Source organism: Camelus bactrianus, chromosome X, assembly GCF_048773025.1.
Source record: "Camelus bactrianus isolate YW-2024 breed Bactrian camel chromosome X, ASM4877302v1, whole genome shotgun sequence".
NCBI lineage: Eukaryota > Metazoa > Chordata > Mammalia > Artiodactyla > Camelidae > Camelus > Camelus bactrianus.
In genome coordinates this window covers 17,694,893-17,766,981 of record NC_133575.1, presented here as the reverse complement: position 1 = coordinate 17,766,981, position 72,089 = coordinate 17,694,893, and the positions used below count along the sequence as shown (strand labels likewise).

Genomic DNA, 72,089 nt, shown 5'->3' with positions numbered 1-72,089 from the left:
TTATGAGCACAACAGAAGCAATCACTTCTACTGAACCTGAAAATACAACAATTTCTACTGAGCCTCCTATTACATACGTAACAACATCTTCAGTTGAAATTACAAATGCAGTCGATACCACCTCACTCACTGAAGCTGAAAGCACTACAATTTCTATTGAACCTACTATAATACTTAGAGATATAATGACCACTTCAGCTGAAACTCAAACTTCCACTTCTACTAAACCCTCCACCTCAGTACCAGCGATCCTTGAACTGAACTTGAACCTCCCACCAATTCCATTGAGCCTACAACCAAAAAAGCCAATTAAACTGAATTTCCAAATACCACTAAATGTACAGATACAAAAGCAAGAACCAAAACTTCATTCATAAACACTCATAATTTTTTCAGCAGCTACTATTAAAATAACAGTAGCACTTCAGCAGAATTTATAATGCTTCAAATGACTCTCTAACTCTGTGGCTTTAAGCACTTAAAATGAAGCTACATCCACAAGGGGAACCAATACTTCAGCTGAATTTACAACCACTACTATCCTACTACCAGGGCAGTCACTACCACTCCCACTTTGTCTCAACTCTGTCTAGTCAGTACTTGAAGTAAACCTATAATTTTTACAACTTTGAATTTGCAACCACATCAGCCACTGCTGCTTATTCAGTGAAACTCATCTTTTATAGAGCTGTCTTGAGACCAGAAAGGGGAAACAGCCTGAGGAGAAGGTTGATGCATGGAGGAAAGAACCTGGGACTTTAGTTTTACTGTTGAACTGCTGAATCAAACCTGCCCTGAAACATGCACACCCTAATGCTGGACTTTCAGATGACACAGCCTTTTATTGTTTAAGCTATTTTCAGTTGGTTTTTGGTTATTTGAAACCTAATTCATCCTAATAATACAGTGTGTTGAAATGGGATTTGAGGGGTATGGTTAAATTAAGGCAAATTTCCACCATGCGTCCAAATTAGCAGAGGAGACATCTTGGGAGTGGTAGAATTCAGGGGTGGGGTGGGGTGGGTGGTGGAAGGCATTGCAGATGTGAGTGAGGCTCTTGGATGCTATTATTGATGTGTGTATCTTCTTTTTCTGTTTAGGCATAAGTTCCCCTGTAGGCTGAACTTCTCCCATAGCACCTGTAATTGAGCAGATACTCAATGACCGACGTATACAATTACAGGAAACCAATGCTGTGCTACTGAGAAAACATGTGCATCTCCTCCATTCTCTTCTCAGTTTATTTAGTAGTGTCACAAAGAGGTCATATTTCCACAGTCCATCAGATTCTGAGTCATTTAGGTTTTTTAGTGAAGGGTAGATCTTTGGGATTATGAGTGATGACCCTTTGCAGGACACCGAAAACAGATAGTGCTACAGAGCAGAGGAAGGGCAGGCAGCACAAATTAAGCCTTCATTCTTGCTGTAGTTGCCTCCAAAATGTTTTGTCACTCCCTTGCCCTCTTTAATTCTTTTCTAAGCTATATTGACCCCTGCATCTTTCAGTGTCATTTGTACGATATGACTATATACTCATTCCTGAATGAGTGTGTATCAAGGAACTTCCACTTTCCGTAAAATCAGTCAAGAACAAATAATACGCCGTTCACTCCTATAACATGCTCACAATACATACTTGCTGCCAGTAAGATGACTGAGATGTGTTTCTTTTGGGTGAGGGGGTCCCGTGTTACCCTTCACACCCTCTTCTCACTATGGGTTCCCTCACAATTCATGCCCACCATAACATAGGGCCAGCGGTTGATTTGAGTAGAATTGCCTTTTAAAATAATCTACTTACTATCTGTTGCTGAAACAAATGGTATAGTGGGTCTCCAAGTTAATGCTGCAATGAATGTAATCCAATTTATGGAATCACCAGGTTAGAAGCAAGCAATAATTTTAAGACTTTTACTATATAAAGTATCCAAAAAAATCCCCATTTGGTTTGAACTCATAAATTTATTTCTAGATAAGATAGACAATATACAAAATGTAGCAGAGAAAGCTTTACACAAGATTTAAATAAAATTGTTAATGATTCATTTGCTCTAGCATTTATTTTAACTTCATATGTTATATTCGTAGCTATATACACATGTATCAAAAATGATGGCAGACATGAAAGTTAACATTACTGCAATTAAATGAGCTAAATCTAGAGTTTTCCAGCAGTGCCAAAATTTTACAACTGCCTTTTTCCATGAGATGTGAGAATTTCTTTGATTTCAGAGAATTGTTTCTCACCTTTCATCATCTGAAGCAACTTGTTATCTTAGTAGTAAATTAGAAGCTAGTGTGGGCAAGAGAAATATTTAAATCCCACCTAATTTCCCACTGCGTTTTGCCACATGGCTCATGGATTTGGAATATCCTCTGTGTTTTCTTTGGTGCGTGATTTGACGAAATTAGGTGATTTTTGCGTAGGAGGTTGGAATGTTTGATGGGTGAGTGAATGTAAGGAGTATAAGAGGAATTGTGAATTAATAGTAGCATGAAATTATGTTTCGTGTAACAGCTAATAATCAAGTTCATTTCTTATAGAGGACCACTTTGCCAGAGATACTATTTTTTCACATGGACCAACTAAGATACAAAATTCATAATCAGCTCAACAGTTTTTTTTTTTTTTTTAGCCTTCCTGTCAGTTGGGGGAAATAACCTTGCTCTGTAAAACCTCTCTCTTATAGTTGATATATGTTGTGATTCCATTTAACCAAGGGGGTCTTTGAAATAGCAGGCTCCCTAGTTCATTAAGGAATTTTTCTGGCAATCATTAGTCAAAAAACAGGTGGGTAGAACAGTTTAAACCCAAGAAAATTGTTGAATTAATTGAAAATTAATTTGAAATTAAGAAAAAAACCTTCTGGAATGACAATATAAATAATTAGGATTTCAACAGAAAAAAAATCTATTTAGGTGTTTTTTTTAATTGAAGTATAGTTGACTTACAATGTGATATTAGTTTCAGGTGTATAAAATAGCAATTTAGTATTTTTTTAGATGATATTCCATACGAAGTAACTATAAAATATTGACCTTATTCCCTGTACTGTACATTACATCCTTGTAACTTACTTATTTTATACCTAGTAGTTTGTACCTCTTAATCCCCTTTACCTTAAAAAAGGTATTTTATTTAATAAATAAATTTATTTATTTTTATTGAAGTACTGTCAGTTATACCGTGTCAATTTCTGGTATACAGCACAATGTCCCAGTCATGCATATACATACATGTATTTGTTAAAATATATATATTTTAAAATAATAATATGTATTTTTTAAAAGATATTCTTCCATCATTGTTCTAAGGTAGAAATGACAGCTCTAAACAGCCAAACACTTGATGATAAACAATATTGTAAAAAATACTGTGTTAAGGAAACAATGAAGTTTATTTAGATACAGATTAGGCTCTCCACTCTTCCTCTTCCCACTCCCACCCACTGTCTCATCTCCCTCTTGCCAATTCAGCTACTCTAATCCTGCAGTGATTCCTAAGTGACAGCCTGCCATCTTGAATCCTATCGCTGTCCCTGGAGTTCAGTTCAGTTTTGAGATGAAGCTGAGGGTTTAGAAATGTTGCCTTGGTGGCATGGGAGGGGATAAATTTGGGAGTTTGAGATTTGCAGATGTTAGCCACTACATAAAAAATAGATTTAAAAAGTTTTTTTTTTGTATAGCACAGGGAGCTATGTTCAATATCTTGTAATAACCTTTAATGGAAAAAATATTAAAATGAATATATGTATATATATGCATGACTGGGACATTGTGCTGTATATCAGAGATTGACACATTGTAACTGGCTGTACTTGAATTAAAAAGAAAAAGAAATGTTGCCTTGAGACTTAAAGACGTTGGGAATGTTAAAGCTGACCCATTCTTGCTACCTGGAAGCAAGAGTGAGTACTAGGGAAAGATATATCAGGCAGTATTCCTTATTGTTCAAAGGCCAGTGTTTCTTGTCTGATTATTTCTTCCACTAATAAGAAGTACTATCTGGCTGCTGTGGACAAAGGACAAGAGAGATGTAGCAGAAAATGAAGTATTTCGTAGATCACAATTGCTCTAAAGGAAGATCTACCAAGGAATAATAAAGAAATACTTCTCTTGGAATACATCTTGAAGAAATGTTGGAACTTTATTGAAAAGTTCTTGTTGTTGACGTTGATATTTTATGCTGCTAGGCTTCAGATGAGAGCAGAAAATTATACAGAGGAGTTTAAAATCATAGCTTTGATCAGAGCCAAGGGGAAGCTACCATGAAGAGAAGCCCCAGAAAGATAAAGAATTGTGAACTGGATGGTTCCTTCCTTTCCAAGCCTTCCTTGAAAGGCCTTCTGAATGCTAGAACTTCCAAAGCAGCCATATACAAATAATTGGAACTTTGTGCTCTTTTATCATATAATAAACATAATTTAAAAGCTCTTTGTCGTAAAACATGGGAAGAGAAGAATTCAACTCTAATTTGTCACCTTAGCAGGAAAGAGGTGTGGGGAGAATTTCCTGAGTTGCAAAGAAGTCTGAAGAGTACGTGAGAGGTGTCTTAGTAACCTGAACTAATGTAAGACCAGAGAAAGACAGAGGAAGTAGAATCATTTACTTGGAAAGTAGATCTTTCTTTCTTTCTGAATACAGAAGAAACAATTCAGCATGAATCGAGAGCAGTACTTCTGTGGCTCTCAGGGAGTTTATAAAAATGTAGAACTTAATAGTTAAAGACACATAGATCAGTTGGAAGGCAATAATTATTTTCAAAGTTGAAGGTTATGGTGAATGCCAATTAGTGGCGTGCAACTGTTTGAACCATTGCTTGGAAAGTGGTTGCTTCTTATAGCTATGGTTAACAGTGACTCTGTTAGAACATGACAGGGAGAGACAGGGAACCCTGACCTTGGGGTGACGTGAAGCTAGATGTTGTGTGAACGGAACATGCCTCTCTGTTGAATTGCACATGCGACATTTTGTTTATGCATTAACTAAAATATCCAGAAGAAGGCTGTGGGGTAGTAAGCATTCATTAACTTAAGTACTCATGACAGTCCCAGGCTCTTCTGCTTTTGGATATGAGTTTAGTTTGATTGTACTTATAGATGCATGGTACAAATGTTAGGGAGTAAGCTCTTGGAGTAGAGGTGGGATGGAATAGACACATTGTAGATGCTAGTGTGCAGGTGGAGTAAAGGAATGCCGAAGTCTTCAGAGACGCTTCTGCCAGCATCTTAATCCTGGACACACAGGGCTTCACAGCCTCTAAGGAAGATAACAATGAAGGGGAATTAGAGGGTGCCAAGAGATCAGTCTCCACTGAGTAACCCCAAGACCCAAATCAGTAGTGTCGTCTACCCACTCGGGTGCTGAAGTAGTTACGGCATAACCTCTGACTTTAGGATCTGGATATGTTGTAGTGGTTAGCTCTTAGCCTTTCAAACCCCAAACAGTGGCTGGATGTTGGGTGGAGAGCTACAGGAGCAGTATGCTGGAGATGGCTCATGCCAGCTTGTGAGACAATTATTAAATTTTTAGGAGTTTGTGAGCTAGGTATTAAACTATGAGTAATTTGAAATTGGCTATGCCCCCACTTCCCAAGAAAGCCCGTTGTTCAGGTTTCTCAGCATACCACTGAGAAGCTTCTTGTATATACAAAGATAATCCTAGAATTGGAGCTCTTCTTGGTCCTAACACTGAAGACCTGGTTTTTCTGGAGTCTCCTGGTTTCTTAATTCTGTTCATCCTTTGGAGTGACCTAGCTTTCATAGCTCCTGGTAGATTGGGACATGATCTTTATCTGTGTCAACCACCCTTATAGCCTGAGTTCTTCCATATCCTTAACCAGTTTTTAGTTTTCCCTTGGTGGTGTTACTCTGCTGGGGACCTTAACTAGTCCTTAGTTGCCTGCCATGATGTCTCAGAGAATTAAACAAGATTCTCTTCATTGTCTGTATATATGTTGAAGAATATTCCTCACTGTAGTGGACACTGCTGGCGCTCCGTCCATACCCTTTGGCGCTCACCATTTTAGTATATGCCAACAGAATCTGCAGAACGCCTGCACTTCTCTCCCCGAGGGCTCTTCAGGTCACGGGTGGAAGTGGCTGGAGGTGCTGGCAAGTTAATGCCCCATGACGGACGCTTATCCAATGTCTGATGGCGGTTGTAAGTTAAGTATACTTCAGCTCCCTCATTCCTCAGTTAGAACAACTCTGCCACATTTTCCACAGCCATCTTCCAGAAGTCTCCAGTGGGATTGAGCCCCAGTTGCCCATAGAGATAATTGATTCATTAGCATATCCCCTATTACCTTCCTTTCCTTTCTTACATCACTTTCCCCCTCCCCTGCTGGTGCTCCTGGGATCACCTCCTACATAAACTACCTACACATGCATCCTTGTCTCTGGGTCTGATTCTGGAAAAGAACCAGCCTTAGACACTCATCACCCTCATTTTTATGCCAACAACGGAATGGAAGGCACTTATGAACCACCTTCTGAAAATACCTGAATAAAAAGATATTTGGTTGGCAGATAATGTATTAATAAATGTTCAACTAGGCATCTCCTTTTTTGAATGCTCTGTGATGGCCAAACATTTTGCAGTGGTGCTTGCTGTTTTCCCTTTGCCATCATCAAAGTAACGCCAAAAGAGCACATGTAGATGGCTTTAGTCCTGTGCTTTATTTTTAATTCTGTGTAAATAAATACAAAATGACAAAAAGATACATGTTTACTGAACATTGCATTTGATTGTGTGGCATTACATAGTGTGTCACAATATTTCAGCTTGTAATTGTATCTTTCAGCTGTTGGTGCATAATTCTGTAACTTCTAGAATACAATTCCCCCGGATCCTTTAGTGGAACCCCTGAGTGCTTACAGTTGTAAAAGTTTGTTTGGGGAGTATTTGAGCCACAGTGGCTGAGGTCTAAGGATATTTTTGGAAACATCTAAAACAGTAAAAGAGTAAAGGATGGAGAGGATTTTCTTTTTGCATTCATGAGAAGCATGCAGGGATACAAATCTCAGAATACCACACTATAGTTTAAGCTTTGGATTCGGTATGTGTATCTAGAAAAATTATTCAACAGTACTGATTATTTCTAGAATTTGCTTTTTATCCTTGGAAGGTCAATTGCCAGGTCCTGTTAAGAACATTCAGTACTACTTTCAGGGTTTTTTCTTTTTCTTTTTCTTTTCTTTTTTTTTTTTTTGTCATTTTTCTGTAATACAAGGTCAACTGAAGTGAAAAATTAAGTGGGCCCCTTTGCCAACAACCTTATGTTTCTTGATTCATGTAAGTGTGGACAAATATGGCAGCCTGTCTGATCTTTTATTTGATGACCTTCAGTTCATGGGACTCAACATTCTTACAGATTCAACACCTGTGTTCCTGTTCAGGCTGTTGTGATAAGTATTTACTACACATTCTTTTAGGGCTCCCTCTCAGTGGATGCTTTTGAATTTGGTGACTTAAGCTATGACTGAAGGGAATTTTTGTTTTGATGTTGTGAATCAGTGATGCTCTCTGGAGAAATGGAGATTTTCCTGTAGGTGATGAAATGTCATCTCAGTGTCATGCCCTAGGGACGATAACATTTGCCCCCAAGAGGGAGAGGCCTGGCTTCTTGAGCCATGCCTTGGTGATGAAAAATTTTAGTTTTTCCACCTCTTACTCTTTTTTTTTTTTTTTAATTCTAAGAAATGACTTTTCCATTTTATAGAGTAAAATCATTGCCCACCCCCCAGGTTTTGAATACAGACTGTCAGCACCCATGTCCCTGTATAAGACTATCTTCCCATTCAAGTAGGAAGCACAGATGAGAATATGCTGCAGTGAGTGTGTTTTTGTCAAACAAAAGTCTCATGTTTAAGATCTAACATGATTTTGTCCTATTGCCCTATTGATCTTTGCCAGCTAAAACTTACAGCTCTTTATCCCATTTTGGATTCCAGCAAAAGCTAAATACTTCATGAATTGCAAAACTCACCAACTTTGCTGAGGGGTGTGGTAAGAGAGTCTAATTTAAGATCCAGAATTATCATCTACAATCTATTTTTAAGTGAATTTCTTTTAAAAGAGATTCCATTTTTATCTTTTCTTATGGAAAAGAAAAGGACAGAAATAGAAAGTAAAATATTTCCCCCTATCAAAAATTATCCATGTATAGAAGGCATCCAGGTTGCCTGATGACGTCGATGGAGGAATATGGAGAGGAGCAGTGTTCCTTCTTCCAACCTTACTGGAGGTTTTAGCAGTGCCCTTTTATAGGCAGCAACTTGAGTGTTGGCCTATCTTCAAAGGAGATTTGGACTAAGATGGAATGATTTACTAAATATCTCCATAAATCTGGAATGTGCACATACTATTTTCCCATTGGGATGGAAACTTAACTAAGTATGTTGAAATATTAAAATGTACTCATTCATTTTCTCTTTTCCCTTGGCCCTTATTTTCTGGGCTATTTAGGGAAATGTCAATGCTCGAGAGTAAAGCAAAGTGGGCAAAAATCCAAGGATTAAATTTAGTTTTTATGTATGTCTTCCTACCATAAAATATTTCCAAGTTAGTTAACTAAATTAATTGAACATGCAGATATGAAATGGAATTGGGAGTGAAGGCCTGGTGTGATATGCTTACTTTTCTGACCCGGGTTTTTTATCTGCACTATAGTTTGGCTTCTGAAAAAGGAAGTCATTCTGACCTTTCTTCCATTTGCTAGAGAGTTATCACTGATGAGAGGGTGTCCCACGGCAAAATTATCCTGTGGATGTTTATACACCCCCCCCCCAAACTCGAGACAGCTTTTTCCCCGTGTGTGTGTGTCTGTGTGTGTGTGTGTGTGTGAGAGAGAGAGAGAGATAACTGATTTCAGTTTCCATGGAAATGGGCTAAATAAGGACTTTAACAAACAGGAGTATGAGTGCAACTTCTTTGCTATTCCCAGCTCAGAATTATTGAGACAAAATCTGAAATCATTCCAGTCCTTTACATTACGAGATCAATATTGTAATTTGGTACCTGTGACATAGAATTTTGGATTCAAACTTTCTTTGTGACAGTGAAATCGTGCATCCATTAGGTTAGCCCTGTGAAATAAACTAAAATGGCCCGCCCTGAACGATTGATTTGACATTGCAGGCATATATTACTGCGGTATTGTTCCCCTCAGGTTTTTCTCCTCTTTCTCCACACAGGTGTTGACGTATAACTAAAACACCCCAAATTTCCTCTCTCCTCAAATCAAAATGCCTGTGGAAGGTCATAGTTCTACAGGAAGGGGAGGCCAAACTTAGACTTTTCTTAGCCCTCTGTTGACTTCCTTTAAGCCCAGGCATGTAGGTACATAGGGTTCTTCTTGCTACCATTTTATCCCCACGTTTGTGATCACAAATTAAACTGAGGCCAGGAAATCATTTTTTGTTTTCTTTCTCCAGAGACAGAGATGTAACATTGTGACCATTACCAAAGAAGGTACCATATGCAAGGTTTTATAAAAAGACATCTGCTGCCAAACAAACAGAAACCCCAAACCTCTGTCTGCAAGACATGAAGTAATATAAACTTTTTTGATTGCCCATCTGGAAAAAGCAAAACAACAAAAAAGAACACATACTAATTACCATTATTGAGATACCTGAATGTAAAAAAAGAAAGGAAAGGGAAAATAGTAAAACTGAAGATACTCCCCTGGCCTGCTGTCCTGTCACTCTGTGGTGTTTGTCTGTCAGAGAGCTAGAAACCTATATGAAAAAGTGAAAGCTGTGAGTTTGAAATCTTCTTTACACTTGGAATTTTGACATCACGATTAAAAACGGGATGCTTTATTGGAAGATAGGGGTTTAATATGAAAGGATAGTCAACTAAGGACTCAATGTATTTGGCATGAGGCGTTTCCAAGGTTTAGTGTGCTAAGTGGCTTGGGGCTTGCTACTGCCTGTAAATTCCTTGTGCAAGCCTGAAATGTTGCCCTCTGGTGAAGGCTGGTCAGATGGAGAGGAACTGTGGGATTGCCAATCACCAGTGGGATGGTTTTCCCTGCTGATTTTGTTTTTGTGTAGGTGTGGGATGACGTAAATACATATTTTAGGTGTCAGAGAAACTCAAGTGGTATAAAATGTAGGACATCATTTCTTTCCTGAAAGAGTTGGTCATTTTTTATTCCTGGATTTCCTTAAACATCTTTAAAATAAAAAAGTAGAGTTTATTAATGCACCTTGATAGACCAGTGTTTTAACGCCATTTGGGAAATCTTTCTGGGCAGGTTTTCAATGAATTTCACGTGAGCAGGTGTTGCCTGCCATGGATCAAAGTGGTATGACTCACACTCTGTCAAGCTTGGGGTACAACTGTGGAATTTTTCCTGGGAGGGTTTGATGCTTATCTGTCTTAAAGCTGACCAAGCGAAACTAATTACGTGCTCTAGGACTTGAATATTCCTTTTTAGTTTAAAAATAACGTATTACTCCCAGAATCACCTACTTTCTTCTTGTGAAGAAACCCAACTAAAATATGGGGGAACCAAACCTAACACTGAGGTCTCTGTTGGAGAAATAGATAAGCTTTCTGAATGCTGCATTGAGTGAGTCATCTGACTGACAAGATGTAATCGTATGATCAATTGCCATGAATACAACTTAAAAATTCACTGTGATTGAACCCAGAACTTTACAGAGTAATATGCAATTTTGGGAACTTCTTTCATTAGCGATGACAATAAGAGAGGAACCACATTTTGCTATCTAAACTATTTTATGTCTAGGGTGATGATCTTTTCCAACATTAGTAAATGTTTGAGATAGACTCTCTTCCCTTTTGTCACTCACTGGAATTGGACTTCCAGAGGAACATTTAACTGTTTCATTGCTAATAGTTATTAGCAGGGGTTATCTTTGATGTTAAAAAATTAAATGCACTGGCTCTCTAGACACACTTTTTATAGCTTTGAAACATTTGCACATTTAGAAGAATGAGAGAAATTTGGCCAAGGAATTACTAAACCCAAGTTGACACTTTCCCTGTTTTTCCTTGTTTGGGCCTAGCATTCAATAATTCTGCTCACTGCTTCTAAGCTGGTGTGTGAATACACAACCGTGGGTGGTTGAATTATGGGATCATAGATGATACAAATAGAACCTGAATGTGTTCTGCCCAAGTTACTAAGGGCCAATTACGAGTTGAGAATTCAAAAGAAAATGTGGAATCCTTTTACTTTTTTAAAAAAGCCTAGATTCAGGCTCCATATCTTTATCTTATAGAGATTCCTGAACGACTCCATTATTTTCCGTTCATATTTTCAGTCATTCCACGCAAATTTGATTCATTTCACCTTCCCGGTAATTACTATTTTTCCTGCCACTCTCTGTCTAAATCTTAGGAACTGTACTAGGGCTCCTCTCCCCAACTTCTCTTAAAGTCCACTCTGTGCCGTGTGTGTGTGTGTGTGTGCGCGCACGTGTGTGCTTGTGTATGTGTATTAACTATAAGTTTCTGGTCTTGGACAGTTCTTTCTGTCACTTGTATGACTCTTCTCCCAAAGTGATGTTTCTTATCACTAGGCTTCTCTGGATGGCACCTTCTTTCCTTGGAGTGGATGAAAGGCACTGGCTTTCCCATTGAACCAACACTAGTGATAAATGGAAAATGCCCACTCCTTCTTAATACTGGGAGTTGGCAAGACAGAATGACACCCCCCCCCCACGTATGTCCTTCTTCCTTCCTCCCCACTCCTTTTCTCCTTGTCTGGATTGCAAAGCAAAAATTCTAGATCAGTTTCCACACTTCCAGACTTTAAGAGAGATCTCTGTGTTTTTGGTTCTCTGCTGTTCTCACCTATGACTTAGAAAAATTACATCAAATGCAGTTTCCCATTATAAAACTGTTAGCAATTTGTAAATTCCAAGAAACGTTCACTTCCTAAGGTTTCTTTCTTTTTTTTAAAGTGTGCTGTTTGGTTCATGCACAGGAAACATATAAAAAGGAAAGATAAAAGTTTTTATGGTTCCCTACAGATAGCTGAAGGCTTTGGCCTGCCAAACCCCACAGAACCAAAGGGCTGGGCCTGCTAAGGCATTTTAACGTGCCTCAAATGTGTCAGATATGTTACAAAAGGTAGTGTGCATGTATGTAAGTGTTGTAGGTGTGTTGAACGTGCATGCATTATGTATGTATGCGTGTGTGTGTGTGTGTGTGTGTGTGAAGTAGAGCTAATGGCTCATTACTAATTTTGGCCAGTCATGCATGGTCTTGGGAGGCATCATGGAATCTGCCTTGGTGCTTGTGGATAGAAGGCAAAGATAATTTGGGCAGGATGTAATTTAAAGAATATAGATCTGAAAGTCTCAGCCAAACATGCTGAAGGTTCACCCTGGAAATCAAGTATGTTGTTTTGCCAAAGAGAATCATATAGGTTTTCCCAAGGATGAGCCTGGAATTGGTAGTGGAAATGGGCCAAGATACTGCCATTTTGTAAGAATTAAAACACTGTATAGGTCTCAATGAACAAAGTCTTCAAACTTTACATCAGATACTGTAGAGTGGGGCTAATATTCCTCCATCTCAACAGAAGGCTTCCCTTGTCATGGCTGGGCAGGGGCTTATGTAAATGGCACTGTTCAGTCACCAGTGCCTCCTTTGTGCTTCATGGAGGGCTGAGCAGTGATTCCCTCGGGTTTGCCCTTGGGACAGCCTAGGTGTATTCCATTGTGCCTAGAGTAATGGCAGAAGAAGCACAACCCACAGGTACAAGAACAGTCATTTTTTCTTCAGCCTCCTCCATCGACGTAGAGCGTAGCTAGTTTATGTCTCAGAGTCAAGAGAACTGGCTTCTCTTTGCAGACCTATGTCCAAGACACGTCTGTCCTTCAATGTAACCAAATGTCCACAATCATGATTTCTTATCTGCCCACTATGAATATTACCAAAATGAATGAGACACATTCGCTCCCTCCCTTGAATAGGGATATCCTGGGAACACCCCTTTCAAGGATGTGGTTTGCTGCGGCCACAAGCACATCCCTATATAACTTGGGAATAGGCTGCTCAGCCCCCGGCTCCTTTATTAGGGACCACCTCTGCACGTTGCCTTTGTTGGCTGCCCTCTTCATGTGTCTGTGTGTGGGAAGTGGTTACTGCAAGTCTGAGGCTATAGGTACTTTGTTGCCACAGTCAGAACATGGTAGCGGCCTGGTATTCTTTCTGCCAACAAGAGCATGATGCAGAGGGGTCCTTTCCCCAGTCTTCCCTGGGGAGTATGTTTAACTGGTGCTAGAATATAAATTGGACAGTGAAATCCTGTTTGCAGGATAAATAAACAAATGCATGAAAGGAATGGAAGTAGGCACTTGGCTCGGCATGAAGAGACCAATATTTAGAAGCAGTTTTGGCTCCTTAGAGAAAAGATTGTTGAGAAATTCTTGGTTGCCCATTGGCCACAATGAGGACACCAGGATCACACTCCCATTGAGGTCTTTATTAATTTAGGACAGTGGTTCTTCACCCTTTTTGGGCCACAGACCTCTTTTGGGATCTGACAACTATGCACTCTCTTTAGGAAAATGCACATATTGAACATATACACACATGTTTGCATATAATTTAATTTGAGGGAATTCAGAGCCCTGCCCTCCCACCAACTCATTCATGGTTAAGACCCCGAAATTAGATACATAGAATTTGGCAGTAACGTGGCAGAATGGAGAGAGGACTGAGGCTAGGAACTAGGAGACTTCAATTATAGTCCTGTGTCTGCTTCTAACTAGCTCTGTGCATGTAATTTCACTTCTCCAGGTTTCAGTTTTCTTAAGTGAAAAACAAGGGGGTAAGCTTAATTGCATGCAAAAATTTCCATCTGGTGGCAACATTCTGGCAGGAGAGGAGGCTGGCCCAAACCACAGGGACAGCATTCCTTCCACCAAGGTCCCTCTGTGGGTTGCCTCCTTGGTACACATTGCTTTCTTTGTACTTTGAAAAGGTAGGCTCCTCCACACCTTTGCAGTGCTAATTTTAATCTAACTTGAAAACCTACACAGAGGCCATAGCTCTCTGGTCACCTCACATCCTCTTCCTTGCGTGGCGCCCTCACAGACATCACAGAGGATTTCAAAGAGATCACCTGGGCAGAAGAGGGGCAGGTGAGAGGCTGGCCGGGGAGGACATCCTGACACTGCCTATTCAGGTGAATGGATTTTAGCTCATTCAGTTTCCTCTTTGCTTTCTCCTGGACTGGCATGAAACAGAAACAAACAGTTGTAACCACCACGGGGAGGAACTCCGCAATGTGTTGGCTGAAGCCATTCTCAGTTCTTTGCCAGAGAATCCGGTAGTACTAATTTAATATTTTCCTTCGTGTTGCAGCTTTACCATGCTTTTAAAAAATAGGAACTTTGTCTTCATATACCTGGTGCTTTTTATGTTGCACTAACTTAAAAGCAGATTACCCCAAAGGAATGTTCAGATGTCTTCAGGCAAGGCAGGCGTAGTAATTAAATAAGTGCACTCCCCTCCCTGCCCCATCCCCAAGTGCCTGTATCCCTTTCTTTTAAGGGACATTACAGTCCCGCTCCAGCATCTTAGGGCTTGTGTCCCTTTACACTCGTGCCACTAGGTGGTGATCCAGCCAATTTTCGAATGTCCTAAAATGACTGTGACAACTCATTGCATCTATATATAGCCCTAATCCTGGGCTCATGTCTGCAAAAACCTACTTCTTTGTAGTTTTCGATCCTGAGCCATGGTGTTACTGTGTGGGATGGGCAAATTACAGATAATGTCTTGAGTTCCTTCTCTACACCAGGCCTTGCACGAGTGCTTTCTGAACATCTTCTCATTTAATCCTTACAGTGAATCTGCAAGATCTGTCAAATGTAGGCTCTCTGAGGGCAGATATATATATATCGATATATATATATAATTTAAATCTGCTTTGTTTACTGCTGTCCCCAGTCTCCAGAACAGTATCTGAGTGATACGAGGCACTAAGTATTTGCTGAGTTTAAAGATTGTTACTGTTATTATCCCGATTTCACAGATGAGAAAACAGAGATTCACAGAGATCAAACACTACTATAAGCTGCAGGACTACTTTAATAGGATCCGAAGGAATAAAAAGCCATTATGAGGAGGATATCATTTGTGTCCAAGAGGCTCTGCCTCATGCCACACCCCCAAGGCGGCTGCCCAGCCCACCCGTTCTTGAGATAGACACAGCCAAGCTCCATTGCTGGGGCCAGAGGAAAGTGGTGTCATGGTCCCAGCATGCCACTCAGAACAGTTGGGTGGAGGTTCATTAAAACAAAAGGGTTATCAAGGGCCTTACTCAGAGCAGTATATTGCACAAGTAACTGTAGCCATGGAGGATGGCGTCTGATTATCTCGCTTCTACCTGAAAACTGAGGTGGTAAAAATAGGAAAGGTGGGAGCAAAACAAGCAAACACAAACACACAGCACACATGAAACTGAAGCAAAAACAAACTCCCCAAACCTAACCCCCCCAAATCCCCCAAACCCAACACAAAACTGATGAGCTGGAACTTTGGAGAAGGAGTTTCATCAGCGTTTGTCTTTTTTTTTCTGTGGAACAAATGTACTCCTTTTAGCCTGAGGAGCCCTCATGTTATTCATTGAGCCATTGCTGTCAGATTTAACAGTAATGTCCTATTTCAAGTATCATTTTCTTTCTTACAAACCCCCAGTTTCTTGTGAATTTACATCATCTGCTGAGTTTCACTCAGTGAGAGAATATCACCCTTACTCTGACTTTTCTTTTTTTCTTTATGAATGGCCAAGAAAGCCCTAGTATCACAGTTTATATTTTTTAGTTGACCAGGAGCAATATTTTTGATGAATGGAATGTTTTCTTTGGTAAACAAATAGCAAATACCAACTCAAAACCAACCAAGTAAAAGTTTCTTTGGTAAAGTGAACGTTAATGTCTTGGTTGGAATTAATTGAAAAATAAAACTTGCGAGTGTTTGCTGGAATCGTTCCTTCCCTCTTTATAGCAACTGAAAAAGTAAAACTTTATGAAGTAAAGACTTCAGTATTATGAGGATGTGATTCTGAGTTACTTCTAAAGTGTCTTCTCCATGGTGGGGCTAAACCAATGCTATTAGAGCAATTATTAATAATCAATATTAACAAATAAGTAAGAATGATCTAACAATAAATAATAATAAGTAGTAAATCTTGGCATGCAGAGTCCCCTAGTAAAAAAATTCATTCATTCCACAGTCAGAATTCCATAAGCTTTGATTTCAAGTGCTGGAAAGAGAAGCTGACAAGTTTGAAAATGCCCTTCGTTTAAAAATACAATATCCCAAGGTATACAGAGACACAGTCAAGTTGGAAAACTACTATCTGTCATAAAACAAAGTTCCACAGAAGTCACTCTGGTTGACCAAACTGAATGGTTAAATTCTCACCAGAATCCACTTAACTGGGGGGGGGGGGGGGAGTGTGTGTGTGTGTGTGTGTGTGTGTGTGTGTGTGTGTGTGTTATCAGTCTTGTGGAGTCCCTTTAACCCGGGGTGGTCCACATGCCCAACACTTAAATCAATGGCTGATTTAGAACACTCTCTTCAGAAAATGAGTTAGCAACCTATGATTTAAGAATAAAACCAATCCCCTCTTCAGCTGTGTTTTATAAATAATAGCCTAGTTGCAGGCCCCTTGGAGAGAGAATTGATCGCAGATCTATTATGCGAACTTGCCCTTTTTCGAGGATTGTACTTGTCCTTAGATTAAAGCTCATTATCTTCTAGCTGAGTGCATAACATGTTGGTATGATCACTTGGTGTGTTTGCAGGAGAGATTAAACAAGTGTGTAATGCACTAGCTATGATCCCCTGCACATATATTTAGAACTGTGTGAACAACAGTACATGAAATAGAAAGCACAGGTTTGCACTTGGTATAGTTATATCTGAATCATTTGGGCATTTTTGCTGTTTGGAAAGACAATGGTAAACCTAAATCCCAAACATTACCCAGACATTAAAACAAAAAAAAAGTCTGCCTTGTGGCCAATAAGTCCTGTGTTTCTTCCTTGGAAATGTACTTTTAAGGGAGTAATAGCCCTCTTATGAAAAATCTAAAATTGGCCTGCCCTGTCTTGGGCATGCTAAAGTGATGGAACCCCTCCAGTGGTGTGACCCTGGGTGAGTCGCTTCATTCTCCTAGGTCTCGGTTTCCTCCTCTGCGGGGGGTGGGGAAGTTGCACAGCACATCCGCTAAGGTCCAGAAAGGGAAGGTGCTCTGGGGAAATGCTTACCACTACAGATATCTAAATAAGCTACGTCTCTAAAAGGGAAAAATACTGTAGACGTTTGCCTCAAGTGTGACCAGGTTTTAGCTTCATTTTTATAGACTTAAAGAAATGCAGGGGTCTGGGGCAACATACACAGCCTCTTCAGAGCAAACCCTTTCTGTTTAGAACCTGTAGAAACTGTAAGTCAACATTATAAACATCTAGGCTCGTGAAGGTACAGAAGGGCCATGCAGTGAGGGAGTGGGGGCACTAACGAAGGTGTGGTGAGGGGACCAGGAAGATGAAAGTGCAGCCAGTTTAGCAGGAAAGCTTGACTGTCATCATTGATAGATTTATATTGGTGGTTACATCTTCCAGTCATGTCCATTTACTTTCTTTCAGCCCTTTATCTCCTTGCCTGAAGTTTCTCAGTTTCAGGACTTATACTCACCAAAGAACTTTCTTTTCTCCTCTGTATCTCTGAGCAGGGATATCTCCTAAGCGAATGCAGGGTGACACTACAAGTGGGAAGCTTTGGCAGATAACCATTTCAGTGTTCATTTCTCCTTCCTCAGCGATGCGTGGGCAGATGTTTCTGGGCATCCACGCAAAAAATGCATGTAGGGCCAAACCACAAACAGCTGTACCAGCTGGCCATTGCTTTTTGTTAAAATAGAAACACTGTCTCTGGGTTCAAGTAGACACCTGCTTTTCCTCCATCATGCCAGGTATTTGGGTTTGGTTCTGTGGTTTTTGGTGCGCAGAGCCTCCTGCCAAGAGCTGTAACTAATAAAGCAGATCCATTTGGTGACAAGCTACAAGATATTCCAAAATAGAATCGCCCCAATTCTGCAATGCTGGAACTGTCATTGGTTTAAAGGTATATCAACCAAACCATACAAATGTGAAAAGTATATCGATGAGGGGATATGATAAACTTGTTTTAGATAACAAAACTGCCTCACCTGGGTGAATTTCGAGGCGACTCAATTTCAGCCCCTGGGTGATGGCCACTCTACCATGTGTCTGCTTCTGAGGTTCTGGCTTGCTTTTGCTGGCCAGAACTTTTACAAGCATCTCCTTGGGGTGTTGGGGAGCTAGATGAGATGGCTAAGACCTTAAACCACAGACCTTGCTTGGAGCTACTGCTCTGCAGAAGTTCTGGAAGCCTTATTGTTTGAACAGTGCTCAAAGCTATTTCTGCCTTGGAAGCTGACCTTTCAATCAGAAGGTTTTTGTCACAATACCAGCAATATCTGCAGCGTGAATAAAATAGGATTCTGCTTGCTCATAAGCGTTCTCCTATTCGATCTTAGTTGGAGAGACTATGCGTCTCTTAGGGTGTGTGTGTGTGTCTGTAAATTTTCTCTGATGACAACCTTTTGTTTTAAAGATTGAAAATATGCAATGCCCATTTCCCCGCCTTGTCTTTACTTTTTCTTTTTTCTTTTTTTGTTAACACCTATTTCTTATCCCTAAAAACCAAAGAAGAACTTTAAATTTGTTTCATTAACGTCATCTCTCTGCTCCTGATAAGACCTAGGGTGAAAAACACAACAAGCAGACCCTATCACACTGTTGTAATTTGGTCAACCACTCGGGTACTATCAATATCCACCATTTCTACACACTCAATTTCCTCCCGGTTTTCGGGATTTTTCTTCTCTTTCCTTTTTTTCTTAGAGGGTGGCAAGAAAGTCAGTATCACAGGTAAAATGGCAAAGCAGTGAAAGAAGGTGACAAATGCTATTAAAAACAAGCACCTGAACAGTGTACAGGTCAGATTTGAAGGCACAGCTGCAAGAGGAATCAGGCCAACAAGATAGCAGAGGTAACTCTGTAAAATAGCTACCCCATGCACTTCCAGGGCATTTTTTACCCATTTAGTTCTCGTGAAATCCTTGCCCAGAACAAAGGTGGATAAGAGTGGAGCACAGTTGTCAATTGTGTAGTTAATTCCATAAATTAAGCATAGCACAGAAATGCAGTCCAGTTCTACTTTCCATAATGTCATGAAACCTATAACTCCAAACTCCACGGACACGACCGTTAGAGTGAGCCAGACATTAATCAAAGAATCTGCCACCAGGAATGCCGAGAAGAAGAGCAGGAACAAAGCACTGATGCAGGAGTTGTGCAGGGGAGCTCCCAGAGAGGAGGCATATCGATCCATGTACACGAAGGATGGGTTGAAGACGATAAACTTCACCTTGGAGGTGACAGAAAGTCTCCTCAGGGTCTCCAGGAGATCGTAGAGTTCTTCTCTGTTTGTTTCCATGGTCTTGGCCACCAAAAACATTCTGGAGGCCACTACGTCAACCTCATCATTGTACTTTTTAGAGAAGATGATGTCCTCCTGAAAATGTGAAAATTGGGGGGCTTTCAGGAAGGAATTCCTCAACATGTCTGTGAAATTTTTCTTAGGCAAGCCAGTGGACACGTTGAGTTTCCGAAGGTAATTTAAATAGCTCTCAAACCAGGATATTCGCACAAACCCCTTGGTGTATTCTAGCACGTCTTCTTGGACACTAGTGTTCCAGTATTCTATGGACTCGTATATGTAAAACCCGATCACCGGACTGTAGTTGCTAAAGTACTTTTGCTGGGCAGTAGTGTACTCAATGGTTTGCGTCGCAGTTGCTACGATGTTACTAAGGTCTGACCCTTCACTGACCTGCAGATAGCCCATTAAGGCAAAGGAAATATAAATAAGGTAAAAGAGAACTACAAAAGGCTTGACATAGGTGTTGGTTATCCAGTCACAGTAATAGCGTTTGAGGAAACATACCAATAGGTGACTCTCGTAAGTGTTTGCTTCCTCGCCTTCAGTCGTGTCCTCGCTGAATCTGGCTGTCAGGAGAAACCTGTACCATGCCGGCTTCTCCTGCAGTGCCTCAGGCTTTGGGACTTTCCTACAGAAGATACTATGCTGGTAATTGTTTTCTATGTAGCCAGTGAATACCAGGCTGGAACCGTAAAACGAGAGTACATAGAGGTAGTTGAAGAAGATTGCAATACAGGAATTGCAGCAGAAAATTCTGGCTGCCTCAATGTTCGTGAAAGGGCTGGCCCCTATGCCAAAGGTGACCAGGTACATGGCAGTGGTGAGAGAAAAGGAGAGCATGGAGTCTGCATAGACTTCTGCAGTTCTCTCTTTCACGTGTTGGTCTTCTCTAGTTTTCCTCCAGGAGGATAACATTTCAAAGGTCCCATATAATCCATGACCTGAGGAGGCAGAAAAAGACCAGATCAAAAAGTTAAAAGACCCATCTCTATAAAGAGGGGAACCAGCCTGGTCCTGGGGAACTCTGGGGTCAAAGGAAACAGCCAGTCCTAGTGGTGACAGGTGACAGGTGAATGTCAGTGATTTCTCCTGTGGAGAGAGGGAGACTCCTGATTCAGTGAATCATAAATGTTAATAGACAGAGGGCAGACAGAGGAGCTAAGATCTTCATGCTTCCTGCTGCCTTACAAAAACTACGTGGACTTTTGCCTATAGAAACCTGAGTAGACTTGTGCCTGTGTTTCTTGGGGATATTTATACACATTGAGAGTTTAGGGTTGTGGATGCAGTTTGCAGAATATTTGTTTGCCTTGGTTGTGGACCACTCCAGAGAGGATGCCTGGCTCCTCATCATTTTGTTTGTCATCCCCACAAGTCTGGCCCGAGGTCAGCACAGAGGAAGGCAGTGGGCAGAGGGTTCGAGTTAATGTCTCATCACCTCATCTAAGTTTGGCCAAGTAGAGGGCTTTAGGGAGAAAAAAAGCACTATATTTAATTTGAGCCTTGACAGGAACCTAAATCACAGCCTCTTTTTTTTTCTTCTTCTTCCCCAAGTATCAGTGCAGAAAGCAATAAATCTGAGAAACAGAGGGAAGCAAAATAAGTAGGAACAAGTTTGAGTGAACAGGAAGGATGGAAGGAGGAACAAGATTCATGTGAACTCTCCTTGCAGTGGATAAAAATTAAAACTCAGAACGAAGGTTTAGGGCTTGTCTTTTGTCTTCAGGGATCTGTTGGACCAATTTGGGTTGTTCATCAATGACGTATCAAGCAGGCAGTGACTCTGCTGGCTTCTTTGCACTATTTTGCATTGGTCTCTGAGGGACAGAGCCAGACCAGTAACCTCTCTCCCAAGCTCCTTAGTGCCTTTGCCTCCTTGGCTAGTGTGCCAGTAATGCGGAAAGAGCAGAGGTACAGTATAGTTGCTCACGTTCTGACTCGATTCTAGTGCCTGAGACCAGATCTTGCTTAACTTTTCACACCTCACCTGGATGGAGCCAGACACTTCCCGGATGGGCCTCCCTGGGATTCCAGGCCACTCAGCGTTGAAAAGCACCCTGCAGACTGACCTGTTGTGGCTTTCAATCACCCTTGTCTTGGCACTGGGATCAGCAGATCTCATTTTCTGCTTCTATGCCTTGGCATAGTCAATCCCATTATGGAGGATAATGAAATCTGTACCCTGTGGTACAATAGTCTTGTTTTTAAAGAGGAACTTAAAATCTCTAGCCAGGCGTAATGCTGAGTAAAGTGAGTCACTGTTCTCTTGTGTGTACACTAACTGAGTGCTCGTCTTCCCTCGTGCCCAGGCTGGTATTTATATAATTATTGTGAAGTCTTGGCCTTGAACTTGAATGCCCATTTCATAGTCATGATACAGGCCTGTTTCCTCAGGGATTTGGCATTTATCTTAATTTACTAGGCATCGTTTTACAGCCACTTTTAGAGGTCAGGTCAAGACTGTCAATTTGATCACTAGCACTGTGGCCCTTATTAAATTGGAGGCACCTAAACTCCCTAGACATGAACTAAGAAGTGCACTTGTTGACTGGCATCCTGTTGTTAATTATGTTTTCGATAGTTAACGTCTAGTCTTAGGAAGGAAAACTATTTATTAAATCTGTTTCCACTGCGTTCTCAGGAAGGACTGACCCCTTGATGATGAGGGTAAAAACAGTACCTCCGAGGCATCTGCACCCGGGGGAAACCATTTCATCTGGGGTCATGTAGAATAAGTTCTGGTGCGCAAAACACATTTTAGAGTTTCACTAAAAATGGCAAATGGAGTTTTATAATAGCATTTTCTTGCTAGAAACAAAAAAAAATTTTATAACAGGGTTTTAATGTTGACTCATTAAATATGATAAGAAAATAAAGATGCATATAGCAGGATTAGAATTAGTCATATAGTAGGATTTAAATTAAATCTGTTTGCAGTCCTTTTTAAAAATTGGTGTGATGTTTTATAATGACATTATCTAACCCTGACTCTTATTGGAAAATACAGTAAGAATCCATTTCTTACCTTGGTGTTGAATGATCTTAGAAGCTACTTGAGAAGAGGAATTTGAATTAACAGAGCTATTAGGTGAAAAGGGTAAGGACTGAGGGTCCAGAATGAAAATAATCGAAGTCAAGGAAAGGTGGAAGTAGGCTGTTAGCTTGTCTCTTGAGTTCTGTTGCTGCATTTTAAATGCCTTGTCCTTCCATAGTTGGATCATTTTTATTGAGTCCTGATTCTTTTTTGCACATCACATGTTCTTGGTTCTGGGGGGAATTCCAGAAAGGATTCTCATATTATTCATAGGGGCTTTTGGAAACTATGCGTCTTCTCCGTTTCTCTTGCTGAAGGGGCACGCATGCAGACACTCACAAAGGCCAGGAGAGGAGGCCCTGAGAAAGAACCTGTTTTAACTGATCACTCAGCGTTTGTTGCTAGTCATTGTTGGCCTTGCCTGCCAAGGCCCCCACCCTTATTCCTGATAAGCCAGATTCTTGTTTCTCCAGCCACCCTTCTGAAGCAGATGCCTACACTCTGACCCCCAAATTGCAGTTGTGCACTGACTTCAGAGAGCTCTTTGGATTTCAGGGGCAACGGCTGACCCCATAACTGGGCCTCCTCACTGAAGCTCAGTCAAGGGGGGGAGGAATAAGTGCCAGTGGAGCCGCGGGTGCTGCCCAGGGACGAGCAGCCTGGGGCGCCTCGCCAGCACCAGCCCTGATTCACAGCCGAGTATTTTATGTTGAAGAGGTTGGTCTGTTACCCTCAAGAAGAGCTGAACTGTGGGGCCCCTGTTTCCAGGCCTGACTGGGGGGGAGACATGTCCCAAGAGCCCAAGGACACAAGTAATGCCCTGCGCCTCAAGAATGTCTGCTCTGCCCATAATCACAGCTGAATTCCCTTTGGTTTTGGCCTTCAAGGGTGTTCTTTTAAACGCAGCCCCCTCTGGGATAGTGTGTCTGCTGAAGCAGCGTCCATTCACTCTGGGCTGTGGGACGGAGAATGGCGATGGGGAGGGTGCGCAGAGGAATCACAGGGAGGAGGATTTCACAGGGACTGACTCCGTCACAGTTTTCCTTCTAGCCAGCCCTGGTCTTATCTCTTACCCACTTCAGAAACTGGGCCACTGCAAACCAAGGAAAGGTAGGGAAGAAAGATTTCGGTCAGTTCTGTTCTTCTTCACTTTCCTCTCTCAGCAGCTACCTCCCTTCCTTATTGTCCCCACCATCCATTACTCTCTTAACCTTGGGGCTGGGGTCCAGCCAGCAGGACTCAGGCTACCTCTTACAGATGTAGGCAACAGATAAATACTGCCTGTGGATTGACCATATCTTTCAGAGGTTTGCCTATTATTTGCTTCCATTTTAAAAATGTGCTTTAAAAGCAAAAGTGTTGCTGTCTGCTTTGTACTCTAGTTTTTAAATTTTCTCCGTGAAGTCGGAACACAATAAGCGTCTCTATTAAATCTGACCAAGGGGACTGTATCATTGGCAGAAAGCATCACTTCGGCAGGGGACCGTTTTCCATCTCCAACGTTCCAAGCCTGTTCAAGAGGACACTCTGGTAGCAGGGCTCACGTGCGGAGCTATGTAAACATGAAATTCCAAACAGAAAGAGCCTTTGGTGACAAGAGGCCCTGCACATAATGGGAGCCTGGGCTCATTAACAGAGGGACAGCTCCAAGACCTGGGGCAGCCCAAGACTAGAAGTAAAAGACTGTGTCGTCGTGAACATGCCAGGAACTGACCAACATTCCCAGGCGGTCCATCTCTTATAGCCACAGTATTTAAGGCTGAAGAGGTGCCAGAGGGAACTGTTAAACAACATATACCGATTCTACCAACTTCGGAAGATAGACGCTTTTAAAGTATTCACTCGTCTTTTAAAAGCACATTCAAAATATTTGTTTCTGTTATTGGCTCATTGCATGTCTGTATAGTTACATGCATATGAGCATGTACATGTCAGTATGTGTCAGGACACACACACACACAGGCCCCAAGTTCTAATTATTCCTGAGTGACTGCTCGGAGGCGGCGTGGGCTGTGAGCAGGGCCTGGGAATAAGGACAGTAGAGCTCTTCACTGCTGTTCAGATACACTTTGTACCAGGAGTACAATTTAAATTTTATTAGCAGTGTACTTTGGGATTGTCATCCAGTAAAATCAAATATTAAAGGATTTAGGCTAATAATTTTTCTTCTTTTCTAAAGAATTTTATATCTTTATGTGCAGTTAACTTTCAGGCTTTGGAGCCAATGAAGGGAAAAGGCAGCACAGATGATAAATGACACTAATGGTGGAAAAACCTCAACTGGCTAATCCTCCAGTCACCTAGGGTGAGTCTCAGGAGCACTCAGAGATTCAAACTCACTCTCACCCAGAGTCTTTCCTGGGGCCTGATCAAAGCCTTCAAGGGTTGTTTATAATTCACTAAGGCAGGAGTCCACAAATGAATAGTTGAGAGTTAACTTAACTCTATCCAGTAGATACACTTCTGGAAGGTTGTTCATCAAGTCAATCATATTTTAAATGTGTTTAATGGTTTTGCTATCAGAGGCAGTCTGGGTGATTCGTTTATTTTTTGGTCAATGAATCACAGACAAATCGATCTACTTTGAACCTCTGGATTTTGGAAGGCAGATTTTTCTTAAAGATTCCTGCCCAGATTCTCCTGCCTGCCACAGAACAGAGGCTAATGCCTTTGGGTACACCTCACATTTTAGTCCTTTAATACTAGCAGGATTTCCTTATCCTGAGTTCTGAAAAGTAAGGAATACCTGTGAAAAGGAGGAGGTGAGATGGGATGGCTTGCTGATGAATGATCTTCCAGTTTCAATGTGAAAACATTTAATATCAGGAGACAGTGGAGCCATTTATAGCATGCCTGGGCAGTGCCAGATTTCATATATGAAAGTGAAATTACTACAGTCTTCTAGAAAATCCATAGAGTATAATGAATGCGTGAGCAAAATCTGCATAAAACATATTTTATTCTTAGATGAGCTTTGCTAAGTAGCTCCTGTTTATAAAAAGCTTTTCTTTCAATGTCGTCCACATAAATTGATGATTTTTGTTTTTTGGAGAAGAAATTTAAAGTGTGTATATGTCTGGGTTCAGTAACATCTGTTTTCTGGGGGAAGTTCATTAATTGGGTTACATTTACACTTTGCCTGTTATAAACATTTACTTTCTATGCTGAATTGTTTGGTTTATCACAGCCTGTTTTGTCTCACAGTTAAGAGTGAGAGTAAAGATGTACTCTGCTTAAGTTAAGACGGATGCTCACATGAGGGCGAGTACACACATCTTATTCTTTCTACCAGAGACATGTCATGTTTTGGTAATTCTGATCCCAGCACTGGGTTTTAATCTGAGAAATGATTTTCCTTCACTAGAGAGCTGCAAATAATAGTCCAGGAAATAAATTTGCTAACAGCTCTTCCTTGTTTAAAGGTATTAAATACCATATGTATGTGTAGTATATAAAATCAATGTGTACAACTATGGCCTGTAGTATATGCTATGGTCATTCTGTAGTATCTTTTCATATAGAAGACGTGTAATTTATAAATATATGTATATATGGCATATCCTATTCAAACACATTTCACATATTCACATATAAGATGTGTGAATTTCTATTATCTATATACTATATCTAGAGAGAAATGTATAGTACTTACATTCAAACATTCAAACAATATACGGTACATATGTTACAAACACATAAAATATATGTACAACATTAACTTACTGCATAATATATCATATTACATATGATATATAGGTAATGTGATATGTAGTATACATTATGCACACAGATTATGTGCGCGCACACACACACACACACACACACACACACAAGATGAATAGTAGGTTGATATGAAATTTATTTCAGTGGTGAGGAAGAGTGATGTTAGTGCTGCTACACCAATCAATGCAGAGAAGGAGCTAGAATCTGTCTCTTAGGTTCCATCTACATTTTGGTTCTTGGCTGCTGAAGTAGCCTAGGTGAAGTGCAGGGTTTCCTTGATAATGACTATGAATCTGCTTGCATTGTGAGCTCCTGTAGACCCACCTGGTCAACACTACCCAGCCCCAGCAGTGACTTTGTGAGATCCTAATCCAAATGCAACAACAAACGAGGTGTTTCGCCTCATGGTTTGTTGTTGTTGTTGTTGTTGTTGTTTTTAAGCAGCTCAGTGACCTGATGCTACTTCTTGCTGCCTGACTTTCATGGAATCTACCACTCCCCTATTCCCTAGGCTAGTTGGCTAGACCACCCAGAGGATACCCAGGAGACCTGGGTCAGAGACAAAGCACCCTTGTACTCCTCTGCCTAATGAGCTATGCCTTTCTGGACCTGTGCTCCTAGTCCCGTTCTTGTCTTCTTTTATGGTTAAGAATAGAACAATAGAACGGATTTGTACCATCCCCTCAAACCTATTTCTCCCCACCCTCCCTTACTATACTGTGACTGGTGGAGCATAAGAATAAAAAGTGAGAACTACCCACAAAACTCGTTTACACAATCTTCGTAAATTAGTCCCACGATGACCATAGACCATTACAAAAAAAAAATATTCAGGAGAAAACTTTGAAAATATTGTATGGAGTTACTCTCTTATTTTAAATCAGATGTAAATAAAAAGGGGAACAGAACCCCTATGAATCAAATTTTTCCTAGAAACTACTGAACCTATTCATGATTTATATCTAAGCAGAGTATTTCCACAGCATTCTAACATACTTCAACTCCATCATATAGATTGCTGTATTGCTGCAAATAATCAACTTCTACAGTAATGTCTTAGGTTGAACCATAAGAAATGACCACTTTTATAGTTCAGAGATGGTCAGATACTGGTACCAGTTTTGTAGGTCAAAAATGGTTGAATCTGAGCAGTTTTGTATAGTTTGAAGTTTATTATCATCTGGCTGATTTTCCCCCCCATTTTTCTCAGGACTTTAGAAATAAAAATACACAAGAATACTCAACAGGAAGGCAAAACTTTTCAGGGTTGCCTAAGTTTAGAGCAAAAAATAATTAAGAGCTCCAGTTTCTCAGTTAGAACTAAATTTCTCACACACAAACTTTTACCTCTATATAAGCCTGAGCTCTGTATACGTCATCAGAGTCCAGGTGGCAGCAAATGAGAATGAATTCTTGGAGAACTGAACCCGATCTTCTGGTTTCTACTAAATACAGATCATCTTAGAATATATGCCTGAAAGAGGCCAGACATCCCTGCTGTTTTTTATTCTCCACCTAGCACTTACATCCTTTCTTCTTTTCCCATCCTTGAATTGGAATGGCCTGGCTGGATGATTTAGAAGGAAGAAGGCACCCTAGATCTGACATTTGACCTTCTCAAAATCCCAAACATTTGAAAGGGCTTGAAGAATATTTTTCTTGAAGAATATTTTTTTGTCTCACTCGATCTTTGAGGCTCTTGTATCTTGTGAAGCAACCCTTATAAATAAGATAACCACATATAAACTAATATCCAAAATATCTTTCACAACTTCAATTCTCCCATTTTAGCTGAACAGAATGTATGTAAAGCAACAAACCTGCCAGATGAAGAAGGAAGAAAACCTTCCTTCTGTTCCCTTCTATATCCTCTCAACATTCCATTCCTTTCCTGATTTGTGTCTGATCAGCAAAGCTGTGGAAATATTAAGCCTTTACGGAGAGCTTGCATATACAAAACCTATGCCAATTTCTTAAATCATACCCAACTGCAGGACAGCCTTGTAAATCCTCATCCTTTAAAGGAAATTCCGTAACAGATTAACTTGTGTCAAATGTTTACAAATGGCAGTTCAAGTACCTCAATACCTGGGATTAATATGGTTTGGGAAGTAAGGATATTACTTTATGCATAAGGGGTATGGATGAAATAAACTCCTCTCCAAATTATAATAACTAAAAAATGTCAATGAGCATTTAGGATACTGTGGACCTGTAAGAATCTCAGCTCTAAATAAAATGATCTGAGTCATATGGACAAGGGTTTTGGCAGAAGTGGGGTTGTCTAATATGCATGACACTGATTAAAAACATTCTAAATCCTGATGTATCTATGCTTACATCATTGCCAGAATGATTCATCTGTGTAGGATATATTCTTACTGCCAGAAATGTCACGTATCATCTTGGCTAGAAGCACACAGTCACATCCCATTATGGTGAACTCTCAGAGTTTATCCAAATTCTTTCCTATTCTGGAATTTTGTCAGGTTAATACTGCCTGACACACGTGGTCTTAAAATTTTCCATTCTAAATCTACTGCCATTTTGGCATTTGGCTGGATCTGGCCTTATGTGACCGGCAGCACACTGAGAATGTTTAGTTTGTTGAATTTTAAATCTATAATGTTTATCACATTATACACTGATTGTCGGCCAAGGAAATGTCTGGAAAGGAAAAAGAGGCTTTTTCTAAGATACTTTTCCTTCTAAATGAGGCCATATATTTAAAATTTTTTATTCAGTAGTATATTAATGTAACAGAAAAACAAGTAATTTTGCTTAAATCTGCTTAGTTTAAGCATAGCCATTATATGTTATAGACAGGCAGATTTAGAAACTGGACAAGCAGTTTATTGACTCATAGTGCAAAACCCTTAGCACCGCATTTCTTCTTGGTCATTTGAAATATTTATTGGCATTTTAGGACTGGTCATCAAAAATCCAGAATTAAACATTGGCTCTGGATGCAACATTTATGAATGTGCTCTGGCTTATATTTCATTTTACAATCAAACTCTGAGAATGAAGAGTTTATCTGAGAAATACAGGAGGGCAGCCATCCTAAATCCAGACACTACTGGCTTTACGAGCATATTAAGCACCCATTACATGGTGCAAACTATTTATTGCAAATGGGCCTTAGCTACTAAAACGCGCAGCTTTCTTTCATGTTGTGACTAAGTAATTTGAAATCTCTTTGAGCTGAAAATGTACAGAAGGGTTGCATACTGACTGTCAGCGGGGAAAACTGCCATCAAATCAATACATGTAACATTCCTCACAAATTACAAACGAGGGTGTATTGGGTAGCTGCGGCGCTTGGTCTCTTTCACTACAAATGCCAGATTTTGCTGAACTGAATTCATGTCAAGTTCACTGATACTCACTTTCTGTGGAGTTGTGGCATTCCTCTTTCTGGATTTTTTTTTTAAGATGCTATCTTTAAATTTTAAGTATTGTAATTTGTTTTACTTAAAAAAATTAAAGACGTTTTGATTATTTCCTTTCATTTTACTAATAGTGAAATAGATTTTTTTTAGTGAAATTCGTTTTAAGAAGTTTTGAGTATTACTATTTGGTTTTGCTTAAAAATGAATTTTAAGAAGCTCTAAATACTGTAATTTTATTTTACTTAATGCAGGTAGTTTTTAGAAAGTTTTAAATATTGTATCATTCTTTGAGCATACTGGGAACTACTCAGAGTGTCATAAAACCAGGAACGATAGTCCTTTTTCTAGCCCTAACATCCTTTTTCCTCACCTTGAGAACCTTACTGTCTCCCTTCAGTTTCCCACAAACCCTTATCCCTGTTTATCTTCCTCCCACAAAAACAATCACAACAAAAAACACTGTATTTTTAAAATGAAAAGCTAAAAACAACAACAGCAACAAAAAAATCCCAAACCACCCAAGCATGTGACTAATCATGAGCAAAACACCTTAATTTAAATCTTGACTCAAGCCTCTATGGAAGCTACTAATCCCCAGTCCTTACTCACTCTTCAAGGAACCGCCCTGTATTCCACAGCCGGCACACATCATCTGGGGGCTATTTTCAAGAGGCAAGTTATGCTGCCATCTTAACAGACTGCATTCAGGAGGAAATGCAGCAGCCCCTTTCTCTGCTGTGTTCAGCAGTGATGAGTAAACCGATCTGGTAAATTCACAGCATGCTCAGTCTCCATGTAGTGCCCCACTTTTCCACAAATGCTCCTCGTATACGTTTATTGCCTGGGTCTAAATTCCCGCAGGCCACAGAGCATCGAGGGCGCACGGCATTCTGCGGCCCTGCCGGCCCTGCATATTATCGCTCAACCATCAGGCCGCTGAGATTTCCCAAGGATATTCTTTTCTGTTCTCCTACCCCCAAACAGGGCATAAGGCATACTAATGAACTCCACCAGAGTTACTTCTCAGCCAATGAGAAATGCCACTTCATTTGTCATGTCACTATCTGATTCCAAATGACATTTTAATTTTGCTAAAGTTAATTGATGAGAAGTTGCCAAAGAAAAGGGGGAAAGCTAACTGTTGGAATCCTTGGCCCACGAGAACCCTGCCATCCAGCTTGCTGGGCATGCCGTCTTCAATACCAGATGGGCAGAGCGACTGATACTCTATCATGATGACTCTGGCTTTATTTTGAACATTATCTCTATGAGCAAATTCCTGCAGCCCCCCCAAGAGAATATAGTAGAATTCTCAAACCATCATTTTAAAACATTCTCTTGAGTTCAGATAAGGATGGGGAAAAGTTACCTTCCTGTTAATGTCTCACTTGTTGCCTTCAAAGTTCTTGCCCATTTATCATATGTGTGATGTTCACATCGACTCTGTCCATCGGGTAGGGAAACTGAGGGTAGTGAACACTGTCAGAGTCCAACCCGTGTGCCCTCCCATTCCCCATTCTTGAGCTCATGGAAGGCTTCTTACTCCAAACACTGGTAACCTGAGGAGTTTTCCAGCTGCAGAAATGCACCCTGTCTTCCCTGGGAAGTGCTGGGGAGCTCATGACCCTGGGGAGAGCCCTCAATGACTCATACACCGGGTTTCTGGTACAGAGTGCAGCTTCCAGCTTCCTCACCCCTCAAGGAGACCTCTGAGGTCTCTCAAAGGTCCCCAGTGGGACTGAGCTCCAGGTGCCCACAGTAGTAACCTGCTTGTTAACATACCCTGAATCGTCTTCCTTCCTGGTCCCTTGTCCTCACTCCCATACTGGGGCTTCCTGGGCTTACCTCCCAAACAAACCACTTGTAGCTAAATCCTTGTCTTCTGGGGAAGCCCAGTCTAAGACCCTGCGGCACAGAGAAGATTACTGTCTGCTGAATACCATGCAGCTACTTAATGGAGAACCAGGACTAGAACCCAGGATTTTGGACTTCTGGCACATTTACCAGATAAAGTTGCTTCTTGCCAACCACCAGCATCTTATAGAATTGGTCCCAGGGCTTCTGGGCAAAAGAAAGATGCTATAAATGAAACAAAGTTGTTAGACGGCTACTCCTTGGCTTTTAGGAACCCAGTCGCCACCAGCAGCAGGAGGAAACAGAAAAAAAGAAGGGTAGTAATTACCTAGCATGACGAAAGGGACTCCCAGGAAGGTGGAATTGTATTTCCCACCGGTAAGGTTGATGATTCCGGCCGCAGTGAGAGTGGCCAGGCTTATGGTCACCAACCCGAGCAGACCCAGCCAGGGCTTGCTGCGGACGCAGTCCTGCATAGAGCAACAGAGGATGGCCATGGTGACCACCAGGATCAGGCTGGTGACCAGGTAACGTTCCGATACACGGCTGGTCTTCTGGAAATCTTCCCTCAGGGACGAGGACGTGTAAGGGTACATTTTGACTTTGCTGTTGGATTTCTGGAATAGTCGGACGGTGTCACAGAAGCTGGACTCCCACCTCTCAGCCACCATGTCATTGAGACTGTTGATTGACTGCAGGTAGTAGGTGAGCTGGACGGCCTCTGCGGATTTCACCCGGTCCTTGCTGTGCACAGTGACACCTCCAAGCTGGTGCCCGTTGTACACTGCCCTCCCGTCCTTTAAGTGAGTGATCGGGTACGTGATAGCAAAATTGGTCCGGTTGGTGGCCCGAGCATTCTTTAGCTCTTCCAGAACATGCACTATGTCATCCACGATGCAAGTCTTATCGTTATTCAGGATACATATGTGGGCGAACGTGTAATTAAAACCAGGCCTTGGAACCTGGATCCTGGTCACAGCAGCATGCAACTAGGGGGAAAAAAGTGAGAGTCAGCGTTTATTACCAAAAATAAGACATTAATAAGTGTCATTAGCTCTGTGGATTCCAGTGTCTGTTTTCTTTTTTTGACTGGGGTGGGTGGGAGAAGGGAGTCACTCATGCTGTCTCTAAGCAAGAGTTCAAATTAAATGTCATAACCTTACATCAGAAATGGGTAGTCAGGATGTAAAACACACATTTGACCAGTGGTCCTCACAGTGTGCTCCCTGGCCCAGTGGCATCAGCACAAGCTGGGAGCTTGTCAGAAATGAAAATCCTCAGGACCTGGTAAGTCACAGTCTCTGGGGCGGGGGCCTAGGAATGTGGGTTTTCACAAGCCTCCAGGGGATTCTGATGCAGCAAGAGTTTGAGAAGCACCAGCATTATTTCTCCATTTTGTGTTCTTTGTGACTCAGTCGATCTATAAATATCTGAAAATCTTATATAGGTCCACCATTCAGTCTTCCCCGGAAACGGTGATGTCCAAAGTGAACTACGATGCAATTCCAAGTGCAGAGGTCCTCTGCAGGCCCATCCCTGGCTGCTGATTTTTAGGGCAGAGAAGTGATTTCTCCATTCAGTTCAGTCACTCTGTGACATAAAAGACAAGGGGTTGACCTTGAGGGCCCCCGACTTCTCTCGATTTCCTCCTTTGCTTCTCTGGGAAGGGAGCTGTAACTTCAGGGGCTTGGCTGAGATACAGGGGAATCACACTCAAGGAGCCCAGTAGGATTTACTCTGTACACCTTGCCCTGAATCAGATTTGCCATGCCTAGTTCTGTGTGCCTGTGATTCAAGTGCACAGGGGAACACAGATACCCATTTAATAGCCCCTACTATATGCCAGGCACAGTTCTAGGCCCTTTTTACATATGAATTGATTTAATCCTTGCAAGAAATTCTGAAGTAGGTACAAGCACTAGCTTCATTTAACAGACAAGGAAACTGAGACAGAGAAGCCAAGTCACTTGTCCAAGATGACGCACATAGTAAAAGAGAGCTGGGCCATTCCAGGTGGTCTGGCTCTGGAAACTGGGCTCCTAGCCCCTCACCATACACCTGTGGGTTGGCGATGCCAGGCACTGGATGAAGGTCCTTCTTTAGTCTAGCAATCTTGAATTTATGCTTTCACTGCCCACCCGTAAAAGTTACAAGTGCTCAAGTTCAGACATGTAGGGGTATGTGTCATCTACAGTGTAAGGTGAGAAGATAAGGCCTTCTCACTGTGAAATGAGGCCAGTTTGCCAAACGAGGCCAGTGGTAGACGTGGAGTTGAGTGTTAAGGAAATGAGTGCATCTAGGACCATGCCTGGCACCAGGTGGGCTCTCCCAAGAGCGGAGCTAGCCACTGTTACCTACCTGCTGAACGGAGAAGCGCATTTCATACATAAGGGGGATAAAAGCCTCACATCTGGAGTTGCTGTGCTGTGGCTATTCCATTATAACTCATAACCTTCTGAGCGTCTCCATGACCCTGAGAGATTTTTCTCTGAAATCTGCGGTAGATGGATTATTTGCTAAGACATTTTGCTGTGCAGGATGAGTGGGATATTTATTAAGGTTTCTGAAAATGTCTGAGGGGCACCAGCTGTCAAAGTCCTTTAGTTCGCACAGAGCATGAATTGTTAATCCTAATTCTCAGTGCCTCTTCCCTCACATCTCTGCATGGGCACCAATGCTCATGTTCAGGAAACACTTCCTTGTATGACACCTGGCTGAAATATTTTGAGTTCTACACACACACACACACCCCACACACACCCACACACACCACACACACACACACCCATACCCACACCCCCTACCCACACACACTCGATCTCCCAGAGATAACTAGGAGACTGTTTTCACAAAGCTCTCACCATATGCTAAATTTTTGTGTTGATGCTTTGGGTTTGATGATGAGTAGAATGTCTTTAATGGCTTTAAGCTCTGAGAGTGTGTTTTCATCCATTCTTCTCTAGGCTTGGCCCAGTGAATTTTGATTAAAAGAACTCCTAAATATAAAAAAATTTCCAAAATATGAAAGGTTACTTTGGAGGAGAGAAGAACCAAGAGGAATTTAAAGACAAGAGAGGGTTTTGATACGAGTTAAAAGAAAGACTTTGGGGGAAAGATCCAGAATAGGCTAGAAAAGGAGTGGTATTGAAAGCATGCATATGTGTAATATTTAGTGCATTGTTTGTTCCCATGAACAGTCTAATAAATCTCCCTTAGAGTGATTACTAAATATGTCAAGAGAAAAAGATTGCCAAATAAGATGGTGTTAAGCCACAGGGCTGAACCCAATTATAGCAAGGGGATATTTTCCATCCATTCTCTAAGGCGACCGTGCCGTGCTGGGTGGGGAGTTGTAAACCATTTAGTGATCTGCCAACTCTGCAGATCTACTGCTGTGACCCCTGGGACCACAGACCAAAGAAAGCAGACACTGTGTTAACCTCTGGGCCACAAGATCATAGGAGGGAGACTTGGAAAATGAGAACCTTACTGAAATTTGGGAGGGAAGATTTCTTAACTCTCAGGACCAGAGCTGCTGGGAGATTAATCTGCTTTGAATTTCCGAAGGAAAGGTGGGTAGAACGTGTGTCACTCTTGCTTCTGAGTGGCAGGGAGATGCTGAGTGACAAAGCAACCAGAGAGGGGGTGTGTTGGCTGAGGCCACCCACCTGGCAGGGGGAACCTGTGGGATTCTACTGCGGGATAAGAGGGGAGAGGATAATAAGAGGCATGGGAAAGGAGAATTGAGAGTCCCTTCTGTGACGTCTGGAACTGCTCTGTTCTGACTTTTGGGTCTTACACCTACACATCACACACACATACAGTCTACCCTTGGCTGTCCACGGAGCCACGGGCAGACACACTGTACCTGCTACTTGGACATCTACCTGTATAAAGTTTTAGAATGCCTTGACTTACATCCCGAAAGGAGCCCGCTTTGGACAGCAGAGACACTAGTAGGTGTTCTTAGATTGTATTCACAGAGGGAAACAGAAGCCAGAGATCCAAGCTATGCTTTTTTTTATTTGCTTTATACTTATTTTTAATTTTAATTTCTGCACTAAAAAAGAAAAGGAAGGTAAAAATGACGACAAGTTAGTTTACAGTGACTTCATCTTTGCTTGTACATTAATCTTTGCTCTTGAGGGCAGAAGGGGAAAAGAAAGACAGGAAAACATCAAAGCATAATAGTGAAATGGTGACCGAGACACCTCAGTCCACAGAATGGACAATCTCAATTCACATAAGCTTATTGTTAGTCAGAGACCCTCAGAAAAGAAAAGGAGGGTAACAGGACACAAAGTAATAGTCCTGACCCTTCATATAGTCTGAATCTGTCATGGGAATCAACATAGCATCCATGTTTCTATGCCTATGTATAGAGTTTGGATTACTCACTCAACATACATTCAGTAAGTACTCACCAAATCTACTGCATTGTCAATAATAGGGTAATTTCCCTGAATTTAGGGTACTCACACTTACACATGGAAAATCACAAGAGATACAACACCCAAACAAAGGGAAGAACCTAACAATATACAACAATGAGCGCTCTGTCATAATCAAGCCTAATTTAGTGTCAGTCTCAATCACAGTATGTTTATTGTTACTGTATTTGCTGTCAAATAGGCCAGACTGAATGTTAAATTGAGATTTATTCCAAGGCTCTGAACATACTGTTTAAATTGTTAGACTCTTTTCTTTCATCACCCCTCAGGTTAAGAATGAGGATAGTAATAGTAACTAGTCTGCTAAGTACTTTCTATACAGTTTAAAAAATTTATTCAGTACAAGTTTCTATGGAAATGGTTAAATCAGTATTCCCACTTTATAGCTGAAGCAAAAGACCAGGACGACTTCAGAACTGTAGTGAGGATGAAGAGGAAGTGGGAAAGGAGGAAGAATTGTCAGGCCACCTGGTTCAAATGACCAGCCTTGGTGTGACTGGCTTTTGCTGCTTAGGTAGGAGTGTCAGAGACCCTGGGAATGTCAACTCTGCTTCTTAAGGGCTCAGGCTTTTCAGTAAAAAAGGAGGTTGGTCTAGCTAATCTTTACGGACAGACCATTTGGTTCTAACATGACATAATTCTAAGATGAGTGACAGCCACAAAGTATACAATCAGATCCTGTGTGAGAGAAAGTTAACTTCATAAATATCAATTTGAGATTTATTACAGTGGCTTGAAGTACGCTTTTCCAACACATTGAAGTTCTTTTTAGGTCAGTGACAGATCCGATAGTAGATGAGACCCAGAAAGAAAACCACAGGGTAGAGAAAGTAGGTTTACCGGGGGAAAAAAAAAAAGATTTCCTTCTCTGAGTGATTTCCCGTTCTGGGGAGGCACTGGCTCTTCTAATCCCCTTCTGCCGAAGCCTGGGACAAAGCCAGTGTGGGCTGCTGGTCACGACAGGCCAGAGTCTAATTTCCTCTCTGCCTCTCCTTGGCACACTCAGATCTTCCTCAGAAGACAGCAGGGGCACCTTGTAGAGGAGAATACAGAAGGGATCTGGGAGGAAGGAAGTGTCTGCTCCGGCGTGGTAATTAACATAGGAAAAATACCTGTGGGTTCAGAAGGCCTTTTACAGTCCCTTCCAGCTCTTTTTGTATTTGTTCCTTTTTGCAAACGGGGAGAGAGAAGGCAGGAAGACCACTCTGCCTGGCAGGGCAATTAACACCTCCAGCTGTCCCCCAGCAGCCTCAGCTGCCATGGGAGACTCAGAGGAGGTGGAGGTTCCCCGTTCCCAGGGGGAATCAGCCGGATGACACCACCGTTACCGGCTGCCTTCCTTTCCTTGTCTCACCTTCCCACTCCTTCCTCTGCGTCTCCCAAATTAGCTGTGCACATTAAAACAATTTAAAAAGGGAGGTTGTTGGTTTGCCTTTCTAACCTCTATCATTTGCCCCCAAATATTACCTTCAAATGGACACTAAACCCAAATTACTTTAAAAAGTGCTTTCAAGGAATATCTGGTTTTCACTCCCAATTGAAAGGTTTTCTTCACTGAATCCCTCCACATTCCAGGTCTTGATCAGGGTCTACATTCTGCCACTTGACTGTAAATGGGTAGAAACCAACTGGCAGGATATCCTCACCCAGGACACAAGAAAACACCTTCAAGTGGATGGATCTGGGCTCTGCAGTTCATCAGTTACGCAGGCTCCCCCGATGTTAGGTTCTGTCTCTGCATGATCTCACTCTCACCCACTCTCTTTCCTCTTCTTTTAATAGAAATGCATTACATCAGAACATCAGTCGCAAGTTGGGGATTGTTACCGTGATTCATTTGTAGTGCAGCCAAAAGCAAGTTAGTCATTCCTTAATAAGTGAACAGAAATATCATTCTGCCTTTGAAACATAACATGTTCGGAGGACACCAAATTTAAGCTGTGGATATAGCTAAACAAGTGACTATCCATTATCTATCCACATGCTTCGTCTGTACATGTGTGCCTAGTGTCCTGACAAACGGTTCCCTTTGTCAGTACTGTCGTGCCACTGCAGGTCTGGGAAAGTGGAATGTTTCTGTTTTTCTCCTTGCTTTACCAGGGAGTAAACACTCTTATTGCGGGTGTTGACACTGAAAGCCCCACATTTATAATTCCCCAAACAGGTTGTGTGTTTTTGTAGCCTTGACTGAAAAACCATTGCAGCTTTGGATTTTAGAAGGAAAAAAATAGTAAAGATGAAGGAAAAGGCAACTGCATTATCTCATTGCAGCCCTTGCCTGATTTCCACGTTGGTCTGGATGAGAAAGAATGCAGTGGACCACAGGTCCGGTACTCTCTTTTTTCCCATAGTCTGGGAGAAAGTTTTACTCGGTCTTAATTACCAAAAAGAAAAACAAAATTCCTTGATATGAAGACCCCTGGAAATCTGTAAAGTTAAACTTTCTGATTAGAGTGGTTATTTTTGAATCTTGCTGTCCTCACTTGACTTTCATGGTCAAGCTTAAACTCTGCTTGAGCAAGTTTGTGGGTCATGAGTTGTGCTGGCTAACTCTACGAGAACAGGATGCTCTCAGAAATGGGAGAATGTTAAAGCTCATTGGCTAAGGCAAAGAGAAGTCCCAAGGAGCCAAATGCCTGGGGAACTGGCAACAGCCATTTTAAGATTTGGTCAGGAGACCACAAATAACTCTGCAAGGGACAGAAAAAAAAAAGGATCCCAAGGACATCTAGGTCTGGAGAAAAACCGTGGATCTGAGTGGGAAAAGCACTGGATCACAAGTCAGAAGACTTCGAGTCCTGGTTGTGGGTCTTGCTGGCTGCATGAGTCAGAGATAAATAAAAAATGAACCCTTGAAAACAAATATCATGCCACTTCCCTGCTCTAAATTCCCCAGTGGTTCCCCATCGTGCTAAGAGCAAAAACCCAAGTCCTGATGGTAGCCAACAAGATGGTACATTGCCCTTGCTGCTCTCTCCGCATCCACGTCTCACCATGCTCTCGTCACACAGTCTGGCTTTCTCTGGATTTTGCCTGGAATGTTGTCCCTTCATATATCCTCACTTCCTTCATGTCCCTGCTCAAATGGAATCATCTTCCCTGACCTCATCCCCAATTAAAAAACTAGCTCCCTCGCCATCACCATCATCTTAACTGATTCTAAGTTTTTCATGGAGCCAATTATGATATGGCATTACATTCTATGTCTGTCTCTTTATTCTTTTGCCCCCACTAGAATCTGATGTGTTTTACCGTGCTGGAGTGCTTGTCTGTTTTGTCTGCTTCTACATCTCCATCACCCAGAACAGTTCCTAGAACTTATACTCAATAGTTACGGAGTTAAACACATGAATAAATCTCATGAGGGGATGGATTTTGGTCTGTCTCATGGGCATGATGAGGGCCAAATGAAGTGATGGATGTGTATGCATTTTGTAAACTCTAGAGGGTGACACAAAAGTAGTTATTGTACAGCAGGGAAGCATGGAGTGGTACCTTCTTTGGTTAGTGACTTACAGCTGTCCAGACGTCACCCTAGAACTGAGTCCCAATTCTCCTGGAACCCCTGATCTTTTCCAGGATTTGACAGCATCTTTAGTGGGAAGACATGGGTTGTGAGGTCAGAATGCTACCAGTTCAAACCCTGCCTCTGTGAGTTCTAGCTGTGGGACTGGAGCAGGCACAGTGTGGCCCTACCCCTGTCTCCTCACCACTTCGGTGCACATCAGCCCTCTTTCCAGCCTGATGTGGAATTACTGAGGCATTAACATACTGTCTCAATCCCAAGCGGCCTGGACTGATGACTGAAAACAGTTTGTGCAGAAATTGCCCAGCTCCCTTGTCCCCAAAGTGAGAGGACTCTGCAGCATGCGTGAGTTCCCCAGTGGGATTAGGCTCCAGCTGCCCACAGAGTAACTGGCTGGACAGTGTCCCCATAACTTACTTCTTCCCGTCCCTGCCTCACGTTGCCATTTTCTTACCTGTGCTTCCTGGAGTCGTCTTCCAAATATACTACTCACATCAGTTCCTTGACTCTGAATCAACTTTGGGGGGAACCAAAACTAAGACAATTCCTTTAGGCATTTAATTCAGTTTCGCTATTTGTAACATGGGGATAAACCTGACCTTCTAGGGTCATTATGAAGATCAAGTGTGATAACATATAAAAAGTGTCTTGTCTGGCATTTAATATTGGGTTAAACTATATGAAATTGTCATTCCTATAGGTTAAAAAGTGGTTCAGCATAGGCAAGTTTACGTGATTCACCTAACTGACCTTCAGTGAGGGTCGGTTCTTTCCCCCTCTTAGTTCTCCTCCTTCCCAAGAGTCCTGTCAGAACCAGAGCTCCCCTAGGGGTGTGGAGTGTCAGACAGTTTTATTTGGTTTCCAAAGGACAGTTTGGTGGTACCAGAACAGGGTTTTAGGAAAAAAGATAATAGTGTCAGACTAGGAAATATCCCACAAATCCACTCATTCCCTTTTCCACAAGCAGAAATAAGACTGCAGATACTGTGGACATGAGTCCTTGCATGCAAATGAAATTCATACTTTAAGCAGTTTTAGCTTAAGGGAAAAAAATGCTGTATAATAACCCACATCCCTGAAATATTTGAAACAGCAAATAATTAATGACAATATGAAACGTACCAAATTATGAACAACTGTCTCCACCAGATGAAATCTTTGGCATTTTTTTTCCTCCAAAGGATTTACTAAATTTCTAATGGGCACTGAGCAAGAAAAAAAGTTCCACTTAATGACATAGTGATGGTGCTCCTGAATGATGGACTGTGAGCTTTACAAGGACGAGTGCTTGATATAATTCATAACAGCGTGTGTTACCTGATAGTGCACTTTTTCCCCCCAGAAATATATATTTTTTCTGTTCACCAAACTACTGACCTTACAAAGCTTGAAACCTTAAAAATCACAGGAGGGTCTCAGCTGCTGCCCTCTTTTTCCAAATCTTTAAAGAGGTCTTCTAGAGCAAATGGTCAAGGCCATAATCGTTTCTGTAATTCAGCTTGCTAGGGCCATGACCCTTCTGGGAGGTGCTAATGTTGGTGGCGTAGTGTGGGGTAAAGGAAACAGACTGCCTGGACTCACTAGCCAGCTGTGGCTCTTAGGAGATGCCTGATCCTGAACACTGAGCTGTTAACAGTTGCTTCTGTATGTCAGCTTCCTCATCAGTAAAATGGGGTCAATAATAGTACCTATCTCATTAGGATTGTTGGAGGTGAAATGAGAAATTGAATGTAAACTGCTCAATTTAGTCTCTGTCATGCTAGTGGTACCCAGTAAAGGTTGTTAGCAAAAACCAAAATGAACAAAAACCCTCCATTTCTATCCTGTTTTGCCTTGTCCTCCTTAATTTTTTTCTTTAACCCATAGAACTTCCTCAGTTGTTCTTGAAAAATGTATTCTATGACATGTAAAGGTGACTGTTGCTCACATCTTTACTGAGAATCTAAAGAGTAAACAGGGTTAATCACATGCATCAATACAAATATTTAAAGAGAATATCTGGATGGTATGTGTTTACAAGTTGGCACTCCCTAATTCTAGGATAAGCTCCCAGCCTGAAATCATCCCACCCTTTCCAGGTTAGCTGCCCAGTTAGATTACCGCGCACATCCAACTAGGCGGGGAGCTAGGATGGGGATGAAAGAAGGAAACTAAAAGGTGTTAATTGCCTACAGAGTGTTGGGTTCTGGTGCAAGAATTCTGCATCTATCATCTCATTGAATCCCCACAGCAGTTCAGGGAGGTAGATGTTATATTTGCATTTACAGATGGGGAAACTGAGCCTCAAGGAACTTAAATAATTTGCCATGGTCACAAACTTATTAAGTGGATCAGCTCAGATTTAAATCCCAGGTTCATAAGATTGTCCCCTAATGGGAGTTCCTTTGGCAAAGTGAAGACTATACGCCCTAATCTCTCTGCTTTGGCCATTTGGATATTGAAGACCTTGTTTTGGGGTACTAGGCTTAAGCACAGTCAAGCCACAGAACGACGTGGCTAGCAGCAGTTTTGAATTAACACTGGTGATGACGTAGCAAAATCAAGGGGTCACACATAACAAAACAGCCTAGGAGAAGCACAAGACTGACCTGTACTGAACAGCTAGGCCCAGCAAATGCCAGATATCTATGACAGAGACCCCAGAGAGAAGCCACAACCCTGTTACCAATGACAAACATGTGCTGGAGACGAGGAAAACAGATATGTGAAGAGATGACTTTTATCAGTCCAGATAGCATCCTTTCCATCTCATATATTTTCTATGTGACTCTCCTCCCACCCCGCATATACACACAGAGAAGGAAAAAAAATACTTTATAGAACATATTACTGGAAAGTGCTGGCAGTTTGGGGATTTCTTGCAAAACATCAGATTGAAGTTGGGGTGCTAGAGGATTTGAGTATCACTCCTCCCCAAGGGCAGTTTAACATTAGAATATATATGCTCTATGAGGGCAGGGACTCTGTTTCACTCCATCCTGTGTCCTGGCACATAGAGGAAGCCCAGCAAAGCCGTACTGACTGAACCTTCAGTGTTTGTTCCTTCTTACTGATTTATATTTTCTCTGGTGACATTGAATGATACTTCATTTGTACCCAAAGGCTACTGTGCTACATGCATATCATTTCCATCTTAAATAAACAGATGACATTGAATTTAGTCCTGTCACTTACACACTGCAGACAAATGGCTGACCTCATTAGACAAATGGATATGGTTAGAATATAATCTTAAAAATATAAGAGCAGAGAAACAATTTAGGTAGGAGATTGGGTACTGAAATAATTATGTGTTATGCTTAATTATAGAGTAGTTTGAATTTTTCTAGTGTATTTGTTTGTTGGGTTTCTTTTTTTGGAGGGGAAAAGTTTTTTAAAAATACAGAAAAGTTGAGAGACTAATACAAAAACTCCCATGTGCCAACATCCAATGTCATGTCTATTTGAAGATTCTGTCCCTGCTGTTAATGCTGTACATGTGTAGGGTGACCATAAAGTTTATCATCCAAACTGGAACACTTTTGAGAATGCAAGAGGGCACTAGTAATTTCACAGGAACATAGGCAGAAAGTGGGACCATCGCAAGCAAAGCAGGATGTTCTCCTTATTTGTTGGTGTCTCAGTAGGTGAGAACTGATGTGACTTCATCAATTTATGCCTCACAATGGGCATGAGATGGTGGTCCTTTGGTTTGCAGACACATCACCACTGATAGAACCTAGACTGTTGCAGGTGATGCTATCCTGTCATCAGACAGGCGTCTGGGAAAGGAATCTGGAGAAATTCTTGCCGTCTCTAACTACTTCCAACCCCACCCACGTTCCCACCATTGCAATCTCCTTCCATGTCAAGGCTCTGATGTTTTGCAGGATTCAGCTCTCAGGTAGCTCAGTTCTGCTCACTGCAGTAGAGGCAAAATGCATCTGCAGCACACTTACAACATTCCATCTACCTACTCTGAGTACATTGGCCTTGCTGGAATAGCCAGATAGCTTCCACTTGGTTTTCTTACTGAAATGTGGCTTCGTCCAGCCAAGAGCAAAGATTGCTTGCATGTCCAAAGACGTCACTCTGGGTGTTTCTGTCTTGCTTTAATGATGACAGTGGCTCACAGACTTGGCTGATGAAATTTTTCAAGGCTCGCAGATGTGAAGTCTGTGATGGGTCTCAGACAGGTGGTAGGTGGGAGACCAGAGCATGTTTGCTTTGGTGAGAGTTAGACGTCATATAGAGAAAGTCTGCATTTCATCATCAATTATAGCAATGAACCATTTACTCAGTATATACTAAGTGTCTATGCTATGTTGGACATTAATATAAGCCCTGGGAAGATAAAGAACATTATGACATAGTTTTACTCTCAAGAAACTTAGAGTCCAGTGGAGGGACTTAGGCAGATTCTCAGAATTGGTTAGCACAGGTGAACCACAAAGTGAAGTAAAGTGTTACAGTTCTATGATAGGAGTAGCTAAAGGATGTAATGGCGATACATGGAATCTAGTATATTGGGGTGTGTGTACCAGTGGGGGGAGCAATGAAATACAAAGTTGGAGAGGAGAGAGGGGCCAGATAAAGGAGGAGCTTCACATTCACCCATTATTTAGTAGTAACTACTAGTAAATCTTAGGTCAAGCCATGTGAACAAGATAGATATGGCTCTCCCCTCCCAGAGCATTCAAACTGTGGGAGATACAGACAGGCAACGAGGCAATTACAAAATCTGCATGGAGTTCTAAGATGGGAGAGGTACTGGATATTAAGGGAAGGGCACCTACACCAACCTTGCTGGCACCAGGGAAGACTTCTTGGAGGAAGTGACTTCTTAATTAGCATCTGAAGAATGAGAAAAAATTAACCCCAGGCAGAGGCTTGGCATAGGGGTATGGAACTGTTCGGGAGGGTGTATCAGGTGGAGGCTACAGCATGGGCAAAGTCTCAGAGGCACAAAACAGCTGTCGGGGGAAAGAAAGTGATTCAGGCTGGTCGGGGAACTGAGAGAAAAGCTAAAGAGTCAAGAAAGGTCCAAATCACACAAGGCCTTGTCTTCTGAACTTGGAAGACAGACTTTGTTCTATGGGCACCTGAGAGCCAATGAGGGGTTTCAGACAGAGGATGAGATAATCAGAACTGTGTCTTGGGAAGATCTCTCTCTCTGCAGGTGGTAGCTGGAATGGGAAGGCTGGAGATTGTAGGCAGGGAAATGGAGTAAAACATTAATACAGTAACTAGTTATTGGTGAAGTGAAGATCTGAACCAAGGTGGCTGGTCATACTGACTTGGAGGAGCCAGAAGGCTGATGCTTTTTTTTTTTTTTTAAACATATCTGGACATCTTAGCCCAAGGAGTAAGCCAGGTAGTAGAATCTGATGACAACTTTCTTTTTTTAATGGCAGTACTGAGGATTGAACCCAGGAGCTCGTGCATGCTAAGCATGCACTCTTCCACTGAGCTATACCCTGTTCCCTTGATGACAACTTTTAAATCTGCAGTACTGATTAAACATTTGAGCTCCATTTCCCAGGTTTGGGTCTTAATGTGTCATCTATCAATTGCAGATTCGTTGATGTGCAGATCTAGCCATTGTGTGGCCTTTCACTTTTCCGTATGTATGATTCCAAAGTGCAGTCATAGACCATACAAGTACAGACATTCTTGGCCAGTTGCTTCAAGTTCGTCTGTGGCAGATGTGGTTGGCACCCTGGTTGTATCCTCCAGCCCTTACCTCTTGAGAACATGCCTGCCTCACTTCGAATGCAAGCACCCACCCCTCTTTGTCAGAGAGCCCACTTTGCCATCTGCTTGGCAGGCCAAAAGTTCTGGGGAATTAACATCCTCTGAGAGCAGACCTCAACCAATGACAGATGGGAGTTGGCACAGAAATACCCAGCTCCCTCCCCATGGGTGGGATTACCCACGGCTGAGTGTGCTTCAAACTGGTTCTCAGAGCTTCCCCAGTGGGTCCTGTCCTGGTTGCCCACAGCCGTGGCCTACTCAATCACATACCCTTTGAGGCTCCTTCTCCTGTGTCTCACTGTCCTGCTTCCCCTCCAGTTGCCTTTCACCTCACAAATAAACTACCTTTATTTGCTTTCTTGTTTTAAGGTCAGCTTCTGGGGGAACCCAAACTAAGATGTCTAATAATGTGCAAAGCCTCTGAAATTAGTTTCCTAGTGTCCTCAAAACCCTCAACCATTCTAAAACCAACCCCTCAGTTTCTTGTAGACTCAAATAATGGTTATGTCAAAACTCAGCCCTTAGGGAGTAAAGTTACGATATTTTGAGCTTCTCTTCATATGCAGTCTTTTGATGGTGGACGTTTCTTTCGTGTTGCCAACTTGCATGCAGTGGGTATGCAACAAATATTTCTCAAGTGGCTCTGATATGTTCGTGAATATAAATGTCCGGATGCTATCAACTGCACTTCTCCCTGATTTGGGGCAGAGCCCAGTCTTTCATTAAGGTTTAAAGCTAATCACCTGCTGGGCCCAGGGTCTACTGAAGGCAAGAATGCACCGTGACTCCTCAGGAAGGGATGAGGCTTGCATCCCGCCAGAAATGGAGAATTCTGAGCTGACATGATCTCTCATCCTCCTTTTTGCTGATGGTAAAGGAAGCAGGCATTTCTTTGGCTTTTCTTTATTTGAAAAAAAAAATAACACTCAGAGACACATTAGCCTTTTTGCATCCTTCTGGAACATCTCAGCAGGTAGGGTCTCAGGCTTCAGTGTTCTCTGTTGACAGCAAGTGCTGGAATATTGCCCAAGTTGGATGAGAGTCCCTATCTTTACATTTCTGGATTTCTGCTGTTACGGTGGTAGGTGTGTGGGAGAGACAGCTGATGTGTTCACTGGATCCCTTCCCAGGCAGTGATGTGCCTGGGGAGAATGTGCTGGTGGAGGCAAATTCTTCATGCATCAGCCGTGCTGCCAGTACAGGTGTTGAAAGTCTCCATGATGGCAGTGTGTCAGATGTCAGTAAAACTGAGCTGATTTGTCTGCCAAGATTCAGACTGCTTTTCTTCTTGTCGGTACTCACCTTTGTTGGATGCTCTGCACTGCTGAGATGGTAGTCTAACTCTTCTGCCATATTAACAGGGTCACTGAATAGAATGTGAGTGTGTGTGCACAGTGTTCATTATTGAGGTATAACATGTATACAGTGAAGTGCACAAATCTCAAGTGTACAGCTCAATGAATTATATATATATGTATATACCTATATGATCATTCCTCGGGTCAAGACACAGAACATCTACAGCACCCAGAAGGCCCCCTTGTGTCCCTTCTAGTCAATACCTCCAGAACCCTCAGAGGAAAATTATTCTGACTTCTATCAACATTGAGTAGCTTTGCTTGTCTTGAGTTTCCGATAAATGGAATTATGCAGTGTATACAGCTGACCCTTGAACAACATGGGTTTGAACTGCGTGGGTTCATTCATTTACATTCGGGTTTTCAGTAAGTACGTACTACAGTACTACATGATCCTCGGTTGGTTGAACTAGTGGGTATAAAACTACAGATTTGGGGGGGCAACTGTAAAGTTACATATGGATTTTCCACCACACGGAAGGTCAGTGTCCCTAACCCCCGTGTTGTTCAAAGGTCAACTGTACTCTTTTGTGTCTGCCTTCTTCTACTCAACCCACAGCCTGGGAGATTTCAGCCATGTTGTGTTTCTCTATAGTTTGCTTTTATTTTTGTTGTGCAGCATTTCATTGCATGAAGATACCAGAGTTTATTTTTTTCATTCTCTTGCTGGTGAACCTTTTGGGTTGTCTCAGTTTGGGGTTTTTATCAATAAAACTGCAATGGGCATTCTTGTACAAATCCTTTTGTGAACATCTGCACTCATTTCTCTCAGGAATTTACAGTGGTGTGTTGGCAAATGTTAAACAGTAAGTTCTCTAACAAAAATAGCTCTGACTTGTAAGAATTTGTAAATACCCCCACCATGGCCAATTTTAAGCTACCAAGGGGATGTGGGTTAGGAAGAGATGTGCCCATTGGGCTTTCAGGAGCCAGTGGGAGCCAGTCTTAGCATACCACTGAGTACAGAGACCCAGGAGAGGAATTTCAGAATCAGAGAGTAGGCACATATATAGTTTAAGTTTTCCAAAGTGATTGTACAATTTTACATTCCCACCAACAATATACGAGAGATCCAGTTGCCCCATATCCTCAACAACACTTGATATTATCAGTATTTCAAATTTTTACCATTCTGGTGGGTGTGTGCTGGTACTTCATTTTAGTTGAATGTGCATTTTCATGATTCCTGAAACCCAGCATCATCGCACACACTCAGTAGCCATGCAGCTATCCTCTTCTCCAAAGTGCCTGTTCAAGCTGTTGGTCCCTTTGGTTATTGGGTTGTTATGTCTTTTCTTTATTGATTTGTCAGAGAATATCTAAGTTCAAGACAAGTGAGGCTGACTGTAAAGAATGAAAGAAAGAAGAGTTCTAGAGGCAGCCTGGCATGCTAAAAGGGGTTCACACAGACTTGGGTTCCTAGCCAACTAAGCTGGTGACCATCTAATGGTGTTGGACAAATCCCCTTAAGCCTCCATTTCCACACCATCAAAAGGGATTACTGTGTAGAAGTGTTGTTGATTTCTGAATGAGGCAAAGTAGGTTCTTAGTAAATGCTGGAACCTCACCCCGTCTCAACCAGAATGTACAGTGGGCATCTTCACCTATGTGTTTCTATTCATGAGACCCATGATGGTTTTAATTTAATGCCTAGACATCCCATATTCGTCCTTGCTGTCTAGTGGTGTTCTTGTCATAGAGCTAATGCCTGTCTTGTGATGTGAGGGTTTTATCCTTGTGAGAAGTAGCATTTCTCTTTTTGTGGGAGGCACAATGGCAAGGTTTACTAAACTTGATATTCTGCAGTGCCTTATGTGATGTCAGGCAGGGTGTGCAGGGTACTTTTTAGAGCCCTGTTCTCTATCTGTGGGGAGAAGCCGCTGTAGATCCGAGCTGATAAGAAACTGGGGCTGCTTCAGAAAGGGCTGCATAGTCAGCAGCCCAGTTGCGGACTCCAGCCCTCCATTCTAGGAGTTTGGACTTGTGACGAGTGATGGGCTCAGCTTAGGCATCGCCTCCTCTAGGAAGCCTGCCCTGGAAACGCAAATGAGGTTCTCTCTGGTCCTCTGTGTGTGGGACACATCTGTCTCATCAGTTGCCATGTTATAAGGACATCTTCTTTCAGCTCTTTGAGTTTCATTCTTTGTTATAGCCCCACTCCCAGCACAGTGCAGGTACACAATGCTCAAGACAGGAACATTCTGCACAAGCCAACACATTCTTGTCCAATTGCCCTGGCATCACCAGCATGCATTAAATAGCTTCCACTTGCATATCCTGAAACATTAAATACTGAGAAATGATCAACCCAAAGTACTAGCTAGTTCTCAAAGACTTGGGTGCGGGTAGGGGTTGGGAGAGAGGAAAACAGACAAGAAAGCAAACAACCAAGAGGAACCAGAACAGGTGGGGAAAGATGATTGCTACAATGAGCACACATACTTTCATGTCTAAAAGTAAAGATGCTGTGACAATTTAAACACAAAACAAAACAGCATTGTAGTGCTTTTCCAGCCCAGCTCTCAAGGGAATCCACAGGCAGCTTTAATATATGCAGTTCTAGAAAGAATGGGACATTGGAATTAGGAATAAAGAGATTTAAAAATTCTCAGTCTATCATCTCCTCTCTCTTTTTCCAAGCTGAAGGAGTTTTATCAGACTCAATATAGACCAGCCTGCAGATCTCAAACTAAGTTTGGGTTCATTTAAGAAATGGATGAGCTTAGGCGTGACTCTGTTACCTTGCAAATAACAGAGCAAGTAGAAAGCTGAGACATAAACACTGAAGTATCCCTGTAAGTGCCACCTTGATGTTTTCTATCTCACATTAACCTTTTAAGTAATTGTTAAAACTCTGCAATGTGCTTATTATATATTGTGAGGTGCTTCTGCATTATTAGATACTAGTGGGCTTCGTAACTTCTCTTTTTAAGTTAAAAAAGGGTCAAAAATATCCTTCATGGGGAAAATTGAAATGCTAAAGAACAGACTTTTGAAAAGGAAACATTTTCACGAGGGCTTCGCATACAACTTTATAAACAGAGATCCCAATAGACAGCAAGCAACTCTCAGTGGGGAAACCCTAGATGGTTTTTATGAGGCAGAGATTGGTGGCTTTGGTGGCTTACCCTGAAAAAGATAAGCCATTAGCCATCCACGGCTTCTCACTTGATGCTCTGAGGGCGTGGTGCACGCTCCCAGACCCCTTCCCAGACTCCCAGGAATCTGGGGGTTTACTAGGAGTGTGGGCTGACTGCCGAGGCTTCACTGCGCCTTCTGTCCTGCTGACCCAGGAGATGCGGGCAGCAGTGACCACACTGCACCTGTTGGATTCCAAAACACAGCCTCACAGGAGCAAAACCCAACCAACCCAAAAGGAAAGACTTGCTCGGAGGAAGATGGGAGTGGTATCTGGGTGGATTTAGGAGAAAGGTTGGGAGGGGCTTTCCAGAATATGCAGAGGGGCCAGTGGTAGTCACAACAAACATTTAGCCTCGCTTCCTGAAGATTTGTCTGTATAAATCCTTCAAAATTTGGGGTTAAGAGAGAGTTGTTGTTTTGTTTTAAAATAAGCTAAAGTTCCATTTGGATGGCAGAAACAATTGAACTAAGGTTTTATTTTCATTGAAAACTTTGTTTACATAAGCCATGGGAAGATAGCTAGGTTGCAAGGATAATGGCTTTCCCCATTTTAACTCAGGGTTTTACAGTTTTACTCAACATAAAACAAATGGAAGAGGAAGGGCTACCTCCCTAATTTATCCTGGCTGTCTCTCTGCTGCCTCCTCCTCATGTTCTGTGGGTTCCAGCACGGCTGGATTGAAAACCTGTGAGGTTTACCCTGCACTTCCCGCCTCCTCAGTCGGGGCCAGCTGCTCTCAGCCCTGCCCATTTGAACCACCTGTAGAACTCTACAAACTCAGATGCTGGGGCTTACCCTCTCACACCTTTAAATCAGAATTCCTTGGCGAAGGCTCTGGTATATGTATTTTAAAAAGCTTCCCAGGGGCCTTGACAGTCGAATCATTCATCCAATCCTGTTGATTTTACCTCCAGAATCTCTCAAATCCATCCTTTCATGCTCCATTTCCATTGCGCCTGACTGGGTTCTAGCCCTTACGATCTATCCAGATGACAGAAACAGGTTCTGAACTCATCTTTTTGGCTTTTAGTCAGTCCTCCAAACTGCCACCAGATTTATTTTTCTAGAACACAAATCCAAACCTGTCATCCCTCTGCTTTAAATCCTCCAATGGCTCCACTCCGAATGAGTGATGGAGCCTGTTTATTTCTTAGATGACGATGGAGAACAGCTGCTCCTCATCTTAGACAAGCTTTCTTGTAGCTTAAAATGTTTTCTTTTTAACTTTTTACTTTAAAGAAAGTTAAGACTCACAAGAGGTTGTAGATAAAGTTCAGAGTTCCTGGGTATCTGTCACTCAGCTTCCCCCTAATGGTAACATCTTACATAACCAAAGTACATGATAAAAACCATGAAACCAACTTTGGTGCAATACTATTAACTCAACTACAAGCCAACACACTCTTGTGCAATTGCCTTGGCATCACCAGTGTGCATTAAACAGCTATTTAACTCTGTCCAGGCCTTATTTGGATTTCACCAGTTTTTGCATGCACTTTGTGTGTGTGATACTGTGACATTTTATCACATGAGCTTAATTAATAGTTTTAGAAGGATCTAGTGGTTCTCAAGTCTGGGTGCACTTTAGAATTTCCTGGGGGAGCTTTCAAAATGTATCCATGACTGGCCCTTGTCTAGACCATGCTTTAGTCCAATGCTCCTCAGGCTAATTTGCACACAAATCAATGGGAGGTCTTGTAAAGATACAGATTCAGATCTAGTAGGTCTGGGTGGAGCCTGCAGTACTAGCCAGGTCCCAGGGGATGCTGCTGTTGCTGCTGCTGCTCCCTGTGTGAGGACCACATTTGGAGTAGGCCACCCCGTTTTCAGACCAATGGAATGAGAATCTATGGGTGTGAGACCTAGGCATGGTATGTTTGAATTCCTCTAGTGATTCTACCATGTAGCCAGGGTTGAGAACCACTGAGATATGTGACAGAATGCCAAGGCTGTATGTCACTCTCGGAGGTCACACTGTCTCCAACCTCTGTTTGAACCATTCTAGGTCATTTCAGTCTCCTCTGGCATTCAAATGCCAAACAACCCTTGGATTTAAGAAAACCCTGCTTCTTTTTGTTTGCTTGCTTTTTGAAGGGAGGTAATTAGGTCTATTTATTTATTTATTAATTACGTTTTTTTTTCAGTGGAGGTACTGGGGATTGAATGCAGGATCTCGTGAATGCTAAGCACTCTACCACTGAGTTATACCCTCTCCCCCAAGAAATCCTCACTTCTATATAATCCATATTCTTCTCAAATTTAAATATATCCAGTGTGAGCTCTCAACTTGCCTCTCCCTTCCGCTTCAATTTCTTCTCTATACTTTTGCCCATCTTGAGACAAAAGGGAGGAAGAGACTGTCTCTTGACTTTCATACCCAAATTCCAAGATTACTTCCAATTTACCACCTAGTCTCTTTTCATTCCCTTAGCAGTTGGCCTCCAAGCCCATAAATATTATAATGACAAATGCATACTTTCTTCAGCACTTGATAAGACTTTCAGCTACTGATCTTGTTTTCTGTCTTACAGAGAAAACCCCAAGCCATCAGATGGAAATTACCCTCAACTTGCTGCCACCATATCTATAAAAATACCCACACTCATCTGTTTTTATTCTCCCTCCTGTGAAAATCAAGGCCATGACTCTTCCTCTGAGATCAATTCCTTCCATTGGGTCTGGCTTTCCTTTCCTTCTTCCTAGTATTATATATCCCCTCTTTTCCCATGTCCTCTTCTACTAGTTCCTTCCCATGAGCTTTGAACTATGCTTATGTCTTTCCCATATTAAAAAAGGCCTAACAGACACCACTTCCCTTCCAACTTCTGCCCTATCCCCCTTTCTTTAAGGAGCTCTTTACATTTGCCATCTCCAGCTACACTTCAAAGAGTGATTCATGCTCGCTAACTTCATTTCCTCACCTCCCACTCACTTCTCAAACCACTCCAGTCTGGACTTTATCCCAGCACTCAACCACAACTCCACAATGACTTCTAAGCAGGTAAATCCAGTGACTACTTTTCAGTCCTCATTTTCTGAAACTCTCAGCAGATACACACAGTTAAGTCAATAATGCAGGGTCAAATAGTACTTTATAAATATCAAAGAGGGTTAAATGTTTTGAGATTTTCATGAGACTCCACTAGGCTCCATGAAGGCATAGGTATGGTTTTTTTTTTTTTTTTTTTTACAGCTGCGTCTTTAACTAAGTGCCTGGCAAACAAAGGTGCTCAATATGTGTAATTTGAAACCCTCCCTCTCTCCCATGATGAATTCCATGAAGCAACATTCTCCTCTCCTCCCACCTCTCAACCTGGCTTTCCAGTGTCTATCTAACTGCTCCTCTACCGTCACCTACCTTGTAAGTTTGATATTACTCAAGATTCTGTCTCTGGCACTTCTAATCTTGTCACATTCATAAACTCTTCATGGGCAGTGAGTTCCACCTCCATGGTTTGGCTTGTCATCTTTATGCTGACCAATCCCTAGTTCACATCAGTACCTCACTTCTCTTCCAAACTCCTAATCTGAATTTCTATCTGCCTCCTGAAGATTTGCAAGTACATATTATGGCAGTATTTCAACTGGCATATATCCAACAGCTGAATCTTTCCTCCAAATTTGTTCTTCCACCTCATTCCTGTTAATGGTTAACATCCTCCTCTTTCTTCTACATACCCAGGTGGGAACCTAAGCCGGTATCACTCTTCTCCCTTTGTTTACTCACAGATCCAATGACCCTCAAGTCCTATTGATTCCATCTCTTGATTTTGGGGATAGTATTTTCAGTGTGGATTCTGAAGCACATTAGTTCCCTGGGATGTTAATAGTGGTCACCAAAAAAGTAAAAATTATCCATGATCAAATAAATTTGAGAAATGCTGGACTGGACAGAGTTAAATAGATTTCTTTACAGAGGAACTTTTAAAAGTCTTTGGTATGCTAATATGCCTTCAATATAGGGATCTGATATGGGGACACCACATACATTGTTTCCCAAAGTTGTTTGGTCACAGAACCCAATTTTTTTGTAGCATCAAAGAAAATTTTACTAAAACACATTTCGGAAAATGGTGGTCTAATCTAGCCCCGTTTTTCTCCTTCTACAGCTATTCTACTCAAAGCCGCTTGCTTACAAACTTGTATCAGTTTCCTGGGTGGAGAAGGGAATCTCTCCCTCTCCAATATCTTGCCTCTCCAGCTTAGCGTCTATATTTCTATAAGAGCAATCCTTATAAAACTTAGGTATGTCTCTCCCCAAAGTATGAGACATCCTCCTCCTTACTTCTGTCCAAGTCATCTATGTCCTTACTGATTTTCTGCCTGCTTGCTCTCCCAGTTACTAACAGAGGAATGTTGAAACCTCCAACTATGGTAGTGTGTTTGTCTACTTCTTTCATTTATATCAGTTCTTGCCTCATGTTATTTTAATGCTCTGTTTGTTAGGTGTATACATGTTTAGGACTGTTATGTCTCCTTGGACAATTGATCCCTTTATCATTATGTAATGCCCCTTTTTATCCCCGCTAATTTTCCTTGTCCTGAAGTTAGCCGTATCTGAAATTAATACAATTACTCTAGCTTTCTTTTGATTTGTGGTAGCATGGTACATCTTCCTCTATCCCTTTATTTTTAACTTGAGTCTTCATATTTAAAGTGGGTTCCTTGTAGGTAACGTGGAGTTGGGTCTTATTCTCTCTTGATCCACTCTGATAGTCACTGCCTTTTAATTGGTATATTTATATCATTGATGTTTAAAATAATTATTGATATGGTTGGATTAATATCTACCATAGTTGTAACTGTTCTCTATTTGTTGCAGTTGTTCTTTGTTGCTTTTTTTCCCTTCGTTTTCTGTCTTGTCTGGTTTTGAGAATTTATATTATTCAATTTTATCTCCTCTCTTGGTATATCAATTATACATATTTCAAAAAAATTTCAGTGGCTGCCCTAGCACCTACAATATATATTTATACCTAATCTAAATTCACCTTCAAATAATACTGTAATGCTTCATGTGTAGTACAGTTATAACAGAGTATTCCCAATTCTTCTCTCCTGTTCCTGGTGACATGGCTGACATTTCATTCCATTTATCCATATGTTATACTCACTCAATATATTATTACTATTATTGCTTTAAACAGTTACCTTTTAGCTCTATTAAAAATAAGGAAGATTTTATTTTACCTTCATTTATTCCTTCTCTAACACTCTTCTTTATGTCAGTCTGAGTTTTTGAGCTATATAATTTTCCTTCTGAAGAGAATTTCTCGCAGAGTAGGTCTGCAGGCAATGAATTCTCTCAGTTGTTTGAGAAAACTTCTGCTACAGTTTTGATTTCTAGCTTTTCCTTTTGATTTATCCTGAGAGTTTCCCTCTCTCCACGTACATTATCTGTTCTTGATGTTATCTACTTTTTCCATTAAAGCCCATAACATATTAATCATAGTTATTTCAGTGATTTTACATTTGTCTAATAATGCTAACATCAGTGTCATATCTGAGGATGATTCTGATACTTTGTCTCTTCAGACTTATTTTTTCTTTTTTGCATGCCTTGTAATTTTTTTTGCCAAAGCTGGACATGTTGCATCAGTCTATGGGAACTGAGGTAAATAGGTTTTCATAGTAAGGGCTTATGAAAATCTAAGAGCTTGGAAGTATATAATGTTTATTGTGGCTATAAGTGCCAGAAGCTTTGAATTTCTTTATTGTCATTGTTTTTGTCTCTCCTCTTAACTTTGACTTCCCTAAGTACTCTTCCCCAGATTCTGTGTCTTGCAGCTCTTCAACTGTAATCCACTGTTATTATTATGATGTGGTAAGGTGTAGGAAGGGGAAATGCTACATAATGTTCTGAAGAAATCTGTTTTCAAGTGGGCCTGTGCCCTTCACAAATGTTTCTCCAGTGGTGTAGTTTTCTTCCCCTGCCTCCTACTCCCTTCCCTGGCCGTAGCACTCCTAATTTATTTCGTTGAAGTCCTGACACCTGTCGATTACTCACCCCCAACTTCTGTGAGACAGAACAGCTCAAGGAGGTCTCTGTGGGAAGGAGGAGCCCAGGATAAAGTTTCAAAATTGTGTTCTGGCCAAGTCCCCTTCCCTGGAGGGTAGCCCTGTGTTACAGAGAAGACCGGGTGGGTTTCAGGAGGGCTGCTCTTCCTCCTCTCCAGGGCTTGTGAACGTGGCATCTTCACCTTGGGAATCTGATAGGGTTTCTGGAGGGGAAACTTAAGAAAGTATGAGCTCTCCCATCCCTCTGCCTACAAAGACAATGACTGCAGCCCCCAGGAGTCTCTCAGTCTCCTGTTACTCCACACTAAGCTTCCAGCAGTTTGTCAAAATTACCATTTAAGTGTTTCTGCCAGAGACTTCTGCTCCAGGTAGGCAGACTGTACCTGTGTCTCTATGGATGTGTGTGCGTCTGCAGATTTGGGGATTTTAGTTTGCCCTGTGACCTCAGTTCTCTGATGTGTCCAAGAAAAGCCATCGATTTTCTGTTTGTCTAGGTTTTACCTGTTGTAAGGATGGGAGTGACAGCTTCCAAGCTCTTTACATGTCGAAGCTGAAACGGAAAATTCCCCCTTACTCTGTTACTGACTGAAATACTACTTCAAGGCCATCAGGCACTAGGGGCCATGCCTTACTCATCTGTTTCTGTATTTCATGGAGGCAGTGTGGTGTAGTTACTTATTAAATGATGCTTTAGAAGCTAGATCTGTGTTTGAATCTTGATTCCACTGCTTATTAGTTAAGCTATATGATGTATCAGTTATTTGTAAAAAGCAGCACTGTAGAATAGAACTTTTCTGGTGATGAAAATGTTATCTGTTCTGCTCATTACAGGCACATGTGGCTATTAAGCACTTGAAAAGTGAGGCAACAAATTTCTTATTTTAATTAATGTAAACTTACATCAAGTAGCCACATGTAGCTAGTGGCTTCTGAATTGGACAGTGCAAGTCTAAGGCTTTACAAGTGTAGACAATGGCTGTGCTATTTTAAAATTCTTCTTGGATAATTCAAAGTAAAAATATAGACTGATGTAATATTACATCTTCTGGGAGCATAAAGCCATGTCAGCAAAGCGTCTGGTTAGTAAAAGGTGGTCACTGACTGTACAGGCACTATTTATAAAAGGAGATGGTGATGTGAAATGTGACAACTGGGTGACTAACACGTTTAGTCTTCTCCCCTGGGAATCCCCAGGAGCTTGTTCTCTTGCCCCCGACGAACGTGTGTGTTCGGTGCAGATACTGTGAGATTTGAGTGGCTTTAGCAGGCTATGCTTTACAAAATTTGTTCACACACATTATCTGCTTTTATCTTCCAACACCTTGATGATGATATTGCTGATCCCATTTTATGGGTGAGGAAATTAAAACCGCACAGAGGTTAAATGTCTTGGTCACGGGCGCATTAATGGTTCACAGCCTCAAACACAGAACTTTGGGGCTCTGAAACAATGCTAATTCCACTATGCCAAAACAAGTACTCAGTGAACTTGACTCCAGGTCTACTGCACCTCTCTCTAACAGCACTGATGTCAGTCAGTAGTTGAAACTGAACATGAGCTGCCAGGGCCCTCTCCATGGACACCTCACCTCTGGCAACCACAGAGCTGCGTCCTTGTCTCAGAAACACAACATGTAGCTCCTATGTGTACCTGCTGTGCCTTCTGGTCCGATGTAAAGAATGTTTCTGCAAAGGCAAATGGCAGGTGACCCTGTGTGAGAAGCCTTTGGAAGAAAGGAAGCTTTGGCAATCACATAGTGACGGTAGCAACAACAGCCACAGTGGGTGTGTGTGGAGCGGGGGGCTGTCTCTCTCCCCCTCATCTCAGAGTGTACTTTCTTCTACTCAGCCCCTTTCTCCTAGTATCCAGCACCTGGAGACAGGCAGCAGGGGCATGGCCCTCTGTCCAGTATGCTGGCCTTAAACTGTGAACTTGAAAGGTTCAGACTTAGGTAGTACCCTTTGCACAGTCACTGTGACAGCATCATTCAAAACTAATGGCTGAACAAATAACTTTTCCAGCAGCAGCAGCAGCCCTGGGAGCTTGTTAGAAATGCAGAAGCTCAGGTCGGCTGTCCCAGACCTATTGAATCAGAATTGAACATTAATAAAATTCCCAGGGAATTCGAAAGCATATTCAAATTTGAGAAGAATTGCTAATCTTCACTTAAACTGAGGTTAGTTTTGTTTGAAGAGTTTAGGCATAGAGAACTAGGGAGGCAGAAAAATCTTCTTCGGTGGATTTGATTTTGATCCTAAATAATTATAGATTTCTTTTATAACCCTATGAAAAGAAATTTTAGAAAAGGGAAGGTGGGGGAAATGCACTGACCTACATGATTAAAACCCCTAGTCAGCAAAATTTGACATTTCACGGCTTCAAAGGGCTTTACAATTATCACTTTGCCTGGTTCTCATGATCTCCGGCAGTTCTGACCCACTCTTCCCTTTGAAGTGCTTGCAGATACACTTATGTTGGCAAGATTTCTCTGGGAAACACTGGAGTTATGTAAATTCAGTGAGAGAGAAGGGTTATCACCTTTTTCACCTAAATTGCTGGAGAATCCCTTTCTGGCCTGCCACCTTGTGAGGAGGGGTGATGAGAACTTTGAAACAGGAGCCCACAGCCTCCCAGAGCTTTTAATTCCAAAGACACTTCTGCACAAGAAGTGAATGCTTCCTTTGTGTGCAGAGCCCTGTCGAGCATGAAGATGAGGTTCTGAGCCCTGAGAAACCACCTTGATGAGCGGAATGCAATCTGCCCATCGCCACTGACAGCTCTGCCTGGCTAAGAACTTAGGAGCTGTATGCTCAGCATACGATGAATCCAATCGTCTGTAATGACTCAGATGGCGTTATTAAAGACCAACAAATTGCCAATCTGAGTATTGAGAATGTAGATTGAGCACCCATTATTGCCTCTTGGATCAAAATTTAAAAATGCCTACATGTATTTACTCAACAGGCAATAATGGGTCTGAAAGGGCTCGCACATATGAGGAAATAATAGTCACTTTCAAAGCAAATGGCAATAATGATAACACACCTTCCAGAAGGATATGGTTACACAGTGCCTTCACATACCTTATCTCACTGCACCCTTACCGCGGGTGGATGTGGGGGATGCTGTTACATCCAGTCAAATAGGAACTTGCTTCTCAGGGAGGTTAGGCGACTTACCCAAAGTCACCTCCTTAGGAGAACTGGGATTTGATCTTGGCTTTACTGACTTCAAGTCCAGTGTTCTGTTCACAAAAGCTAAACTTGAGCCTTGCTACTCAAAAGTGTGCTCCACTGACTGGCAGCATCCACCTCACCTGACAGCTTGTTCGAAATTCAGAATTGCAGGTCCCACCCCAGCTGAATCAGAATCTGTGCTTTTACAAGATGCCCAAGTGTTGTGTGGGCACATTAAAGAGTCCAAGAGCAATCAGTCTTTACTCAGTATGACCACTTGCCTACATGCCATACCCAAACCAGAATCAAAACAAAAGGCAACAATGCAAACGTCACAAAATTAAGGTAGAGTATCACAAAGATTTTTTCTGAGCACTTACGATAGTTCTATAGCAGAAATACAGTTTTTCTTGAGACAATTAGAAGGAATTGACAAAAGCATGGCATTTGACAAATTCATTGAGCCCATGGAAGAATGGGCAAAGGAATATCACCTTTAATGCTAAGAAATTAGCAGCTCTCATGTTTCCATTAAATTCACCAGAGATACACTGATTTTGTACCAGTATCATTTTTAAAGTTCACGTCTTAGAACAAGTCTGTTATCCTGGGCTCTTAAGAACTGCGAGGCTGAGTAACATCAGAATGGTGATCTCTTGAACATTGATGCTACATCTAGGAAAACCACTTGTCCTTGACTTTTTAAAAATGTGTTTCATGTTTACATTTAAGTAATCATTTGACCAATGTTTTGAGACTTTACGTCATGCAAATAAGGACGTAGTAGAGAGCTGACTTTGAGGGTGCTTGCTGGGAACTGCAGATTGCTCTGCCCTCCCAAATGGGAATGGACCACTGGAGACTGAGATCAAGTTCACATCTTTCCAAACTGTACTTGAACCAAAGGAGGTGATCAGGTGTTTGTTTTTCTAAGAGTTTCTCCTCCTATTAAGTAAATGTCAGCAGATCCTGAAGCAGAATGGATGCTTATTGCTTATCATCAAGTTTGAAACCAAAATTTGTCAAGGATAAGAAATGATGACAGATCTAAAGAAATCACATGGTCATGCTACCTGGCAAAATTATATTTGACCAAAATAAATCAACAGGGAAGGGAGAGAACACTCTCCATCCTACAAGACATCAACCAGCAACAATATATTAAGCACCTGCTGTACACTCCACATTATACTAGTTTCTAGGAGAGATATGGGAATATGAGACATTGTTTCTGCCCTTGAAGAGCTTATGATCTTGCTTAAGAAAAACTATCGAGTGACAAGACAACAAATTACGTAATAGTGTGGAGTTAAGCATTAAGAATGTGGATACAACTGAAAGCCAGATAAGCCAGATAGATTTAAGGGAGGAAGGGAGCCATGAATTTGGGAAGGTCTAATAAAGTAGGAGACATGTGAGTCTGACCTCAAAGGAAGGAATGAGTGCATTTCTAGGGGGGAGAAAATACAAGTAGATGTGTGAAGATGGGGGCTGTGAAATGAGGGCCTGTATTCATAAAGGGAAGAGGGGCTGGACACAGGTCACTCAAATGTAGGGGTTTAGCGTATAAAACCCCAGGTCCGTGTAGTGTCCAGGCCCTATTTGGAATCATCTTTACCACCATCCAGTGGCAAAACTGAAAATGGAAGTTACTTATCAAATTCAAGAATAACTGAATGTGGATCATTCTTGCCAAGGTGATGGTGGCCATCTTGTTGAGTGAAGAGACAAACGTCCTTTAGCAATGTGGGCCCCAAGCTCGTAGATAAATATCTCTAGACGGAAGTAAGACCTTAGTGCAGATGCTCCCAGGGTCCCACCCATATTCTGTCAGTTCACACTCACCTCTACTTGTCAGGCTACTTACTGCAAACACCTGCTGCTCTTTGCTTCTGGCTTTTATAAAACAACAAAAGCTGTTCTGATTATAGGGACACATACGGCATCTGGAATTGCTCGAGATTTATTTAATGTCCTGGGATGTAGCCTGATCAATTAATTAATGATGGCTGGAGAGCTGGGGAATGAATAGCCGGCTCCTTCACCCACAGTTGGGATAACGTGGGTGATACGTGTTCTCCAGTGTCTCCCTGAGTTCCCCAGTGAGACTGAGCCCTGGGTGGACACTTGCTTGAGAACACTCCCATGACTGGCTTCCTGCTACTCCCTATTTCACGTCCTTACTTCCTTAACAGTGTTTTCGGATATCACCTCCCAAGGTAACTGCTTGTATTCCATCCTCATCTTGGCTATACTTGAAGCCCATGACTTAAACCTAAAGTGGAAGATGAGGATCTTTCAAAACACCAGACACAATATTCTCGAGAGGATTTTCTTAGAGAGCATGAAGATAAAAATAGCTTCCCTATTCCCCCATTGTCTTCTTTTGTTCAAAACCTGAATTCTGAAGTTGCAGGAACAACATATTATTCAAGGCTTCCCATATGAAATAACAACTGGTGTTGATTTCTTTTTTTTTTTTTTGGTCTTTTAAAGGTTAGAGATTACTCACCTCCCCTGCTGGTCATTAAATCAGTCTGGCAGGATTCCTCGGAAGTTCTGTGGCCTTCCGGGCATGTGGCAGCAGCACAGGCAGTGCTGCAGACAGGCCTGCTTGCTGTGATGTGCTACCAAGCAGGTGACTTCAAAGGCCTGCTTCAAGCCCATCTCAGGTATCCCTTGGGGCTCACACTGAGCCCCAAAGTCAGGTACCAGATGGCAGATAACACAAAGTCAAAGCTGATCAGATCCCCTGGCTCTTGTGCCAAGGGATGCTGCAACCTCTCAGGCAGGAAACAAGTAACTTCTTTTAGCTTCCTTCTCCTTCTCTTAATTATCCTAAGAAGTCACCAGTTTGGTGCTCAGCTGTTTGTATGAGGTTTCTAAGTCGGGTGCATCCTGAGAGGTTTAGTCTTCCTGTTCATTAAAAAATATCATCCTTCTCTAACTCTAACATGGCATCTGTCAAGATACTGAGTCATTAAAAAGGTGCGCTTCCTCTTACACTACAGCTTTATATTTAAATTTCAGTTTATCTTTTGAAGAGGGCGATGTTCTGTTGGAGTTCAGCAGGTGCTCTGGTTGGCTGGGTGGGTGGGTCCGTGGATGTGAGTTTTGGTGTATTTGTGGGAAAGGGTGAGCTACGAGCATCCTTCTACTCCGTCATCTTGGCCCCTCCTTAAATTTCAGTTTAAATTAGCAGTTTACCCAAAGTTTGTCCCAAATGCTTATCTACATGGGGGAGTAAAAGATTGTTCCCGAAGTCTAAATGAGACAACACACAGTGGGCATTTGAGGATGCTAGTCACACAAATGAAATGTGTTAGAAGTCAGACAACCTTAGAATGATATTGTACTTGGATTATCTGGATGCTGTTCCTATGAAATGCCAGGGGAATGAAAAGCCATCTCACTCTCCTTACTTTTCTCTTAGTGCAAAAATAAAGTGCAAAAGGCAGTTGGCTTGTCCACCGGATGCACGAATGCTGCCCTTTTAGGCCTGGCCTCAATCATTTCTAAGAGTACCTACCACCTGGATAACTCATAGTAAGGACTGGGCTACCCAAGTCATTGTAGCACCTGTCACCAGACAAAGCACCCTGAGATGCTAAGAGCATATCCCAGTGTCTGTGGAGATGACCTTTAAGGTGCCTTCCAAACCCAAGGGTCTTTGATCCCGTTTCTTGGATGCAAGTTCTTTTGTCATTTTATGTTCAGAAAAGCAAAGCAGCTGGACTAGGTAACAAAGCACTGCCTCCTGCCTCCTCGGCAGCTCACTGCATACAGTGGGGTCTTAAATCCTGTCAGGAGAAGCCCAGCCTAGTGGGTGACTGCTACGGATTGAGGGTCAGGCCTGCCAATAACGGGCGCTCTGACAAGTCTCAAGGCCAGCATCAATTCAGCAGCCTTGCTACTGAAGCAGTTAGACTGTTTTCAGTTTCTTGGGTTCGTCTACGGTGGGATTTAGACCATAAAGGACAGAGCTATAGGAGAACAAGATGACTGCATCTTGGGGAAGATTACGCAGGAAAATCTTGTCTTTGCCTGATTGTTCAACCAAACATCTCCTCAGAAGTCATAGTATTTGACCCCTGTCAAAGTTCTAGAAGATTTTTGGATGTGAACTTCTCTTTGGCATTTTTACATTTTACGTAATCAGTGCAGATGAAAAAAATCCAAACAAAAGAAACACACAAAGAACCCCTTCAAGCAGGATTTGGGGCCAGATAATTCTTTGTTGTGCAGGGCTGTCCTGCACGCATAGGATGTTGAACAGCATCCATGATCTCCACCCACTAGATGCCAGTAGCCACCCACCCTCAGTTGTGACAATCTAAAGTTTCTCCAACCATTGCTGAATGTCCCCTGCAGGGCAGAGTTGCCCCTGGTTGAGAACCACTGGTTATTAAACAGCATTAACGTCCTGAAATTGCTCCTGGAAGGGAGTTTTGGAAGACTGTATAGGCACTTCTTCATGTAAAGGACCAAAGAGTAAATATTTTAGGCTTTGAGAGTCACAGGCCATCTCTGTCTCATATTCATCTTTGTTTTTGTTTTGTTTTGTTACAGTCTTTTAAAAATGTAAAAACTCCTAAGCTCAAAAATAGGCTGGAATTTGCCCATCCTTAGACTGTAGAGAAAGAAATGATGGCAATTCCTGTAATGACTGAAATTGCTGAGACAGTATTTGGAAATACTGGGATCTTGATCCAGCTACCAAGTCTCTGTGACCCTGAGCTAGCACTTATGCTGCCCTTCGTGGAATGCTTGAATTAAATAGTTCCAAGTTAAATTCTATTAATCTCATTTTGCAACTTAGTTCTCCTTCATATATTTAAACATAAAAAGTTTAAATAAATAGAAACTCAACATTTGAACAGTGAGATTCCCTGAGTAAGTAAGAGGAAGAATGTCTGTGTAGTGAGGATGTGTCCTTCCCTTGCTTTGGAATAAAATATCCTATGTGGTTCCTCTGAAGAAGAGGATGTTGTGCAGAGGAGATGCCTCTACCCAGTTTCAAAATTGGAGTTTTGATATGACTACACAGATGATCAAGGAAGGAAGAATGCTATCTTGGAAAAAGAAAAGCCTAGAAACTGCCTGAAAATTGTAAACATAAAAATGTTATTTTGAAGATATATTTCATAGTAGTTTCTGTGGAGTTTTCTTTGCCCATCACATAAACGTCTGAGTAAACTAGGGCAGACAGTCCATTAGACAGATATTTACCGAGGGTCTACTAGGTGCCAGGGACTGTGTGAGGCACTGGAGTTGAATCCACCTGGACCCGACCATGAACAGCACTCAAGCAGAAAATTGCTGCATTCAATCATCCAGAGACTTTTCCAGTAAAATATTTTGTCTTTGTATATTGCTAATTCCAAATAGCTTATGGTTTACTTTGGGCATGTAGAATCTCTATATGTGGATTTCCATTGAGATCAGGCAGCATCCGTCAAGAGAATCTCCTTATGATCCAGATGCCACTTTTAGAACAGTGGTATGGGGTGGGATGAGACTTTGATCAAACAGACTTCATTTAGATAACAAAAATGTACATTTTAAATCATTCAGGTAGTTTATCACATGGGAGGCAGTAAAGGAGAGTGAAAAGAGCACTGGGCTAGGCGTTAAAACCCTAGGTCCCAGTCCTGGTTCTCTTTGTCTTTCTTCTATGGACAAGTCAGTTAATTTCTAAGGAACACTTTTTACATCTGTAAAATGGAATAATACCACTTTTCCTGCCTACCCTGAGGTGTTCACTATATTTAAACACACTGTACATGTTTATAACTTAGAAGCTGTTATAAAGGTGATATCGTTATTATAGGCACTGGGCTAAACTGGCTCTTCACTCTACACAGATGATTCTGGAATAAATCAAGTATTGTCTCGGCCACAGCCAGATCAGTTCTCAACTAAGACCTGCTTACACTTCATTTTAGGTGATCCAGAAGAAACATATCTATAAAAGCTCATGAGGTACTAACTCTAAAATTTGCTGCAAGATGAACATCATGGATTTTGTTAAAATAGAATAATGAGCTAAATTTAATCTTCTAGGGAAATGAAGACTTTTAAAGATCAACATGTTTTTAAAGGGGTTCAGAAATTAGTGGTTGATCCCTTACCAGCACCATCAGGTCCCACCCACTTCCACCCCAAATTACATCCTTGCCCTGCAGCCTTCAGAGGAAAACCATTGCTAGGGAGAGTCACCCCTCTCATAGATGGTGGTCAGATTCTACACTGCCAAGGTCAGAGCACCTCTGCAATCATGTCACTCGCATGAATTTGAGGAAGTGCCTGCAAAGCAGATCAGCTGGATTTTTGAACATGGATTATTTTTTCTGTGATACCCTCAATTATACTTTTCAAAAATCAACCTGGATTTTCATTTTTTGTCATCATCCCTTCCCAGTCTGTTTTTGATCAGAAAGTAGTTGGACTGAAATCCCAAGAAGGATCTCCTTCTTTGAAGAGGTACCACCCCCGAGCATTCTGAGGAGTAAATGGCACAGCCCTGCAAGTTACTTCCTTCAGTTTCATAGTGAAGCCTCAGACCCTGGTTATGCTTTGTCCACTTTCCTTCAAATGTGATGTTATAAAATAGGCAGGGGCTGGTTGGTATCGTGTACAATGTCAGCTGTCAGGGCTGTCCTTGATGCCAGCAACAGAGTATCAGAATAACACTAGTAAGGGCAGAAACAGTGACTCTCTCACTCCTAACACCTTTTGTAAAGGACAAATCTTTCATGTCTCTAATAGGAAAAAGAAAAAAGATAAGTGCGTGTTGCACACTTTACATTACCATGACTACCGAGGGTCCATTGTTTTTTCTGTCCTCTCGGCTCCAAACCTAACAAATATACGGGTTGGATATAAGAAAAAAAATGGATATATAAAATTGAAGGCAATTCCCTCAGTTTCATAAATCTGGGTTTTCGTAAGTGCTATGAATTCATTTCACCAGAGAGCCATCAGCTATAAATGAGTTCTGACCACTCTTGCACTTGATTGTGGTTTTCCCTAGATATCTAGAACATGAAAAAACATCCCATTTCTTAAAACAATTCACTGACAAGACCGCCGTCCTTTAAACTTGCCCTTTAGATCCAGAGGCAAAGCCAGCCTCCCTTTCCCTCCTGACCCAACTTTCTCTTCTGATATGGTTTTCTGTCCTGAACAGATCAAAATCAAATAGGAGAGAAACAATCTAGTTGAAAAGAGATCTGATGTGCCTGTTGATGTCTCATTAACCTTGAGAGTGAATGTAACTGGTGACTGCCCGTCACAGTGGCGTGACGGTTTGTTAGGGTGGAAAGAAAAAGCCAGTGGGAACAATCACCTCAAAAAAAAATACAAAAAACATCATTTAGTAGATCATCTATCAGAAGATGGGACAGCTTTCTAACTGTCAGGACTGGCTAAATTATAGTTTTCTTAAGCCTATGATGAAACTACTACATGTTTTCTTGGGAAAGTATCTGGAGCAGTATTTATCTGTGTGTCAAAATACGTTACTTAAAGTATTGGGGGGAAAAGCCACTTCAATGTTGGAAATCTAATCATGAGAAAAACAAACAGCTTGGGATTAATGTTATGAAGGTTCTGTGATGAGTATGGTGATAATGTGTGTGCTATTAAAAATATCACCTGCCACCCAACGTGGGAAGGTCCTAATTCCACTAAGTTCCTAGTCAGATTCTACTTATTACTAATTGCTGATTGATAACATGTCAACAAATAAAGGGAAGAAAATAATAGAGGAAAATTGGCTTGTCTCTAGGGATCAAGGGTTACCTGTACAGGAAAAGAGAAGGAAAGCATTCCCCAGGTTCACTGGCTGACTTCCCGTGGAATAAGTAGACTAGAAATCTAACCAGCCTCCAGATCTGGACCAGAGACTCACACAAAACCAGCACCTTCCATCACTCCGCCCCAGGGCTGCAGCTGGGACTGGTTCCTGTCTGCCCTCCCCAGAGGAGAACCTTAAGTAAACAAGATCCATAATCCCTACCAGGACTTGGATGGAACATTCTCCCCTATTTTTGCTTTTCTCTCTCAAGGTCTCCACTTTCCCAATTCTAGCCCTCACTCCTCTGCTTTTCTTAGGAACTTCTTGAAAGTTACACCATGAACCTCACTTTTTACATCAATTTCCCACCTCGGGCTGACGGCACAACCTGTTTCTGCCACTGTCACCCTCTAACCAGCTGCTCGGTTTCGTGTGCTCTCCTCAGGGCCACACAGACTGGCTTCTGTCCTCATCTTTCTGTCTCTGCCCCTCACCCTCACGCCCAAATGCACCCAAATAAAAGTAGATCAGTCGAATCCCTCATTTCCCAAAGAAGTTTTTGCATTTCGGAGGAGAGGAGCTACTGTGAAAGAGGAAACATTTGCGAATTACACACATCACTTTCCACCCTAGAAGACCGAGATGGCTACCTCGCTCGGGGGAAGAGGGCAGCAGGGCAGCCCCGGTTCTCGCCAGTACCGCACTTCTTGCTGGTGGGTGGGAGGCATTTTCTTCACCATCCCGCTTCACATTCCTCTGCCGCCTCACAGCCCCTCCTAGCAGCCTTTCCCAAAACACTCCGGGGCCGGAGGAAGGGGAGAAAAACTGAGGACAGGAGAGAGGGGGGTCTCTGAATTCCCCCAGTATAGTATTTTGTTTTCAAGTAGCAGGACTTTCTAGAATGTCTTCTCTAGTTCGGCTCCTTCTGGCCCAGTTGCCCCAAAGCCTCCCTGCCCCCAAGACCAGTGCATCCAAAACAAGCGCACCGACCAAAGCACCGTGGCCGCCGCCGCCCCAACTGTTGCAGCGGCTGCCGGGGTGGCGAGAGACGGCGGCGAGGGCAGGGCCGGGCCCGCACCCGGACGCTCCCCGCCCAGGAGGCTGGGAGGCTCCGGGCGGCCTCCGAGGGGCGCGCAGTGCAGGGGAGTCCCTGCGGCAGCCGCCTGGGCTAGGAGAGGCGGCGCTCTCTGCCCGGACCCCCGCACACAGCCAGCCCGACCGCGGCAGCGGCAGCGGCGCCGGCAGAGGCTGCCCGCGCCCGCCCCCCTCTCACCTTTAAGATCAGGTCGGTGTGATGCTGGTCCAGCATGTTGGCTTTCTGGAAGGAGGTGACGATGACCCGGCCGTAGCGCCCAGGGGTCTGCAGGTCCGAGTAGAGCCGGTGCTTGGAGCGGTTGACTGGGAAGAGGCTGTTGACGAGGTTGCGCTCGATCTTGGCCAGGCTGTGCTGGGGCGCCAGCAGGTGCTCCACGCTCTCCTCGACCTGGTAGCGGCTGAAGCTGGCGCCGAGCAGGATGGAGATGAGCACCGGCGCCGAGGCGAAGAAGACAGGGTGACTGGCAATGAAGTGGCCGAGCCGGGAGAAACACGTCCTCAAGCCCCTGTGCAGAACCTGCCGCAGCATCCTAGAGCAGAGCGGGCGCGGGAGGAGGGCGAGGCGCACGCTCGGCGCGGGCTCGGGCGGCGGCGGCGGCGGCGGCGGCGGTGGTGGCGCCCGCGGCGGCGGCGGCGGCGGCGGCGGCGGAGGCGAGACCCGGTGCTCTCCCGGAGCCGCGGCACCACCATCGGGGAGTCCCGCGCCGCGCCTCGGGAGGGTCCCCTCGGGCCGGAGACACGCCCTCCTGCCCGCGGCCGCGCTGGTCCGGAGAGCCCCCCAGCTTGGCGGCCTCCGCGCCGCCCCCACCCCGCCCTACCCCGTGCTCCCTCCCCACCCTCTGCTGCCTCCCAGCCCGAGGGGCTCCGCGCGGCGGGGCAGCGTCCCGCCTCAGCGCGGGAGGGGCCCGGGGCAGCCCCCGCGGCGCGTCATGACCCCACTCACCCGACCCCCAAGGCCAACGACGGGGTGGCGCGGGGAGCGGCGGCGGCGCAATCGTGGGGAGACTCTGCGCGCCAGCCTAGGAACACGAGGACGGAGAATTCCAGGCTACACCCAGTCCCCTCCCCTCCCTGCACTCCCCCTCCCCCGGCCCGGCCCGCCGCGCACGCCCTTCCCTCCCTCCCCTCCCCGCCTCTGTCCTCCTCCGGGGAGACCCAGAGATGAATAAAGAAATGGTCCCGATTTTCCAAACAAAAAGTAAAGAGTTTTCCCGGGGGGCGTCGGGCGGACCGGCTCAGAGCCGAATCCCCCCAGAGGCGGAAAGGAGGAGGCTGAAGACTGCGTGCGCCCTGGCTCTCGCCAGGCTCAGGTGGTGGCGCGCACTGGCTGGTGCGGAGAGGGGGTGGGGAGCGAAGACGCTCGAACGTGGAAATCACGCCTCCTCTCAAGTAAGAGCCATTTAAAATATTCCCAACACTGCAGCTTCCGCGGGACCACAGAGTCCGGGTGTGCGTCTGGGGCACGTCCACTTGAAAGGCGCCTGTGGAGAATCTTTCTTTTCGTTCTCATTTAGGGTCGCTCCAGAGTGGGTTGGACAGTTCTGCGGCGCGCCCCTCAATTTCCCCACCCCGTCCCCCAGTAATAAAAGTGCTCATAATGATGGTCAGTCGGTGGAGCCGCCGGTCGCCAGGGCTCTGATGCTCCCGGACTCCCCCCTCTCCGCGGCGGCGGCGCCGCCGCCGCCGCCGCCTCCTCCTCCTCCTCGTCCTCGTCCTCGTCCTCCTCCTCCTCGTCCTCCTCCTCCTCCTCCTCCTCTCTCTGTCGTCACTGGCGGGGCTGGGGGACCTGGAGCGGCGGGGCTGGAGCGGGCGCCCCTGCGGGCAGAGTGTTTGTGAACAGCTGGTCAGGGAGTCAGTAGCGTTACTCCCCTTCTCTCCTCCACCCCGACCTCTCCTCCTCAAAGGAGCGAGTGTGGGAGTGGGTGACACCTTATCTCAGACCTGGAGGGATACTGGTCTCCGAGAGTGCCGAGCCGCAGGGGGCGCGGGGGAACCCGGGGGGCGCCGACGGCTCGGCAAAGTTGGGCGTGTGCTTCTGCGCGCCAGCCGTGAGCTAGCAGGCAGCCACTGTGGTTCCCCTCGCACTCTTCCTCCAGAGAATTCCCCGAGAAGGCGGGCGCCGGCTTCGGGCCCGGGATAGACCTGCGGCGGCGGCGGGAACGGCCACGCACAGGTACAATTTAGCGCGGTTCGTTGCGCGCTCCAAGCCCCGGGGTCCATCCATTGCAACGCAGACCGAGCGGAATCTCGGAGTCTGGGCCACTAAGGCGCTCTGTCCGGCCAGGGGGATGGGGACCGGGGCTCGGCGAGGGGTCCCCAGGCTTTGAGCTCTGAGCACTCGGCCTTCCCGTCCCACGCCTCCGGTCGCTCCTGCTTGGCCTCTTAGTGCCAAGGGTCAAGCGAGAGGCGGCTGTGACTGGAGGCGCGGTCCCTGGAGTGTGGCCCGCACTACTGAGCAAGGGCATGCATATTAATCAAAGCTGAAGGAAGACGGGATAGGGGGAGGAGGAGGAAGAGAGGGAAAGAGGAGAGGGAAGAGGGAGAGGGAAACCGGTGGGAGAACGCGACTAAGGGAGGTATTTCCCTAACGTTCCCATCCCAGATTCCCAGTGCCAAGCGGCCCTCCACTTCTCAAACTGAACTTGGGAACTTACACATTAGAAACAGGAAGTCGTGGGCCGGGAAATCTCCTTTTTTGGTTCCTCTCCTCCTTTCCCCCACACCAGACCCTCCATCCTATATTCCCTCAGCAACACCTGCAACTGCTGCGCTGCTCACCCCGGGGGCGCAACCGCTCAGCTCTGCCTGCGCTCCCTAGGTCCTTCTACCCATCCGTACTCTGGTCCACTTTCTCTGCTCACCCTCCCTATTCCCCACACCGCTCTGTTTCTAAAGGCATCCTCTGGTTCACCAGCAGCTTCCAGCGACATTGACATACCGCCCCCCTTCCCCGCTCAGAATTCCCATTCCTGGGAGGGACACATTGGGAGAGGCTAGAAATTCCCCTGCAACACTCCACTTGTGCCCTTCCCCCATCATCTTAATTTCTGCACGCGGAGACGCCGCTGTTCTGCAGCGCTTTGCTGATTCACGATGATCGCGGAGGGAAAAGCCTCATTGACTCGTGCCCCTGCAAGCGGCAACGCTAGCGCGAGTGGCTGCGAGGGCACACGCTTTGGGAAACCACCCACCACTGCGCAGCCGAGGTGCTAAATGGCAGGGTAGATGCCTTGCGTGGCTCTTGGCCGGGGCAGACGCAAAGAAGGAAAGGGCCGGGGGAGGAAGGGGAACGCCGTGGCAGTGGAATTTCTGCGAGCCCAGTTCTTTGCGACTGAGCCGGAGGCAGCTGGTGGGTGGGCATCTCTCAGGAGGCCCAAAGTCGTCGGCTGCGCGGGGAGCAAACAGAGATGTTTCGTGTGCCCTGATGCCAGCGCAGCGACAGAAGTAAGCCGACACGTCTGCTTGGGAGCCTTTAACATTTCGGCGAAGCTTTTTTCATTCTGAAGTCTTTGTCCCTCCAAATGGTTCCCTCCTAACCTTGGTTCGCTATCGTCCCTAGAATTTTCTGCCTTTTGGTGTAAGCCCTCACGCAGGCTGAAGAGCACGTGTGCCCTATCTCAGTGCCTGGGCTGAGTCTTAGAGCGGGGCAAGCCCAGAGTGCTCTACTGGCCAGTGGGAGTGTCGTTCTCCCACAAGGAAAGGGCCTTTCCTTTGAGACCGAGGCTTTTGCTTCTAGTGCTCCCAAGCCTATCCCTAATTGTCCTCATGCATATTTGGGGGAACTTCCACCCTACCGACTTTAATTCAGAGACTCGGAATGGCCTGAGAAGGGGTCTCCCTGCCACTTTTTAATGCGGGAAATCCAGTTAGTATTGTCTAAATTGAGTTGGAGTGAAGGAGAGCGAGAGAGCGAGAGAGGGAGCGAGCGCGCTCTCGCGCGCAGAGGGCGTTGCCTCCTCCTGATTTGATTTTTTCTTCTCTTTTGATTCAGAAGTTCAGGGGAGCATTGACACCACCAAAGACTTGGGTTTGCATTTAGGACAGTGACTTTGGGTACAGAGCTTCCATAAATACATTCGTAAATCATTCCTTTTTCTGATTAAAAATTAATTCATATTAATTGTAGAAAATTTAGAAAATAAGAACAAGAAAAAGAAGGAAACAAAAAGACACCTGTGTCCCTGTACTTCCACCACCTTTCAAAGGTAACCTCTGTTGATCATTTATTGTACACACAGACAGTATAATTTAGAGGTTA

At 43.1% G+C, this 72,089-nt stretch overlaps 1 protein-coding gene across 1 annotated transcript; it reads right to left on the bottom strand.

Moving 5' to 3' along the window:
- Positions 1–15,066: 15,066 nt before the first annotated feature.
- On the bottom strand, positions 15,067–68,497 carry PTCHD1 (patched domain containing 1). The gene is made up of 3 exons (XM_045506862.2): positions 68,010–68,497; positions 31,862–32,522; positions 15,067–20,471 (listed from the first exon to the last, which is right to left on the bottom strand). The coding sequence occupies exons 1-3, from the start codon at positions 68,358–68,360 to the stop codon at positions 18,817–18,819; spliced, it is 2,667 nt and encodes an 888-aa protein (XP_045362818.2). The 5' UTR covers positions 68,361–68,497; the 3' UTR covers positions 15,067–18,816.
- Between the last annotated feature and the right edge of the window lie 3,592 nt (positions 68,498–72,089).

Bases quoted from the DNA above. Each gene is read 5' to 3' on its own strand.
- PTCHD1 (XM_045506862.2), bottom strand. From the start codon at position 68,360: ATGCTGCGGCAGGTTCTGCACAGGGGCTTGAGGACGTGTTTCTCCCGG. The intron at 32,523-68,009 runs GTGAGAGGGGGG...TTTTCCCCCTAG, and splicing joins ACACCGACCTGATCTTAAAG to TTGCATGCTGCTGTGACCAG. The intron at 20,472-31,861 runs GTAATTACTACC...CTGCCTCCTCAG, and splicing joins AGTCCCTTTCGTCATGCTAG to GTCATGGATTATATGGGACC.